Source organism: Capra hircus, chromosome 6, assembly GCF_001704415.2.
Source record: "Capra hircus breed San Clemente chromosome 6, ASM170441v1, whole genome shotgun sequence".
In the NCBI taxonomy this organism is placed as follows: Eukaryota; Metazoa; Chordata; class Mammalia; order Artiodactyla; family Bovidae; genus Capra; species Capra hircus.
In genome coordinates, this window is record NC_030813.1 from 20,990,204 (window position 1) to 21,062,292 (window position 72,089).

The 72,089-nt window shown below is 39.0% G+C and overlaps 1 protein-coding gene across 1 annotated transcript; it reads left to right on the top strand.

Moving 5' to 3' along the window:
* Positions 20,862-45,348, top strand: CXXC4 (CXXC finger protein 4). The gene is made up of 2 exons (XM_005681344.3): positions 20,862-21,994; positions 41,423-45,348. Exons 1-2 carry the CDS (start codon positions 20,918-20,920, stop codon positions 41,465-41,467), a joined length of 1,122 nt encoding a protein of 373 aa, XP_005681401.3. The 5' UTR covers positions 20,862-20,917; the 3' UTR covers positions 41,468-45,348.

Below are 72,089 nucleotides of genomic sequence, written 5' to 3' on the forward strand. Positions count from 1 at the left end.
CCGACTCTTTGCAACTCCATGGACTGTAGCCCACCAGGATCCTCTGTCCACGGAGATTCTCCAGGAAACGATACTGAAGTGGGTTTCCATGCCCTTCTCCAGGGGATCTTCCTGACAAACCCAGTTCTCTCGCATTGCAGGCAGATTCTTTACCATCTGAGCCACCAGGAAAAGCCAGGAAAAATGGTACAGATGAACTTATTTGTAGGGCAGGAATAGAGATGTAGGCATGGAGAAAGAACACGTGGCCATGGAGGGGAAGAGGAGGGTGGGATGAATGGGGAAATTGGGATTGACATAAATACACTGCTGCTGCTGCTGCGAAGTCGCATCAGTCGTGTCCGACTCTGTGCGACCCCATAGACGGCAGCCCACCAGGCTCCACCGTCCCTGGGATTCTCCAGGCAAGAACACTGGAGTGGGTTGCCAAAATAGATAGCTAGTGGGAAGCTGCTATAAAGTACATGTGAACTCAGCTCAGTGCTTTCTGATGACCTACATGAGTGGAATTGAGGGACAGAGGGAAGGAGGGAGATCCAAGAGGGAGGGAATATATGTACACATATAGCTGATTCACTTCACTGTACAGCAGAGACTACCACAACATTGTAAAACAATTATACTGCAATAAAAAGCAAAAATTAAATTAAAAATAAAAAAATTCTGAGTCTGAAAGCTGAGTCAGGTCTGGAATCTGGGTAAGAAAAAGATGGAAACTTTTTTTGTTAGATTAACTGCCTACAGGCTTCTGATCATCCATCCTTTATTTTTATTGTGCAGCTTGAGCACAACCTTTGTCGGCTGCCCACATAGAACCATCTCTCTAGCTCTCTGCAGGTCCTCTTCTGGCATCACTCTCATGTTTATGTTCATTATAGTAATTGCCCTAATGGGCACACTGTCACCTTGCCTCTATTAATGAGAGATCCTAGGAGTCCCACTGCTGTCAGTGAGCCCAGTTATTAACAGTTATCTCCTAGTGTTATCCCTACCCTCTAGAGAACATCTCAGTAATGCTTATACTCCTCTCACCAACATATTCCTTATTCCTTTGGTAAGTGGAATCTTCTCTCTTGGAACATAGTAGTCTGGTAGGTTTTCTGACCTACTCAGTGTATCCACTCAGGCATGCCTATCTCTATGAGCTCTTTGATCCCTCTGCAGCTCTAAGCTACAGCAGTTCTAGCACTTCTGCCTCACAGAGTATAGTCCACCACTTTCTCTAAGCTTTGGGGAACCAGCCTGTTTGCCCTCCTCCCAGGGTTTTGCATGGGTTTTAAGTCCTGTAACCTAGGAAAGTGCTCTCACATCAAAAAACTCTCATATCTGATATCCTTAGAATGCAATCCCATGTATACTCTCCTGGATCCAGCCAGTACAAATTGGCTAGCTCTTCCTTCAGCTTGCAGTCCCATTGACACTTTAGAGTATTCAGCACTTCCCCAGATGAGTTAGTTGGTGACATGACCATAGTTGTTGGCTTAGACCAGGAGAGAGGGAGGGAGAGAAATGAAGGCATATCTTGAGAAGAGCACATTGTCTTGTAGAAAAGACACCTCACACAAAGGTAATCTAGCCTATTAATTAACAAGGAGAAGTGTCTTACTTTGATGGTCTCAGAGGGTTCAGGAGTATCTGGAGATTTAATGTGCAGAAGCTCTGCAACCCAGACATCACATCCCAGTTTTCAGAGTTCTACTCCTTCCCAACCGGGGACCTGACTTTGCCACAGCAGACCTCCTAGAGTAGAGTATTATACTTTCTGAAGAGCTCTGTGTGTTCAGGTGCTTGGTCATGTCCACCTCTTTGTGACTCTGCAGACTGTAGCCCACCAGGCTCCTCCATCCATGGAATTCTCCAAGCAAGAATACTGGAGTGGGTTTCTATGTCCTCCTCCAGGGGATCCACCTGACCCAGGGATCAAACCTGTATCTCTTACATCTGCTGCATTGGCAAGTGGATTCTTTACCAATAGTGCCACCTGGGAAGGCATCACCAACTCAATGGACTTGAGTTTGGGTAGACTCTGGGAGTTGGTGATGGACAGGGAGGCCTGGCATGCTGCAGTCCATAGGGTCTCAAAGAGTTGGACACGACTGAGCGACTGAACTGAACTGAAGTATCACCTGGGAAGCACCCCCCACCCCACCCGGCTATTAATAAAAGCTCTACTCCTTTTTAATGAAAATATAATACTGAGTCATCAGCTGTCACTCTCTGCTGGCCACAGGGGATGAATTATAAATTGATAGTAGACTGCAAGAGAGAAGGAGGCAAGGAAAAGGCCAGTCATGAGGGTCTCTAGGTGAGACATGCTAATGGTAAGAACCAGAGTGTTAGTAGTTAAGGTGCTAAGATCTGATTCTTGATATATTTTGATAATGGGGCAAATAGGATTTGCTAATGATTAGATGTAAATTGTGAGAGATAAAGAAGAGTCAAGAATGACACCAACATTTCTGATATGAGTAACTAGAGTGATGTAGTTGCCATTAACTGAAGGTCAGTTTTGGTGGCATTATGAAAGGTTTTAAAAAAGGCAGAGGAACCAGAGATCAAATTGCCAACATCCGCTGGATCATGGAAAAAGCAAGAGAGTTCCAGAAAAACATCTATTTCTGTTTTATTGACTATGCCAAAGCCTTTGACTGTGTGGATCACAATAAGCTGTGGAAAATTCTGAGAGAGATGGGAATACCAGACCACCTGACCTGCCTCTTGAGAAATCTGTATGCAGGTCAGTAAGCAACAGTGAGAACTGGACAGGAACAACAGACTGGTTCCAAATAGGAAAAGGAGTACGTCAAGGCTGTATATTGTCATCCTGCTTATTTAACTTCTATGCAGAGTACATCACGAGAAATGCTGGACTGGAAGAAACACAAACTGGAATCAAGACTGCCAGGAGAAATATCAATAACGTCAGATATGCAGATGACACCACCCTGATGGCAGAAAGTGAAGAGGAACTAAAAAGCCTCTTGATGAAAGTGAAAGAGGAGAGTGAACAAGTTGGCTTAAAGCTCAACATTCAGAAAATGAAGATCATGGCATCTGGTCCCATCACTTCATGGGAAATAGATGGGGAAACAGTGGAAACAGTGTCAGACTTTATTTTCTCGGGCTCCAAAATCACTGGAGATGGTGACTGCAGCCATGAAATTAAAAGACGCTTACTCCTTGGAAGAAAAGTTATGACCAACCTAGATAGCATATTCGAAAGCAGAGACATTACTTTGCCAACTAAGGTCCGTCTAGTCAAGGCTCTGGTTTTTCCTGTGGTCATGTATGGATGTAAGAGTTGGACTGTGAAGAAGGCAGAGCGCCGAAGAATTGATGCTTTTGAACTGTGGTGTTGGAGAAGACTCTTGAGAGTCCCTTGGACTGCAAGGAGATCCAACCAGTCCATTCTGAAGGAGATCAGCCCTGGGATTTGTTTGGAAGGAATGATGCTAAAGCTGAAGCTCCAGTACTTTGGCCACCTCATGCAAAGAGTTGACTCATTGGAAAAGACTTTGATGCTGGGAGGGATTGGGGGCAGGAGGAGAAGGGGACGACCGAGGATGAGATGGCTGGATGGCATCACTGACTCAATGGACGTGAGTCTGAGTGAACCCCAGGAGGTGGTGATGGACAGGGAGGCCTGGTGTGCTGCAATTCATGGGGTCGCAAAGAGTCGGACACGACTGAGCGACTGAAGTGAACTGAACTGAACTGAAGAAAGGTGTTCATTTTAAAATAATTTCAATGCAATTTTCAGGTTGTTACATGTAACAGTTCAGATCTTTAGAATATAGATGTAATTTAAAGCCATTAGATTATACATACTATCAGGTATAAGACAGCTGATGGGAAGCGGTTGCAGAGAACAGGGAGCTCAGCTCAGTGCTCTGGGATACCTAGAGGAGAGGTATGGGGGGCTGGTGGGAGGGAGGTATTTGAGGGAGGGGACCTATATAATACATACAGCAGAAACTAACACAACATTGTAAAGAAATTACACTCCAATTTAAGAAAGAACTTATTTAAAAAATAAAATCATAATATTGGATGAGAACTGCAAGGGAGTGAGTATAAACAGATAAGATGTCTAAACTTTGGATTACTGCAGTGTTAAGAGGTTAATAACACAGAAGGTAAACCAGGAATATGGTTTCCTAAAAGCTGTGTGAAGAAAATGCCAAATGCTGCTGATGGGTCAAATAAAAGTAAAGCTGAACACTTCGGATTTAACAAGGCGCAAGTCATTAGAAATCTTGACAAGAGCCTAGCTGGATTGCAGTCATTTCAGGAGATAAAAAGGATATTGTGACACTGCATATACACCATTCTTTCAAGAAGTTTTTCTGTCAAAGGAAAGAATAAGCTCCAGGTTGGCAGGGAGAGTGGAATTATATCTACAGATAGATATAGATGGATATCGATGAGTTCGGATAAGGAGATGGGTGTACAGACATACACAAAGGTTAGAATCTACAGACCTCTCTTCATCTTAATGGAGGTGTGGAGACCTTCATCAAGAGATGACCTAACTGTATAGTTATCCATGTAACCATAGAGGTTTTGATTTTTTCTTAATGGCCAAAAGTCCTCACTACTAATTTATTGGCTTCTGTAAGGGGTAAACTCAAATACATAGCAGGCACCTCTAGTACCTGTTTCTCCACATAAAATAAATGAGAATTTCCCATAAATAATCAAATAACCGAAGTTTTGGCACATATATGAGCAGAAGTTGATCATGAGGTTGTACTAGGAGAAGTAATAGTAATGGAAGCTTGCCATCTCTTCCCAAACCAATTAGTGGTGAAAATAAAACTGCTCTGACTACAACCCTAGGATCGCCCCTGGCAGCTTCTTTCAAGGCTTTCTGGACCTTTCAGCATCATTATTTCTGTGGACCACTCAGCAGTTTAGGAATACCCTTCCTTTGGGGAATTCCTGTCACTATCTCCCTTCCTGATATCTCTTTCTGAGTCACCTTCCTTGTCTTCTGAAGCTCATCTGTCCCTTAAATAGACTGTAGGCATCCCTAAAATTTTCTACGAGATCTCATTCCTATCTTATTCTGTGACGGGGATCTGAATCTTAAATGCCCTCAAGGGACAGAATGTGTCTCCTTCCTCCAAATCATCTTCTCCAACATACGTCAGGGGGACTTCTTCTAAACCCAAAAAGCTGATAGTAAACATCCCATATTCAAAACACCGAATGGCCTCTTTTTACTACTGAGCAGTCTTTTTTTACTTAGCATAAGGTTGAACATTGTCCATCACTGGTTTTCTTCTTAGGCAACCCTTAGCTGGGTTCTGACATACACTTGCGTTCCTTGGCTTCCCAATATTCTTTCCCTTCTTCTTCATTTGTTAGTCAGTCCAGTTCAAAGAGGCCTTCTTTTGTGAGGGCTTTCTGAGAAGCATCTCAGTCCTTTTAATTGCCCAGTCTTCCTGTTTGCTGTCATGACACTGTGTGTGTGTGTGCTTAGTAACTCAGTCGTGTCTGACTCTCTGTGACCCTGTGGACTGTAGCCCACCAGGCTCCTCTGTCCATGGGATTTTTTTCAGGCAAGAATACTGGAGTGGGTTGCCATGCCCTCCGCCAGGGACTCTTCCTGAACCAGAGATTGAACCCACATCTCCTGTGTCCCCTGCGTTAGCAGGCAGATTCTTTACCAGCTTAGCCACTGGGATACTTTGTTTAACATACTTTCAATATAGATATTTTCATAGTCTGTTTTTGTGTTACACTTTACCTATTCATTTAAATTCTTCTTAAAAAAGAAGTGAGATAATTGTCATTAAATTTGTGTGTGTATGTATGTGTGTGTTTTCTCCCTGAGTACTCTCTATTAGATTATTAACTTCTCCAGGTCAGTTTTTTAGTCCCTCAGTACTTCATACTGTGCTATGCATATATCTGGTGTTAAAGAAATGTTTATTCAATTAAAATATGACAGGGAATAACTGAGGCTAGAAAGGAGAAGTGAATGGCCATCAGCTTAATAAGGAGATGCCACTAGAATGTCAGTACCAGAAAAATAGGAATTTTAAACTGCTTTGTCTTTTAGGTGTGCTGTTAAAATTCATTGAATAAAAAAGACTAATATAAGAGATTTCACACTTTTATTTCAACACTTAACCTTGAACAACATACAAGAGTTATATGAAAGGTAGGGTTTGCTACAGCCCAATTCAAATGCACTTTTCAGAAACGGTGGCTACTTTTCTAAGGTTTTTACAGTCAACCTTAAAAAAATCTGAATATACGTAAAGGAGAAAAATGTCTTCCCAAGCATAATATTACAATAAAATAGTCATTCCTCTTTTCATCAAACTTTTAGGTTTAAAGAATGCTCCTTAATTCTATTCAATTTTTATATCAATCACTCTTGTGCTGAATATTTTTAAATGAATATGGCACTTTTGCATGGATCCATAAATAAACAAAACGTGCACAGCTTTGTTTATGTTAGGAACCTTCTGCTAAGTGTTGCTTCTATTTATTTACTTTTAAATTATGCCAGATTTTTGCAAATTTGAGTCAGTCTGGGGATCAACTTGAAATTTTAAAGACTGGCTATTTACTTTGTTTCTCATACCTCACAAATATATTAAAGTAATAGTTTTAAGGGCCGGCAGAAGTTACAAGAGGAAATTATTCATGATGGACTTAGTTATGGAAATAGATCTGATATACCATTTCTCTTAATTTAATTTATTTTAACTTCCTCATTCTCTTCGCTTTCTCCTCTTATCCAGAGTTTTTAGCCCCATCCCTTATCTTAAGCTCAAATATTACCTAATTTGCATGCCTAAATGCTAAGTCATTTCAGTCGTGTCTGACTCTTTGTGACCCCATGGACTGTAGCCCACCAGGCTCCTCTGTCCATGGGATTCTCCGGGAAAGAATACTGGAGTGAGTTGCCATTTCCTCTTCCAGGGGATCTTCCTGACCCAGAGATTGAAACTGCATCTCCTACAGCTCCTGCTTTGCAGGCTTATTTTTTACTGCTGAGCCAGCTGAGAAGCCCATCTGATTTGTGTAGCATGGCACAATTTTGAGAAGAACTTGAAGGAGTCTATTAAGGATATGTTAATAAATCAAAGCTTTACCCAAACAGCCATGTTGCTAAAAACAAGCTCTACTTATAGACATTCATAGCTGAAATTATAACTCACTAATTCACTCATCATAAAGAACTGGTGTCCATGAACTGACTTCTTACCATGTGTAATTTGGCATGATTCATGAGATTTAGAGCTGGTTAGCTTTTCTTAGAGAGCAGAAATGAGGTGATGGAGTCGTGTAGGGTAGCAATACACACTGATACTGGTCTCACCAACATTCATCTAATCCTCCTACTTCCTTCTTCCTCTTTCTTAATTGAACCACAATTATGTTCCGGTATTTCCTATCCTTCACACTGGCATGTGCTTCAGGATGACCTCATCTCTAGCTCTATGGATTATTGTTATTATTTAGTCACTAATTTGTGCCCGACTTTTTGCAACCCTGTGGACTGTAGCCTGCCAGGGCCCTCTGCCCATGGGATTTCCCAGATAAGAGTACCAGAGTGGGTTGCCATTTCCTTCTCCAGGGGATCTTCTTGATCCAGAGATCAAACCTGCATCTCCTGCATTGGCAGGTGAATTCTTTACCACTGAGCCACTTGGGAGGTCCAGCTCTATTACCTATAAAACAAGTCAATCTCACTCTCTTTGAGAGTGGTTGATTTAAGCGTGGGCATGCGACCTAATTTTGGCTAATGAGATCTTAGTGGAAGTCAACCTAGTGCTTCTAGGAAATTATATCACTAGAGATATACACACGAAAAGACAGTCACTTTCTTTCCTTGATTGCTTTTTGTGCTTGGATATGATGACTGGAACTGCTGCAACAGTACCTGTGAGGGAAGGCTGCCTGAGGGAAGAGTCAAGATGATGGGGATGGCGGAGTGAAAGAGTGGGAAGAACCTGCCCCACCCATGACACACTGAAGCCTCAGACTGTTCCTGCCTGGAGCCTGCCCAACCTGGGACCCCCTCATTCAGGCCACTTTTGAGCCATTTCCTATTACCTGCAGTCGGCAGAAATCTAACAACTTTCCTTCTCTTTGTGGTTAAAGAAGAAAATTATGTTTTATATGTGAAAAAGACACAGATACCCAGATTCCTTTTGGAAGTACATTAGTGGCCGTAACATAACTGGAGATTAGCTTTCAATGGACATTGATCAAGTTTTGGACACTTGAACTTCGGTAAGGAAAGAAGTATAATCAATTACTGCTGCCGTTGGGTAACAGAATTATTTCATTTTCCCTAATATAAGGTAGCCAACATTACAGGAATAGAATAGCTTTTAAAATAGAAACACTCAAAAGGAAATGCCATCAAATCATCATGCATTTTAAAAGAGCTAAGTTACAAATAGATTAAAAAAAAAAAACAAAAAACTGCTCTTCCTAGCAGTTCAACCATTACGAAGTGTTAGCAGCTAGCAGAAAGAGACTAGGGTGTGAACAGTGGCCTCCTCTTATAAAGAGTAGGTTTTCCCAAAGAAAGAAATATAACATTATTATGACTCTCCAATATACATGACTGCTTGAGTCATTTTGTTAATTTTCAATTAAATACAGCTCCCGTTTTCTGTTTCAATGAGTTAACACAATTAAAATTTTCATATTATTTTCATCCTATTTGTAAAATAGTTTATATCAGAATGTGTTTTAGGATGAAAATGGGTCCACAAAAATGGGGTAAGGATAAACTTGAATATGATTTTAAGTTTAGTCTAGATATAGTGTTATAGGATATAATTTCAAAGATCGGATGCCAGATTTCAATGCTAATTAAAGTGGCTATGACATTCATTGCTCTATTTAATTGACTTATAGCTGGGATACTGACCAGGCCATTTCTGCTCCCTAGAATGCCTTTATGCAAATGAGACCAGGACATGGCTTGGCAAGCAGAGCAACGGGCTGGATTCCAGTCCCTACTTGTCCATTTGGCCAGGCATTGTTGTGTGGTGAACAGCCAGCACAAACGTACTCAGGGGCCCTGGGTTGCAAATTCCAATGTTTAGGCGGACAAGTGTTAGATAATAAGGAGTGCAAAGAATGGGCAGACTAGGGACCCCATTTCTAGTCACAGCTCCAGCTACTGTTTACAGGAGGGAAAGTAGACGCAGTGTTTCCAGACCTCCCAAGTTTTGAAAGAGGCTGGAAGTCTAATTCAGTTTATTTAACACCATGGACCCAAGCAACATGTGTGTGAGGCCCAAACTGAAATTATGGACTAGATGCTTGTGACCCTGATTTAAGTGCATCACAGCTGCTTACTCAGATTCCATGGTTATCCTGATCCTGTGGGACTTGGGAATGTGTGAGCTCTTGGAGGTGATGGTGCAAGTGAGAGATGTGGGACAGAGGCTATTTGTCATCCAAGGTAAGATTCAGGTAGGAGAGGTCATAGAAATAGATATGAAGGGCGGGGGAAAAGGTAATAAATGTGATATTAACTCTGAAGAAGAAAGGAGTATATAAAATTAAGTACTACATGGGGAGGGGGGAGCTGTGATTTTCAGGTAGTTTGCTTTTTATAGTACTGTTCTACTAAATAGCTCCAACACGTTGCTAACATTAATTAAACCTCACAAACCCTTGAGATATGTAATTACTATAATTAAACTGATATTCCAGATCAGTAAAATGAGACTTAGAATGCCCAAGGTCATAGTGAGATTGTGTGGCCCAGTTTGGCAGACAAACTACATATTCTTATAATGCATTACTTTCCTGGAAAGGACTTTTCTAGCTCTCTCAATCTCTCTCTCTCTCCCTGTTTAGGTTAAGAAGATATAATGATAGGATAAATAAACTTGATCACTGAGAAGTTAAACCTGCAAGTTGATTAGGGAAGCTTAAGGACAATATGAAAAAAAGAGCCTAGATGAATGAACAATTCATAGTTCTAAACATTTATAATATGCAAATTCCAATTAATTGCATTTGTTTAAAATATTTCCATTTAAAGTGGTGGTTTAGCTAAATGCATCAATAAATCAAGACATCAGTGCATGTAAAGCTTTCTTTAGTTTAGAAAAGACTGTCATTAGATTGGAAAGAGAATACAACAGACAGACAGAAGGAACTCTTCTTGTTGCTATAACTACAGCATAACAAAGGTCAGCACTGGGGAAAATAAAAAACAACACAAAACAACAAAGCTTCCTGGATTGAACATTAATAACTCAGGGATATTATCTTGAATTTTTCCTCCCAACAGAGAAAGATAATAATCCCTTATGTTGTAAATAGTTAATCGAAGATAAACCAAACAATGGAAACCTACATTTTAAAAAACCAAGCATAAAAAAATTGGTTTTGATTTGAAATCTTGAGAGCAATGTCAGAAACTTGTGCTTTTGCAACTAGGGCCATTCAGGTTACACTGGAAGTCGAAAATCTCAAGTTCAGAAGAAAAAAATTAAAATCACATTTTATGAAAAATCTTTCTTGTATTTAAAATGGCAAATCAAAAAAATCCATTAACATTATTTAATAGAGAATAGTTCACAATAAATTTAACTTCCAAGTTGTTTGATGGAGCTAAAAAAGTATGATTTTTATAAGCCTCATTTTATGTCTCTAGAAAGTCAACTTTAGAAAGAACTTCATTATTAAAATTCTTTGAGTTTTTTTGTTTGTTTTGAATAACTGGGCAAGTCCTATCTGTTAATTTGAAGATTCAGAAGCCTATTTATAAGATGCCAAGTTTCTGCATATGAATTCAGTTTCTACCTTTGAGCTCCGGAGCAAAGTGATTACCCGAGTTACTGGGTTTGAGATTTTTACTGAGAGTAAGAGAGGAACTGAGAGAGGAGATTCTGTCACTTGCTTTCCAGCATTCTGTAAATCCCTGTCAGATAACACCAGCGTGCAGGGAGAATAGCGGGAAGCGCGTGGAATGCCGCTGCCGCACTCTGGACGGCTCTCTGGGAAACAAGGACCCTGTGGCAGTGCTTGTTGCCGGAGCTATAGGAAGTATTTTCTGGTCAACTCCTAACTGCCCGTTTCATCTGGTTCCTAAATTATCGGAAATAATCATCTCTTATCCACTTTAAGAGATACTAATAACTTTCAAGAAAGCATACAGATGGCTCCATGCCTAAGACAAATTTTCCCAGGAGAAAGGTCAGTGAAGGGTGCCTGGATACTGCCAGGCAGAAGAAAGAGAGAACCCCCCCCCCCAAGTAGGAAGTTGGGGCTCAAATTGCAAATTTGTGTTTATATCTTTGAGTGTCTGGAAGCTACTCACTGTGACTTGTTTTTTTGTCTTTTTTAAACCACTATTTCCTTTGAAAAAAATCTGGAATGTTACTGCTTGGGTTTTCTAATACTCCAGTGGACAAAACATACCAAATATTTATGGTAAAATACAAGGAAGCTCATATATTACAAAGATCAAGCCAAATTAAGGAGCCTTATGGAAGAAATGTCCTTCCAGAGATTTTTATTTTTAGCCTATTGTTATTTCATCTATGTGGGTTTCTGCATTTGGAGACAACTCCTATTATCCTGCCATGCAGTATCAACCCATGGACTATACAGTCCATGGAATTCTCCAGGCCTGAATCCTGGAGTCCGTAGCTGTTCCCTTCTCCAGGGGATCTTCTGAACCCAGGGACTGAACCCAGGTCTCACGCATTGCAGGCAGATTCTTTACCAGTTGAGCCACCAGGGAAGCCCAATAATTTTATAGAAATGAGAATTTATATAACGAGGAGTGAAAAAATAAGAAATGGCCTAGACCAAATTAAGTTTTGCAAAGAACAATTCTAAAAATTAACACCCAAGTTAGTGTTTGGTACAGACTGTCCAAATTGTATGTAAAAATAAGTGAATGTGTGTCCTGATTAGCAGAGTTGATTAGAACATGCTGCTAATGAGGCCAAGGTAATGGGTTTAACCCTGTGAACCCACTGTTTTCATTATCCTCAACAGTCACAGATTTTATCCCTAACAGTGGTCAGCCATTCCATAAATGCATCCTGTTAGTCATTAGGAGGACAGGGCAACAGAGTGTAGATAGCTTAAGACAAATTTATTATTGCTAGAAAACAGTTCAAAGCACATGACCTGTGGTTGGCAGGTTAAGAGTGCCAGCTACGAATATGAAGGTCAATACTATGATAATGATGTATAGATATTTAATTAAAAGTGAAGGAAAATAACAAGAGTGCAGAATATTGATTTTAAAGATTAATTTCATCAAATTCCACTTTGCTGAGTCACCATGAAAATCTCCGAAAATTTTAGTTCATTTAAGAGATTTAAAAGCATTATTTCATTATAATAGTTCATTATAAGTAAAATATATCATATAAATAATAATAACTTCATCTTAGTTTATGGTTTTTTATCAAAGAGTTTATATGATCATGGTAAGGTGATGAACATTTTCTGGGAGAACTGGATCTGCTAGAGTAGACAGTTCTTGCCAGCTGTAACATGAGATGAGATTCAAAACTTGGGACAAATTAAAGAAGGGTTTTGGATGCCAGTTTATTAACTTGGCATTTTTATCCTACAGACCACGGGGGAACTGACTTGCACATATTTTGTATGCTACTTTCTTCAATGTGCTTGGCACAGAATGTAAGAACCTTCTGTGGGCCAGGTGATGTATGAGGTAGAACACAAAACTGATTGTGACATCAGACACAATCACTGATGTCAAGGATCTCCATCTCTGGCAAAGAAGACGGGTCAATAAAAACCCAAAGTAGCTAAAGTCAGAAAGGAATTAAAGACATTATTCCCTATTGTTTTATTGGCGTAGTCCTCCTGCGAACGTGGTGGTTATTGTATTATTAATTGCAGTATTAATTACTATGGAAAGAGGCAGTCCTCAGAGACTGTATGAACAGGAATTGGGAAGCTGGGTTCTAAGATGGGTGAGAGAGTTTCAGGCACTTTACCTAACCTTTTGTGACTAACAGGGAACACATTATTGGTGGAGGGATTAAAGCTTACCTCCGGGTTTTGAAAATACCAGTAGACAAGCTGCTAATGCCTACGATTTATCTCTAAGTCAGTTTATTTTAGATTTATGGTATTTCCTCTGCTTGTGTTACTTCTGTTTCTTTATTCTTTTGTAAATTTTTGCTTGACTATTTTATCCATAGCTTGGCTGTTCTACAGGTATTTAAGAAAACATAGTTTGTTCATAGTTGCCAAACTTTCCCCAAAATCATTAAGACTGCTTTTAGTGGTAATCTCTAAGGCTGGTAATCAGCAAAAAAATGCTTGCAAGGGAGTTGAACTCTCATGCTCGACTGAGGGTTGTGTGGGCCAACTTAACCTCTCTGGGGGGTTATTCTCCTTCCAGTGTTACTCTTCTGGGAAACTGCTAGCTGTCCACCAAACTGTTTTTCTACTCCCCAGTAATAGAGTTGCATCTAGGAAGTGACTGTCCAGCCCATCTCTGCAGCTAGCTGCGGCATGTGACTGGTTCTTAACAACTGTCAATGAGCTGTGGTGCTGTGGGTCACTTCAAGATGAAGTGTTTAAGAAGGGATCGGGCCCCTTTCTTGCCCTTCTGCTCACTGGATGTAGTTGATTAGTAGTCCGTCAGGGATGGCAAGGTCCTGTGACGGAAGGAAATCAGTCATAGAGGAGAGCCGTCCTCTGATCTGCAATTCCCACAACAAATAAACAACAAATAAACATCTATGGCTTTTGCATTGACACATGCAATGTGTTTTGGAGATTCTGGATAATGATGACAATATTGACTATGATGAAAGCAGCCATGCTTTAAAAATATTTCATAGCACAGCACGAAATTTCTGCAGAGTACAGGACACTTTTTCAGGTGATATGCAAGTTAATTTTTTCCCATGAAGATATCAGTGAAACACCCATACTCCTAGTGCAGATCACAAAACAGACAAAGCGGAGTAAAGGCACAAACCACTTCCAGGAAATTAGAAGCTGTAGCAGACATTTTGCGTACAGAAGTTTTAGTACTTTATAGAACTATGAGTTCCAAAGAAAAGTTAATAGAGGACTAAGTGTTCTCAACAATTTATCTAAAAACTCTGACACATTGTTCTGAAGAATACAACAAAGAATGTGGAGTAATGTAAGAAATGGTAGGCATGCAAGTGCTAAAACTAGCCTATATAAAAAATAAAAGATATAAGATATTCTAGACCAGAAGAGAGATGTTGCCCTTTATCACATTCGGCTAAAGTCGCTCAGTCATGTCTGACTCTTTGCGACCCCATGGACTATATAGTCCATGGAATTCTCCAGGCCAGAATACTGGAGTGGGTAGCCTTTCCCTTCCAGGGGATCTTTCCAACCCAAGAATCAAACCCAGATCCCACATTGCAGGTGGACATTTGGCTAAGGATGTCATCGGTTCCCTCAATGCTAAGGAATCAGCCTGCAATAGAGGAGACGCAGGTTCTATCCCTGGATCAGGAAGATCCCCTGAAGGAGAGCATGGTAAGCCACTCCAGTTCTCTTGCCTGGAGAATCCCAAAGAAAGAGGAGCCTGGTGGACTACAGTCCTTGGGGTTGCAAGGAGTCAGACTTGACTGAAACGACGGAGCAAACACATGCACGTAATCAATTCCCTGCTGCTGCTGCTAAGCCGCTTCAGTCATGTCTGACTCTGTGTGACCCTAGAGACGGCAGCCCACCAGGCTCCCCCGTCCCCGGGATTCTCCAGGCAAGAACACTGGAGTGGGTTGCCATTTCCTTTTCCAATACATGAAAGTGAAAAGTGAAAGTGAAGTCGCTCAGTCATGTCTGACTCTTAGAGACCCCATGAACTGCAGCCTACCAGGCTCCTCCATCCATGGGATTTTCCAGGCAAGAGTACTGGAGTGGGGTGCCATTGCCTTCTCCAATCAATTCCCTAGTAGGAAGGAAATGGATGTTGTATCAGAGCTAGGAGACATACTGTTTAAAATATATTCTGTATGTCATATGAGGGGCTTGTGATCATAATTAAAGCTAAGGTTCTAGGATGCAGAGAGGGCTATTGGTTAATTAATTGTTAATAGTGAGACTAGAGCGGAGGTTATAAGCACAAAGCTTTGGAGATACAGGATTGGGTACCAATTTCAGCCTTGTTGTCGTTGTTCAGTCACTAAGTCGTGTCCAACTCTTACTGACTGCATGGACATACTAACCTTTTGACCTGAGTTAACTGATATCTACAGGCTTATTATTTCCACTGAAAATAATAATAACTACCTCATAGGGTTATTTCAAGGACAAAGTCAACTGCAAATTACTCCCTACAGTGTCTGACACAGATGGGTCATTAATAGTCACTTTTACTAATGATTAAGGCTAAGCATTCTGAGTTTTCCCATTATAGTCTAGAAAGTAAAATTCTTTGGAATTTAGACCTTATTTTCTCTCATTTGTTTTCATTTTGAAAGAGAGCTTGAAGCATTCTGAAAAGGAAAGCAAGGTTGGCATAAGAAAGCATGATATCTTTATTTGATTTTTTTATTTTTAATTTTTATCATGTTGTGTTGGTTTCTGCCATACAACAACGGAACCAGCCATAATTATACATATATCCCCTGCCTTTGGAGCCTCCCTCCCCATCCCGTATCTCTCCAGGTCATCTCAGAGCACCAGACTGGGCTCCCTGTACTATACAGCGACTTCTCACCAGCTATCCATCTTAAATACATGACACTGTATGTATATTGATGCTACTTTCTCCATTCATCCCACTCTCCCGCTGTGTACAAAAGTCCATTCTTTGTATCTTGTCTCCATTCCTTCCCTGCAAATAGGTTCATCAATACCATTGTTCTAGATTCCATATACATGCAAATATAGGATATTAGTGCATATATATGGAATCTTTTATTTTAAAAATCATTTATTTACAAACTTCAAAACATTGATATTTAAAATATTTTGAAAAGATGTCTAAGAATCTATCATCTTTCCAGTATAATGAGTATAGGCACTCATTAAAAAGGGCCTACATTTTGCTGATATACTTACCATGATGTTCAATTGAAAAAAAAAAAAAAAGCAAAAGCAAAATTCTCTTCTTTCCTTTCACAAAGCATCAATAAAAGTATAAAAATGTCAATGAACTTAAATAATAATTACTAATAACCATCTAGTTATTTTGTCTATAAATACCAAGTCACTGGTTTGATTGATTTTATAGCCAAATTTATTCTATCTTTTTAAATTACAAAACATACTTGTCAATGAGTCAGAAGACAAGCTGCCCCCTATTTCAATAGTTGTCCACTCTTGGTACAGCACCTTCATTTATGTACACCACAGTTGTTAACAACTTATCAATAATCAGTCTTCCAGAGTTGGCAGAATCTTTATACAGTCAAGGTTAATCTTGAAAATTCAAACACAAAGTGCTTTAAAATATCTTTTCAGCATTTTGTTATTATAAAAGAAACAGCTCATTATCATACTTTTCATCTTTCTCTGAAACTATATTATTGTATTCTAGAGTACAGTTTTAATTTTAACAGAGAACTTTATAAGATCAATTTAAATAATCTGAACTTTTTTCTTTCCTACTTTTGTAGTTTATTAACCATTTTTTCTTTAAAACTATCCAAAAGATTCATATTTTATATGTTTCATATAAATATGAACATACTTCAATAGTGGGATAGCATGTAGCCAGGGATATCTCATGTGCTTTAAGGCAGCAGTGAAGAAGTTAATTCATAGCTGCATTTATGAGTGAGTTTTATTTATTTTTGACCTGTGGTAAAAAGATTTATCTTTCAATTACTAAAGTATTTTTCCCAAGTGTCAAGAAGTCATACTAGTATAAAATAGATTAATGTAGCTATAAAAGTAGTTTTTGTTTAAGTAAAGTTTGGAATTAAAAATAGGGTAAGTTACAAATCAGATTTAATCATTGGAACAGTCAGATGGAACAGTAAAAGAATGTGGGGGGATGAGGAGAGAGAGAGAGATTGATTTTGAGCTCGGTCAAGCTTTTTTTTTTAACATTCTGGCATACGAATATTTAGAAAAGCTGGACAACCTGAACACCAATCCGTTTTCCCTTAAACATTTAAATGATCATTTTTAAAGTCGTCTTGGGTACACCAGTAGTAGTATTTAAAAGCCACGCGGCAGAGTGTGAAATAAGAGTATTTTTCAAACAAACACGACCTTTTCTGTTTCTTGTACCGCTTTCTCTACCCAGCCAGAAAACCCAGACAAGTTTATTTACACACACACACCCGCACATGCACACACACACACACACCGCACATGCAGAGTGAGAGAGAGAGTGGCGGAAACGCCCTCTTTCCATTCCTTCCAAACAATTATCTCCGAGAGTAAAAGAAAATAATCAACAGCCCTCTGTGCTGGGCGGCTGAGCCGGAGAGCCAGGCGCGAGGAGGAAGGGCGAGCAGCAGGCGAGCCGGGAAACGTGGCTCCTCCGGCGAGGAGAGGATTTGTGAAGGGGAGCGCCGGCCCGCGTGCGCCTCTTGTTCCCCGTGTAATTTGCAGCCAATCATCAGTAGGTGTCCGCGTCCCTGCGTCCTCCTCACCTCGGCGCCGACCACCCCCCGCCCCCGCCCCCGCCCCCAGCCTCCCACCTCCTCCCTCGCCTTTCTCTCCCGCTCCCCTCCCCCAGCAGCCGCACACAGGCACACACACAAACAGAGGGAGAGAAGGGGGGGAGACGGAGAGAGGAGAGAGAAGAGACGGAGAGGAGAGAGAGAGAGGGGAGAGAGAGGGAGAGAGAGGGGGAGAGAGAGGAGAGACTCCCCGGCTCCCTCCCTCCCTCGCACACAGCGACTGGAGACGGACGGAGAGCAACGCGCTGGGAGAGGAGAGACCACCGAGAACAGCCCCGCGCTCTCACACATACACTCACACTCGGCTCTTTCCTCCCCCCCCCCCCCCACCTCCTCCTCCTTCCACCCCCACCACTAACACCATCTCCTCCTCCTTCTCTCTTCAACAAGAAAAAAAAAAGCCATTTACAGGTATATATATTTTTTTTGATCCGCATATTTATTTATCCCCCCCCTCCCCAACAGTTTGTTTACAAGTATTAAAGTTGTAATTGGGAGCTGCCAAGACACATCTGGATTTGTGTTTCTTTGTGTTAGGGGGTGATGTGCAACTAATTAAAGGCAGACTGGCAGCGTCTGCAAATTCTAAGGCTCCCCAAATAAAAAGAGACTGGTAAGTGATTGTTCTTTCTCTTTCTCTGGCTTTTTGCTCTTAAATGTTTGCTGTCCGTTGGGATTGTAAAAGTAGATTATTAATGCTGGACTCCAGCGATGAAAGGCGTCGCTGTATTAATTTATTAATTAATCTGCACCCGCCCCTCCTCCTGAATGTTAAATATGACCTTTGATCTCTGTGTCTCTGGTAGACCAGACATACAATATTAGGCATGTACAGTCACATTGTTTAAAGGCAAAACAGGATCATGAAGTATGATGTCTAATTTAGCTTTGGAATACGACTGTAGTTATTTGTGTGTGTTTTATTTTGTTTTTTAAAGAAAATCCAAACAATAGCTGTGGCTTAGATACCTTTTTCATGCTCCAGAGATGCATTGATTAAACAATAATGACCTGGATACTGGGCACAATCATTTTCTACAGTTTCTGGTGGCATTAAACCTTGAGGGAGAAGGGGGAGGTGATGGTAATAAGGAAAGCTTCTGTTTGGAGACACCACTCTAATACTCCGAAAAAGGGACATTAAATTATTTCTTTATTTGGAACAAGGTCAAAAGACTAAAATGTTGAAATTTTTCCCTCCACTCAATGCGCTGGTAGCTAATGCATGGTTGGCATAACTAGTTTTTACTGAGTAGCAGTTATTATGGTCTTGCAGTTACAATGTGATTCGCAGAAACTGAAGCTATATGCATATTCTTGCTGTGTCTTCCCCCATCGCCTTCCCAGCATCAAGAATATTTAGCCAGGAGCATTTTGGGGGCACCCTTTGTATTGCCTTCAGACCTCTGAAGGGAGCAGTTTTCCCTAATGCGAAACCACAGAGGTGGCTCCTGAGTGATTAGGGACTTGCTGTGATTGAAAGATGCCTGCTAGCTTCTAATCCAGCCTGGGGTGAGGTTCCTTATCTTGATTTACTTTGCCTAATAGGGATTTGTTTACATAAACCTCTCTTTTTTTTAGGGCGCCTTCTCATCAGGACTTGAAGTTTTTGCACTTGGAGTTTGGGCATAAATGGCTCATTAATCTAATTATAAGCATAATTGCTATAATTGATATCCATTTTGAACTGAATATTTGAGACTGAGACTGCTGGGCCCCCATTTGAAATTCCCTGAACTCCACATTCTAGACCAGTATGTGGGTTTCAGAAGATGTCACCAAAAGATATCTGTCCCCCCCCCCAAAAAAATCTGGAAACAAAGAAACTGGTTTTTTAGGTGAATATACATTTTACATTTTTGCTTTACTTCTTAAAAGGCTCTGATGCACCTCTCCCCCTGTAATAAACAACTCAAATACCTCTGCCTAAGCATAATAATGCCCTGTAAGCAAAGAGATGAATGCAAATACTCAGTTAATATTAAACTTTGCTCTTAAAGAGAGCTAAAGAAAAAAATCATCTTAATGACTGTTTCTTCATGGAACACCTTAAATGATGTCCCCCTACTTTCACTCAGTGTAAAAATCAGTGACTGGAGAAAGCCTCAAAGTCCATGCTTTCCTCTTGTCTTGGGAAGAGGCTGGAGACTCCATTAGGAATTATTGGGAATATTCTTAAAGTGGTTTGAAAGCTATGACACGGTTTGCATTATTAAAAAAATTTTTTTTAAATCTAGTCCATCTTTCTTTTCTTTCTTTCTTTTAAACAAGTAGAACACCACCCTCTTACCCCCTCCAAGCCCCACCACCAAATGGCTTGTACAATTGAGACCTGTCCTTGGTCCATTGAATTAAGACCCTAACAGAGCCAGCTGTGCTGGGATTCAAACTAATGACCGCAGACACAGAAGGACACTGTGGCAGCTGGTAGTTCTTTTTTCCCTGCCTCTTTAGTTCAGATTGTATGTGGGCAGTCTCTTAGCTCTCAGTTGTATTGTGTTTGCTTACAGTTTATACTCGGATGTATTGTAGACTTTCTCAGTACTTCATTTGCTAATTTCCTGTTCATTTTCCTCATAGGGCCATAGCTGTTTTCTACTTTAGAGTATTTGCATGCCCAGGCAGCACTTGTTCACACATTTCATAGTGTTTAAATGCCCTCTGCTTATAGGTAGTATCGCCCTCCCACCCCTGATTTGCATGTCTTTAGCACTCCAATTGCCCTTTTCCCTCGGCATTTGTCACCCCCGTCTTTCCTCTACCCTGGGTATCCTGGCTATTAATACATTTTCTCAGGAGGGTTATAAGAATAGGGGGGAGGAGCCGTGGTGTGCTCTGGGGAGGGAGGGATCCGGGTTGGGAGCGTGGGGGAAGGATGGGAATGAGGTGGGGGGGGGGTGTCACGTCTTGATGATTGTTATGCAAACGACCTGACGAAGAATGTGGGAGCTTTCTGTGTCTGCGGTGGGGTAGTGAGGGAGACTGTTTATTTTTTCATCTTTTTCCTCGTGCATCTCGTTGGAATGACTTTCTTTATTTTAGTTGTAACAGTTGGAGGATAATGCAAAGGAAGACGCTGCCTGGGAATTCACCGTCTGTGGAAATGCGCCCCAGAGAGGAATAAAGCAGTCCTCACCTTGCTGTCCCCATCCGGACCCACTTTCCCCTCCCGCCTCGGCCCCCACCCCAACATCACCATCACCCCCTTCCCTCCCCCCCACCTCCCCCCCTTCCCCACCCAGGTGTCGGACCAAACGGTCCCCACTTCCACCCTGCACCCCTTCTTTCCCCCTTGCACCATGAACACCAATGTCTGCGTGGAGCCCGGGCCGAGCCCGGAGGCCCCGGGCTTGCCCAAGGAAAGCCACCTGCCCGAGGGGTCCCTGAACAGCCTTGTGGATTACAACTCGGAGATGGAGCGCTACCGCTCCTTTGCCACCTCCTTCTACAAGACCAACGGGGGCGCCTTCCCGCAGGCCGCCAAGATCGCGCGCATCACCACCCCCATCTTCCCCAGCAGCGCCGCCGCCGCCGCGGCCGCCGCGCGCATCGGCATGTCCCCCTGGAACTGCGACAACGCGGCCACCGCCGCCGCCGCCACCGCCATGCTCTGGGGCAGCGGCGGGGGCGGGGGCGGCGGCGGGGGAGGCGGCGGCGGCGGTGGGGGCGGCGGCGGGGGCGGTGGGGGCGGCAGGAAATCCTCCTCCGCCGCCGCCTCCTCCTCCGCCTCCTCCTCGGCGATCCTCCCCGCCGGCGGTGGCGGTGGTGGCGGCGGCGGTGGCGGCGGCGGCGGCGGCGGCGGCGGCGGCGGCGGCAGGACCAGCATGCACCACCGAAATGACTCCCAGAGGCTGGGGAAAGCTGGCTGCCCGCCAGAGCCATCGTTGCAAATGGCAAATACTAATTTCCTCTCCACCTTATCCCCTGAACACTGCAGACCTTTGGCGGGGGAATGCATGAACAAGCTCAAATGCGGCGCTGCTGAAGCAGAGATAATGAATCTCCCCGAGCGCGTGGGGACTTTTTCCGCTATCCCGGCTTTAGGGGGCATCTCATTACCTCCAGGGGTCATCGTCATGACAGCCCTTCACTCCCCCGCAGCAGCCTCAGCAGCCGTCACAGACAGTGCGTTTCAAATTGCCAACCTGGCAGACTGCCCGCAGAACCATTCCTCCTCCTCCTCGTCCTCCTCAGGGGGAGCTGGCGGAGCCAACCCGGCCAAGAAGAAGAGGAAAAGGTGTGGGGTCTGCGTGCCCTGCAAGAGGCTCATCAACTGTGGCGTCTGCAGCAGTTGCAGGAACCGCAAAACGGGACACCAGATCTGCAAATTTAGGAAATGTGAAGAGCTAAAGAAAAAACCTGGCACTTCGCTAGAGGTCAGAGGAGATGATTTCTTGTTTCCCAGTCTCCCCCCTTCCCTCCTCACTCCCCTCTCCTCTCCCCTCCAGGGCTTCTTGTCTGGCTTCAAGATGCAGTCCCCTTTTCCTGAAGCTTCATTCAGGTTGTAAGATACAGTTGGTGGTGGTTTGCGGAGGGCATGGCCTCTCCTCGCCCCCTCCCCACCTGCACTTCGCCTGGAACCGCCCTCCTGATGCGAGGGCGCCCCTCCTTTTTTTTTTTTAGCTCTAGGAGGAAAACTAATGTAATTGGTTCGAAAAATCAGAAGTTTCACATTCAATATGGTCAAAAAATTCCCTAGGTGGTTTAAAATACCCCCTTCCCTCTTATTATTTTTAAAAGCATCTCTGCCCAAAGGGTCGGATACATCACATTCTATATACTTATACTGGGCAAGAGAGACCTATTACTGACCCAGGTGTAACTGTGAGGACACAGTTTGTGGCACACAAGCCTACATTCCCTTTTACACACACACACACACACACACACACACACACAGAGTGATCATGAAACTAACAGGCATGAATTCAAAAGGGGATTTTCTAAACTCTTCTAATTTTTTTCCTTATCATGACAAAATTTTTCTGTTTCCCATTTTATTTTCTGCATAGTTGGTATTTTTTCAGAAAGGGGAAATAGTAGAGAAAACTGAACACTACTTGCAGTTTTTTTAAGGAGAGATGACAATTTGTAGCAGGTGAGATGGTAATTTTATTTAAGAATTATTTTATTTATATAGTTTAGAAACTAAGGGTTCCTAAAACTCAGTTACAAAAAATATAAACTTGGGGTTCTGTGTTTAACAAAGTAACCACTATGTGGTCACAAAATCGTTCTATACATCAAGCACTGTTTTGGTTGATACACTATATGGTCAATGACAGTTTCTTTTCCTATGTGTGCTTAAAACAATGTACAGGTTATCACTAAAGTACTTGTTAAATTAGGCTTTCGGTTATGTTAAACAAAAAGATTGATGTGTTTGGTGGAAATTTCATACAGTGACCTGATCACAACAAAAGGGGGAAAATGGAAAATCAGAAGTAAATGGCTTTGGTGATATACTTAGTAATGAAATATGGACAGATAATCATATTTAGCCTCTTGATATAATGTACAGAGTAGATGGCTAAATGCTCATATATAGGTGATAGATTTAGCATGAGGGAATATTCTATGGGCTGGACTGTAGGCTGAGAGTGGTTCTCACATGTGCTCATCAGAGGGAAACCTGCATAGGAGTTTTCTCCAAGGACTCGCCTTTGAAAGAAGAGTTAAAAATCTTTGCAGGTTTGGATATAAATAAGATACAGATTTTTTTAAGTTTTATTACTATAAATCAAAGCAAATAGCACTTTGTAATTCTCCTCAAACAAGTATTATGTTGATATCATCATTGATTATGATCAATTCCATAAAAATATTGCATTTATTCCTCCTTATAAGAGAACCCATGTCTGCTGAAAGTTTGACTTTATTCTAGAGTGGTTTATTACATTCCCTTTGGCAACTCTTCTTAAGCAAAGATAATAGCAATCATAAAGGCATGGATCATGTGTTTTCTTAGGTGGAAAAAATTTGTTTTTAGCTTTGAAATATCTTCTCTGGATTAATTTATTATAACTTCTTAAGGTCTCTAAGGCCCATGGGAAATTAAAATTCAGTTCGTACTTAAATCTTCTGTTAATGCTTAGTCGATGAGCACTCCTGGCTTTAATTATTTTACCCTTGAACTATAGCATCTAGAATTAGAGAATCTAGAATTATAGATTTGCTGTGGTTAAGTGGACTTCATCTTTAGCTAGACCTATGTACTGCCTGCATTCCAATTTATTGTATGTAGTAGGTAGGACCACTGAATAATTCTGATTTATCTAATAAGCAACCTCTCTGAACAAGTTCAATGTGAATACCAGTAGGTTTTCTGCACAAGTTTCTATGCTGGTTTATTAGTCTAAACAAACTTCATAAGTTTCTTTTTTCTTCCTTTTAATAGTTTTCCCAACTTCTTGTGATCTTTACGTTCCTTAGCTTTTTTTTTTAATCACAAAATTCCATAGTATTACCTTTTCTTCTTTTTAAAAATTCACATGCAAAAAGTTCTGCTGATCTTCGGAAAGTGAGATGTAGATGAGAGGGGAAACATATTTCTCTCTTTGGAGAGCTCTCTGAAGATGTTCTCCTGACTATATACCCTTTCCTACCAGAGAGTTGTTCTTGGTTCAAGGCTAAGATTATTAGTGGAATGCAATTTGGCAGAAAGAAAGAAAAAAAAAATTAATTGGCTAAGATTCTATCTAGGTCACTTTTAAAAGGAAAGGCAGCATGATTGCCTTAAGCACATGTGTAACCGCACAGTTACGGTTGTAGGAAACCAGCTGGATGCGTGTCAGAATGACAGGGTTTACAGGACTGAACCAGAGCTGAAACAGTGGTTGCAGAATGGTGCAAAGTCCCCCTGCTGACCTGCCTCCCGCTCTCATTTGGTTTCTGTAACTTATCATCATCTGTGGAGATGTTTTAGATGTCAGATAGACTCCGGCGCTGAGGATAGTAATTTGGAGATTCATTATGGATATTACCTGTGGATTTCAGGTGTAAGTTCAGTAGCTAATATTTATTGGCTTTAAGTTAATATCTGGACTATAGTCATTGCTGATGACTAGTATTTATCACTTCAAGTCCCACGTGCTCTTCTTTCCTTTGACTTATTCTCATGCCAAGGACTGGAGGCATAATCAGATTTTCAGGGTGAGTAAACTGAAATTAAGACAGACTCACATGGGTGTGTTGGGCCTCTTGCCCACATTTTTTAAAGCCTCCCCTCTGGCATTCCTTTTAAAATTGCTTTCCTTATTTCCACATTTTCCTGATAAGTCTCATGTGAAGGGCATCTTAATTCCTTAAAAATTTATTTACAAAATCACCACTTAATAGTATTTCATATGATAAAAGTGCACATAAAATAAATTTAGCTTTTTGGTGTTATTGTGTCCTATATAGTTGCATATAACACTATTCATTCAATCAATCGCTGTACTAAAAAAATCACTGATTAGTCAAAGCAGTCATGCTGTATGCCCTTGTGTGACAAAACTTATCTTAAAAACTTGTATCCTAAATGGTTAATATTAAGTTCTCAGATATTTTAAAACACTTATCATATATCATAAGTTCTATGATAGACCTTTGTCTCATACAAAAGTAATCTCATACAAAGGTATTCCTTTAGTTTTCATATTCATAGCAGTTACATTTCTTATACTAAGATCTAAATCTCTCAGCCTAATCTTACTCAAGGGAGAGTCGTCCCATGGGCCACCCCAGCCTCTCTTAGTCCCTGAACATTGTTCAGGTGACATGATTGATCTCTGTGGGACAGCATTAGAGACCACACAGATCTGGTTTCTCTCCCATTAGCTGATTTATGGAATTACATTAGTCAGCAGTGCCTCAGGAGTGTTCCCTGCCCCCACTCCTGGCTCTCTGCTGCTGGGTACACAACGCCACCACCACCGCCACCTATGCTTCCCCTGAGCTGGACAAGGGACTTAGGAGAGGCATGTGAGAGTGAAGAGGCTGAGAAACTGGAAAGTCAGGAGAAAGACAGTCTTTTTTCCCTCTCTTTCCTTTTCTCTATTTTCAGTTATCTGCTGAATGTATAGGCCCTAAATTATTTCCCACAAGTTAGGTCAAGCTCCTAAGGGGTCTGGTGGAAAACATCCAGGTATTGTCCTGCACTTGATAACTGGATTTAGAAGAATATTTTAAAGGAGGATGTTAAGTTCTCAGAGCCCCAACCACACAAATGGCAATTGTAAGAGTCTGGACAGAGCGTTGACTGCAGTTTGTGCAGGAAGGTGACACATGCTACCCAAAGAAATGCATTTGTTTATTTCAGTTCAGTTCAGTCGCTCAGTCATGTCCGACTCTTTGCGACCCCATGAACCGCAACACACCAGGCCTGTAGACACACACATAAAATAGTTGTGTCACTCACATTCAGAATCTGTATGGTCAAATAGTGAAACTGGTCACCAATTAAACATGTCATATAAGTTCTTGAAGTTGATGACCAAAAAAAAAAAATGAGGTAAAATATGAACGTTTCATATCTTAAATTGTGATACATAGTGGTTTATCTTTTTATATCATAATTCAAAAATGGGTTTTCAGATTGAAGAGTCAGAACCGTGCCAGTATAAAAACAAAAATATTTTTGATTGGAAAATGTAAATATAACTATTAAAAGGAAAGAGAACATTTTTCAATAAATTCAAACAAAGTGATAATATCTTAACACTGGAATGTAGTATAGAAACAACATAGAGAAAGTTGCAGAATTTCATAAATGTTAAGAAAAGAGCACAGAGAAGTTCAGCTGTGGCTGAAGTCAGAAAGTAGATTTGTAGCTAACGCAGCAAAGTATTATACAAGTCCAGTGAGATTCTCTTTCCATCACTAGGTTTAGTACAAGGTAGTCAAAGTTGTTTTGAAAGAATCACACATTTTTAAATAATTCCTAAATGAAAATAATTTCCTTTCCTATCCAAACATCACGTAAATTCTAAGCAGTCTTTTGGATGGCAATTAGGAATAGTAAAATGAAAAAAATTAAAAGCATTTGTAAATTATTCTATAAGAATGTTTGAAATTCAGTCAGCACCAAGCAAAATTCTTTTAAAAAATCAGAAGCCAGTAAGAACAAAAACAAACTTTAGACTTTAATCGTATAAAAATATATGGATGTTTTAAACAAGAATGGAAGGTGTATCCAGTGATGAAGTAGATAAAAATTACTTGATTTTTAAACTTTTTAATTAATTGATTACTGAAGCATTGTTGCATATTTTTGTTAGTCAACTGTTTTTGGGTGAATAGTTAAGATTTTGGCACAGTTCAGACTTACAGATTGACAAATACAGGACAATTTATAAAAATAGCCTGTAAGACTGAAAATTGAAAGGTGTGTCAAAAGTGATGGGCTTTTCATCCGTATTTGCTCTAGAGTACACAGTTGGAGATTGAAGATCTATGTCGGGGTGACCGTGAAGAAGCTGGTAGAATATTCCTTCTGGATATAAACATAAACATTATTGGAGTTTTCCCCAGGAATAGGTTTTAGTGTGTCTTTAAAAAATCTCTTCGGAAGTAGTTGGTGCTCCTAGAACTTACTGTTCAATCTGAGTTGGTCAGATTGGTCTTGTATTCGTTTACTTTTACTAGAAAACAATTCAGTTTTGATTTTTGCTTTGGAAAAACATAACAAAATGTCCTGCTATCCAAACATTTCACAAGCATGGATATGCTCAGTTTCTTATGTTTATTTTTATTCAAGTTATACAAAATGTTTAACATAAATTCATTCATTATATATAAAAATCACTACTTAAATCAATAGGTTAAATTCAAGATTTATTGAAAGGCCCATGTAAATATGCAAGTTGGAGAAAGGACTACTTCTCTTTTAGTTTTCCTCTTATTTTTAGATTAGGTTTTGAAAAGTAATAATGAATCCAAAGTAATGGTAAAGTCATTTTATAAGTGTGAGTTTTTAGTCACTGATTAGAATATCAGATGATCTTGGCTGGGGAAGCAGAGCACTGTAGAAAAAGTTTGTTTGTTTTTAACAAAACTTGTTTTTACGAAAGTACTTGTACTTTTCTGGTGGGATTGGCATAAGTTGTGAGGATTTTTGTGCATATATAATTTAATTTCTTTATTTGTCCTGCAGTGCTTCTGTTCATTCTTAATATACTTTTTTCATTGAGCACTTATGCCGTTATCCTTAGCAGTTTCAAATAGTTGGAGGAGGGGCACACGGGTGGTTTTATCCCTCAGTCACATCTTGTTCCATCACATGCAAACACCTGTCCTGAAATTGAATTATTCTGCGGGGTAATCGAAAAGCCTGCCTCCATCCGGCATCATATGTTTTCTGTTGTTTATTGAGTTATGTTGCACCATACTTCAGATGCGACAGCCATTTAATAATGTTGAAGACTTAGCTCTGCAGGGGCTAAGAGGATCCCAGCAGGCTTGTTCACTTCTACTCTAAAACATTAGGAAAAATATTTTTTCCTCTGTGAAACTTTAGGGCTTTCTCTTAATTTATTTCAAGAACAGGAGAATCCAAAGCCAGATATGAGAGTGAGCCTGTGAAAATCTCTGTTTCTGTTTTTTGATATTTAACCTCTTTATTTCATGGTATGTTTCTTACTCAAAAGACAGTGGCAAAGCAAACAACTGCTTTTTCAGAGAACTAATGACTAAAGATAAATTTCTTTGGCTGATACAAAACCAAATATAAATTCTATTTAGAAAATATACTACTAGTTTCTTGGCTTTTCATTTATTTTATAATTAAATTTGTATTTGGGCCACGTCACATTTAGATGATAGGTGGTGGGAGGAGCTACCAGTTTCAAGTAACTTACCAGTGGAACTATGTTAGCTCCATCAGCATAACTTCTCTGAACATTTCCTCAGCTGTGAAATGGACATAACAATATCAACCTTCGTTTCAGCTCTTTGATACTGTATGTAGGTTCATATTCTCTGCATCCTAAAAGATGCTATATGATTTCTCATTCCTAATTTAAAGTCATCAATAAAAAGTAGAGAAGATGATTATATTTACAGATAATTCCGTACACCAGCAAGTTATTTGTTGTTTTCAGGAATTAAAGCCTAGATCGATTATTTTGTGATTTTGAGTTTTCTGAATATTTGTTTTAATCATACAGTTCACCAAAGCTCTGGCTTGATTTCACTTGGAAGGGGATAAACCTGATAAACAAGTTTCTCTTGTTCTTGTACCTGTATTGTCAAAAGCCTGGGAAACCTGCGCAGGTTACCTGGTGACCTTTGTCACCATGGTGAGCCAATTTAGATAATTTAGTGCTCTTCCTCCTTCCTCACCAAAAGCACACTACTGCCATTACTTTCTATATCTTTTAATAAGATTGTGTGTGTGTTGGGGGGTGTGTTTGACTTTACCAACTCAGTACCTTTGTTTAGCTATTTGTCTTTATTTGGGCAGACACAGGGAGTTGTTCTGAATGTGCATTAGTGAGTTTAGGAAAATCATTGTAAGAAATGGTTAAATGCTTATCACAAATTCTTATTGGAGAATGTATTTAACAAATACTGAAAAATTGTAGAGTTACTCTTGTTTCAGAAGCTAGGGATGTGTGTGTATGTGTGTGAGTGTAGGAAATTAAACAGGTAGATAAACATTTTGAGATTAAAAAGTGAACTATGTAGAGCTTTTTCTCTTATTAAGAAGAGAGCATTTATGAAATGAAGAAAGTGAGCAATAATAGAAAAGGCTGGTGGTTTTCTGGGAGAAAATAATGTTAAGTCTTAAAATATTTGAAATACTAACCAAGAAAGCTTTAAAAACAAGGGAGAAAGGAATATGCAAGCAGGCTGCAATGCATTATCTAAGGAGTTTTGTAAAGACAGGATATGGATGTCTGCTTTGCTTCAGCAGTTGTAGAAGTTTTGCCGAGAATGCAAACTATAAAGAGGGAAAGATAATGTTTTCATACTTGACTTAGGACATTTGGTTTGGAAGTCAGAGTGAAGTCTCTAGTTCAGTGGAGTGGCAGCTGACTCCGAGACAAGGAAAAACAGATTGTGTTTTAGATGATGTTATTATATTTACTTATGCCTTTGAAACATTTGGTAGAATAATTTCAGAGTGTAAGTGAAAGAAGACATCCAACATGGGTGGAAAATGGGATCCTATTTGGGTCTCATTTTCATCTAAGTTCATGTTTCAGAGGACATTCTGGAGCAAATGAACAAAAGTGTCAAACTATCGGGGAAACTAGGCTGAAAGTGCTGTTTCTTGCTCAAGGACTTAAAACCAAAAACCTCTGAATGATTGATTGTATCAAAAGGATAGGGATCAAGTAGGATGAGAGAAGAAAGGGATAAATTTATAGATCAGGAAGAGTCATGGGCATTTCTGTATAGTTCAGCAAATCTGGCAAATTACGGAGAAGATACATTTTCTCTAAAACTTTACAGAGTGAAAGGAGATAAAATGAATTTTTTAAAGAATAATAGACTCAAGTTTAATTGTGTGGAAATGATGATTTATAAGTGACAGTGAATCGGTGGCAGATAAATAACTGTGCTGGGGGAAGACTTCTCTATGGTAAATGTCTTATTTATAGGTTAAATGAGGTCAAGGTTGGTTTTAATGGAGTCAAGAACAAGTAAAAGAGATAAAATTCTCAGTTCTACATAGATGGATGTGAAGTGAGATGTGGAATCTTCTAACAAACCCTAAATATGTTGTATGCTCCAATTTCACTCCTGAAAAGCAAAATAGAGAACACCAGCCTTTAAAATTCCAAAGGCTATAAATGTTGGATCTTCTATATCAGGCTGCTATCTATCTATTGTTAAATGTGTTATGATGTGGAGTGGTTTTCGGTTTTCCTCATGTGATGCTCTTCACATGTATATGTTATTTGTATGGCATGCACTTGTAGATAACACATTGGTGGCATATGAGGCCAGTGTGTTGGCTTATGGCCAGCATTTTTAGAAAGTAGAATAGAGTGGAGGAGAAAATATATGAGTGCATCACATGTAATAAGAGCACATGTTAAGCTTCTGTTTTAATTATGTATGTACACATAAATGTGTGTGCATGTTCTAGGCTGCTGTGTGAAATCTATTTCTAACTTGGTTGCAGTCAAAAAAGTTTGAAAAACTCTAATGACAGCAACAATTCTACTGAACAGATATGTAGTGAGGAAAGAAATTATATTTGTAAATGGAATGATGTTAACAAGATAAAGGGTAAAATTTAAATGTGTTTCTGTAAGTAGTGTGTTTTCTCTCAGGCAGGTCTGTACATATGAGGTAGATTTATAAATTCATGGTGTATGCTTAACATATGGTAAACCCTTGATAAGTTCCATTCAAAATACCTTTAGGTAGGATGAGATGGTTGGATGGCATCACCAACTCAATGGACATGAGTTTGAGCAAGCTCTGGGAATTGGTGATGGACAGGGAAGCCTGGCGTGCTACAGTCCATGGGGTCACAAAGTCAGACATGACTGAGTGACTGAACTGAACTAAGGAACCATTATTTTTCTAAGATTTGTAAGCAAGCGCTGTGAAACACATATACACATATATACACCTTGGCATAAAGAACTCAAACTTTTCTTTGTTTCTAATTACCTTCTTAAGATACCCATGTAACTCCATAACTCTACATCTTACTCTTTCTTCCAAGACACTTAGCTTCCTAATTACATTCTTTATTCTCCGTCCACAAAATGGACACATTTCAAAGATATGATTGTAATTTTAGAAAACTCTGAATGCAGTCTCACACCTATTTAAAAGTCTTGAATTCCTTGATTCATCCTTGGCTTAGTTCTTCCCAGATCTAGATAAGAAACACACTGTGCGGTTGTGATTTCTACTTGGCTGCCTCATGTGGTTATGTGGTCTGCTACTATCTTCTATTAGTACTCCAGAATTTTTCAAGGAATAAGAAAAGAAAAGAAATACTTGCCTTGAATATTTGAACACAGTGAGAATGTACGGTATGACTTGTTATTTCAAATGTATTTTGTAGAATACTGGAAACCATTGTATGACCTGAATAAGGGAAAGGGCCATATTGAAAGGAAGAAAAGGAAGGGAGGGAGGCAGGCAGACTGTAGTGTTACAGATTAAAGGGAACTAAGAAAGGAGCATTGTGGCAGAAAGGACTCATGTTCAAGGTCATCTTCTTGAGTCTGGTTTAAATAAGAAATTAGTAGAAATGGTTAATGCCTCCAACTTTTTTGAAAGATGCCACGAGTTTGGCTTAGATTCACTGGAAACACTCAGCATCATTTCCTTTCATTTACCTTAGTGGAAAAAATAGTTTCCTGTAAACTGATTAGATTTTTTTTTTTTCCTTCTAATTTCTCTTTAAGAGTAACTTGATCAAGTCTGCAATTGGAAACACTGAAATGACAGGATGGGAAAACTAATGCTCAAACTGATGAAGGAGTTTAGGGAGATAGAGGCCATTCAGCATCTATAAACAACTAACTGTTCAAATTGGCAGGGTAATTTTTAAGTGGTAATTCAGAGAACTTCCTGGAAAATACAGAACTGTGCATATAGAAAAGACCCCAGAAAATTGATGAAAGAATATTAATTATGTCTTATGAATCCTATGCCTGAAAAATGTTGGGCTTGTTAATTCACACTGCTAGTTAGTTAACTATGCAGTTGTGACTGTGTGTGCGTGAAGGCAGAGCATACGTGATACACATAGAAAAATTAGTACATGGAGAATCCCTGAGGAGAAATTTGACTTTTAAGGACTTGCTCAGCACAAGATATGCTGGTACCCTGTTAGTAGAGGATGCTTGAGAGTGTGTGTCCTCTTAATGATGGAGATTAACTAAAATGCATTTCCAAAGAGGTAATATGTAATAAATTGATTAAATTATAATTGTTGACTATGTACCTCTTAATTTTATTATTTAAAAAGAAAATTAAGGAAAGAAACCAAGAAATCAAAGTAACTGTGAAATTTAAATTTCTGATATAACGTCAACTGCAGTTATTAAAAAACCTTTTTTTTAAAAGAAAAACTCTAAGGGCAACATGTGATTCTCAGAAGTATAATTTTAACCAAGTACATTTTTTTAAATGATAACATCTAATGACTATGAAATGTTTGGCATTTTCCCTAAATTCCTCTAAGTAATGAATGGACATAAAACCTGCTTTGATTTCTAGGCTGGGTCTATCTCAGGAGTTGGGTTTCTGTCATAGAAGATTCTGAACCAAGTGAAGTGGCTACATTCAAAACACTACAGAACTTTTAGTCTAAAATTTCTATTAAACTTCTTTTTGTATTTTATATAATATAGAAAAAATAATATTTCTCAAATTCTGAGATCTATAATAATCAAAGAGAGGAACTATAATTTGAATTCTTTATAGAGATTAGGTATAACTGTTGTATTTTACTTGAATGTAAGTTAGAGGCTGTCCAAATCATTAACTGTTGACTTTTAAAAATCACCTCTTAATTTTTTAAGTGACCTCCTATTTCTTCACATTTCACATGAATATTTCTTCTTTTCAGTATGAGGAGATAGTTCACTGTCTGCTTTAAAAAGAAAAACAAAATTTTAAAAAATTGCCCAACAGGTTGATCATGAAGAGAATATTGGTGGTTTTTCAATAATTAGCAGTGATCTCACCTAAATGTATTGTTGCAGTCAACAGTAATCAGTACAGTGATTCTGAGGGCAGATAGAATCATTTAACTTGTGGCTTTGCCATATATATGAATTTATATATTCATATGTATATTCAGAGTCATTTATTATATAACCATATCTATTTGGATATATATTTTTCATAAAGATGTGTCATTCTTGACAATATTGATTTTATTAACCTAATTTCCACTTTTTAAATATCAATTTTAATTTCATTTCATTTCATACTTCCTCCTATATATAAGTGAAAAATAATATCTAAAATAAATTTTCAAAAACATCTTTAAAATTTTTGGATTGTTGAAAATGTTGCCTATTTCTGCTTATCTTTATATCATCCTATTATATTTTATTTTTATAAATCCAAGGATATTTTAATCACTAAACTACCTATGTGTACTACAATAATTTACTTATTATTGGAAGGATGTGGTTTGAAGTGTTTTTATCAAAAGTAATTGAAATATGATCCTTTACAGCTTTAATCAAGACACTCACCTGAAGTAGTTACGTTAGATACTAGGACCAAAAGTGGGTGCATTTTTGGCCACTTGTAGGCCAGTTTGAATCTTGGTGTCAAACTGTTACTATTCTTCCTACCAACCCACTCTTTCCCCATACACACATCTCCCTTTGGACAGTTGTCTTTCTTACTGGTTTAACTACCAGGTTGATTTGATTTAGCACGTTTCCAACCTAGTATACAGTCTCATCTTTCCATTTACAAAAGGTAGCTAAGTTTAAAGTCATGCCATTGCAGTGGTGATGGGGAAGGTGGTGGTGGTCTTGTAGAAGGAGGGAAAAGGAAGCGCCCTCACATTTGCCAGGCATAGGGAGTAGCAGGAGCAATAGACCACACAGAATCAATACTAATGAAAAAGCCATCTCTGGGTTCCACCATTAATCAGAGAAATCCTAGCCACAGATGTCAGTGTGGAAACCAGAAATGTGGAATGCTCCTTATAATCATGATTAAGACCTCCAAAATTTCGGGTCATAAAAGTTATGCAGTTACTTATTTGGTGCATTTCTCCCTTTTAAAGAGGGGTCTAATATTCCAGTTAGTGGCATTTGATAGGTGTTTTTAATTTATATCTGGATCATGGCCAAAATAAGGTGTGAGTATACCAAAGATTTATACAGTTATAAGTGAATCTGAATTATAAGAAAAATTAATCTGATAGATATCACATACATTTTACAGGAGAAAAAGAGAAAGTGAGGAAGGTGTACTTTAAAATATGGAAACATTGTGTACTTATATTAATCCATATATCTTAAAACATTAGAATTATTATTGAAATATTGATATTATTATTTAAATATAAAGTTTCTTTCTTACAGTAACAGTGAATTACTGGACTGTGAGCTTATCATTTATCATAAATTACTTGTTCTGTCAAACTAACTGACCTATGCTATACTTGTGCTTGCTAGTAATTCTTATAGTTATTGGATTATGATTTTTTAAATATATTATTTATAAATAGGATATAGAATAATATTTTTGCCTAAAATATTTGAAAGTCTCTAACATTTACTAGGTATAATTTTAGACCATTTTTACTGATCATACAAATTTGTAATTACATGCATGTGCGTGTGTTTTCACATTCACAATATTGTACAGTATATATAAAATGATTTTCCATTTCTCCAATTAGGTTTTGAAATTTTGTCAGCACAAAAATGAAGAACCTATATAATTTGATATTTTAGCATTCTGTGTGAATCAAATCAGAAAAAGTAGTGGTTTTTCTTTTTTTTTTTTTACCATCAGGATTTCTTTTCCTTTTTTCCATCCACAGCACTCCAAAGTTTGTTTCATATGAAGCCAAAACAAAATATAATCAAATATCTAAAGGCAAACAATGAGCCTTAGTATTCTTTATCATATTTATTTATGTATTTCCTGTTGCAAAATTTCAGTGATTCATTAAGGTTTTCAAGTTCTATTGCAAAGAGAAAAATCGAATGCAGTAAGAGGTTCCGGTTTCAAGGACTTAGATGCTCAGAAGTTTAATAAGCTTATAGTGGGGCGTCTCACAGTGAAAACGACACTTCGAAAGAGTTTAGAAGAGGCTGTGTTGACTAACTACAGTTTGAAATTGCTTTGTTTTTGGGTGGAAAAAGCATACTTCCCATTATTATATGGGGATCAGAAAATGACTGGATGATTTATGCTTCTTCAATTAATACTAAATGGGGAAAAAGGAAATTTTTGATGAATATAAGAGTAATGGTACCCCAAAATACTGACTTCAGCTTAGAATGTATTGTATTAAAGCCACCCTGTTTCACAGTAGAGTTTTGAAGGCCGGGGTGAACCACTGAGTCTTTGGATCAGAAACTACATGAATACATATGGGAAAGATATATTTAACTTTAGTTGTAGAATTTGCTAATGTCTTAATTATATCTCAATTTATAACTTTCATGCATTCTGAAGTAAATTTCAACATCGAGTTGTCTTTTATATGGTCTTTGAAAACGTGTGCCTAGCTTTATTAAAAATGATTCATTTTGTTTGGTGTCGTGAATAGTGCAACAAATTTTACATACGTATCTGGCTAGACATGAATAGCCAATCCCATATAAACTCATATGTATGAAGATACAGATACTCAATTTCAGCTTTTAGGAGATGAGTTTTTATTGGACTGAACATATTTTAAACAAGAATATGTAGATGTGTGGGGCTTCCCAGGTGGCGCTAGTGGTAAAGAACCCACCTGCCAATGCAGGTAGATGCCAGAGACAAAGGTTCAATCCCTGGGTGGGGAAGATCCCCTTGAGGGCATGGCAACCCACTTCAGTATTCCTGCCTGGAGAATCCTGTGGACAGAGGAGCCTGGAGGGCTACAGTCCATAGGGCCGCACGGAGTCAGACACACCTGAAGCGACCTCACACGCTTGCTTGTACATAGATGTGTGTCCAACCTAAAGACACCACAGTTCATGTGACTGCCTCGCAAGCACCAAAAGAGAAAATTATGCTCAGATTCTTAAGGTAGCAGATTTGGGGATGTCTGTTGGTTTTTAGGTCATTTAATAGTTTCTTCATTGCTGATTTAATAAGAATCAAACTGATATACATTTCTGCCAGAGATATATTGATAATTTTTTGTATTCAGTTTTTTAAAAGAAGTAAATGTAAAATGTATTTAGGCATGGATTACACAGTTATGTTATTCAGTTTGCTTTTTATAGTTACTTAGGAGAACAGAAGGCATTCCTTTTTTTTTTTTATTTCCCTGATGATCAGTGAGGAGCATCTTTTTTTTTAAATTAATTCATTTATTTTAATTGGAGGCTAATTACTTTACAATATTGTAGTGGTTTGTGCCATACATTGACATGAATCAGCCACGGGCGCACATGTGTTCCCCATCCTGAACCCCCTTCCCATGTCCCTCCCCATCCCATCCCTCAGGGTCATCCCAGTGCACCAGCCCTGAGCACCCTGTCTCATGCATCAAACCTGGACCGGCGATCCGCTTTACATGTGATAATATACACGATTCAACGCTACCCTCTCAAATCATCCCACTCTTGCCTTCTCCCACAGAGTCCAAAAAAGACTGTTCTTTACATCTGTGTCTCTTTTGCTGTCTCGCATATAGGGTCATCGTTATCATCTTTCCTTTAAACCTGAAGGTCGTCTGGTCTGGCACGTGTAGGGATGAATTCCCCTGACATACTTCGCAGCAGTCCCGGAAGGAGAACTAGGGGCTGCTGTTTCTGCCCAGGCCTCCTGGGAGCAAGGCTGCTGTTTGTCAATGTTGGCACCTGTGTGAGCCATGAAGGCTGCCTTAAACAATGCTGATCAACTCAATTCTATTCGTTGACTCCCTGTTCCTTTCTCTTCCCGGGGAATCTGGCTTCTCTATTACTCCCGATAAGGGATAACGATTTCCCGCAAGCATCACTGAGATCCAGAAAGGCACTGTAATCTCATCAACAGGGTGACTCCCCAACTGGGACTCTTGAATTTATATAACCCGATGGGAGCTGGTCAGGGTGCTTAATCCCGCACATTGCTATGCTGAGTCCCCCAGTCATTTAAAGTAGAAGTCCTCTTACAAAAAGATGATCTCATTATGGCCCCCAATTAGGACAGACTTCATAAGAACCCATAGTTAAACCCAATATTTTACCTGTGAAAACAGTTTACTAACCCGTCCTGGTTGAAAAAAATTCAGCCCAGGCCATAAGGAATTTTCCAATGATCCCAGTGAAGATTGGGTAGGAGGCTAGATATACATCCATTCTTTTTGCATGGCTTGTGGGACACTGAAGAGTTTTGTTACCTTTTTTCACCCTGAAATAAAACAGAGAAGCCTCACCTCGAGTTTCTGGTGAATGTCTTGAAAATTTATTCCAATTAATGCACCTGTAGTTTTCCTAAATTTTCTCAAACATTTTAGGTGATTTCCCAACTAATCATTTTAGGGTTCAACCTCAAAGATTTTGATATAAGGGAGAAATAATTTATAAAAGAAGCATCTCTGCTTACCTTCTCCCTTCCTCTTTAGCAACGAATTGTTTGGAGATACATACCAGTCTCAAAATTGTATACATACTAATATATACACATCAGTGTGCAATTTTGTGACTGGTAATGATAGTAAAGAGAACAATCTCTCTGCTCCTCTCCCAGTTGCCTGTCAGGCAGCATGTGTGCATGCTCAGTCGTGTCCAATTCTTTGAGACCCTATGGACTGTAACCCTCCAGGCTCCTCTGACCATGGAATTTTCCAAACAAGAATACTGGAGTGAGTTGCCATTTCTTACTCCAGGGGATCTTCCTGACCCAGGGATAGAACCCACATCTCTTGAGTCTCCTGCATTGGCAGACAGATACTTTACCACTGTGCCACCTGGAAAGCCCTCCTCACATTTGCATTATCTAATTTTTAGTGCTAACAAGCATTGAGAAGTGATTATCTTTTTCTTTACAACCATGACCTTTGATTGCAGGTGGCGTCTTATAAAGCTTGCTTTTTCTAAATATTGCAAATAAAATTGAGTGGTGGAGAGGGACACAGGAAGAGCCAAGAGTTGGAAGAAGGATTTAAAAATGAAACTAAGGCATAAGGAGTTCATCTTATTTAAAAAATGTGCTCCATATATATTTCTTCTGTTTATCTTCATGAACATATATGTTTATCAGGATACAAGATATATAAGTATATACTTAGAGTCTTGTTTCCAGTTGGCATCTGAGAGCAAGTTGGCATCTCTATGTCATATACTGTACACATAAATGTGAATATATATGAATATATATGCACATGTTTATTTTTCATATGTGATTCTGCAATGCATGGATATGCTTGGATCTAACTTATCTTGTTAAAAATGACTACATTTATATAAGTATGCATACTTATATAAAATGTATTCTTAGTTGGCATCGGGCAGCAAGTTAGCATCTGGTGTAAACTAAGTTTTCATTTACTGCTTATATATGTGTGTTGTAAATTATGAATATTAGGGTGAATAAATTTTTTTTATAATTTCATAAGTACCTTTAATAATGATTAAATATGTGTCATGAGAACATATAATTACATGTATCATTTAAAAGGTAATTGTAAAAAGTAGTAAAGGGTTTTTCTCCTCAGCCAAGTCAAATGATGGGATCCAGGTATGCATAGTGAACTGGAAAGAGGAAGACATATTAAACTTGAGGAATAAGGATTACAGTATTAATAAGTACTATTTTTATGGGACCAATGGACCTTTTTTAAAAATTTATTTATTTTAATTGGAGGCTAATTACTTTACAATATTGTAGTGGTTTGTGCCATACATTGACATGAATCAGCCATGGGTGTACATGTGTTCCCCATCCTGAACCCCCCTTGCACCTCCCTCCCCATCCCATCCCTCTGGGTCATCCCAGTGCACCAGCCCTGAGCACCTTGTCTCATGCATCGAACCTGGACTGACGATCTGTTTCACATATGATAATATACATGTTTCAATGCTATTCTCTTAAATCATCCCACCCTCACCTTCTCCCGCAGAGTCCAAAAGACTGTTCTATACATCTGTGACTCTTTTGCTATCTCGCATATAGAGTCATTGTTAACCATCTTTCTAAATTCCATATATATGCATTAGTATACAGTAGTGGTGTTTTTCTTTCTGGCTTACCTCACTCTGTATAATAGGCTCCAGTTTCACCCACCTCATTAGAACTGATTCAATTGTATTCTTTTTAACGGCTGGGTAATACTCCATTGTGTATATGTACCACAGCTTTCTTATCCATTCATCTGCTGATGGACATCTAGGTTGCTTCCATGTCCTGGCTATTATAAACAGTGCTGTGATGAACATTGGGGTACACGTGTCTCTTTCAATTCTGGTTTCCTCAGTGTGTATGCCCAGCAGTGGGATTGCTGGGTCATAAGGCAGTTCTATTTCCAGTTTTTTAAGGAATCTCCACACTGTTTTCCATAGTGGCTGTACCAGTTTGCATTCCCACCAACAGTTTAAGAAGTTTCCCTTTTCTCCACACCTTGACCTTTTTGTTTGTGCTTTTAGAAAATACTTCACAAGCTAAATATTTTCTGTATACATATATGCAAATTTGAATTAGATAGTGTTAGTTCTTAACACGTTCATTGTGACATATATGGTATTGATTATGAGAACAGTTTTTTAAAATCCTTTTTAGTGCAGATAGCCAGCATGGTTATTTTATTCATTTAAATTCTCATTTGAATCTTAATCAATTAATAACAGTTTAATTTTTAGATGACATTTCTATGGCAGGATTGTGTCAACCTAATGAGTCATATATGAAAAAGTAAAAGCTAACCTCGATCATTAAAGAGTATTTGTAGTAGAATTTTTATATATTTTCTGAAAATTCAGGTGCTGTTAACACTGTCTTAAGACGCGTTTACAAGGAGTGTGTGTGTGTGTGTGTGTGTGAGTGCATTCTTTTATTCCTCCTAGATATTTTGGTAATATTCAACTTTCCAATTTATATACCTATTCATCTTGAGCAGCTATCTTATAGTCTCCATAGGTTTGTTGGACAGGTCTAAGGAAGAAAAGGAAGTTTTTCATTTGCCCCATATCAAGATTTACTCTTAGCTAGTCATTTTTGCTTTTCACTTTCATGCATTGGAGAAGGAAATGGCAACCCACTCCAGCGTTCTTGCCTGGAGAATCCCGGGGACGGGGGAGCCTGATGAGCTGCCGTCTGTGGGGTCGCACAGAATCGGACACAACTGAAGCGACTTAGCGGCAGCAGCAACAGTTGTTCCTTATGTACCTTCAATGTATACTCATGTGATTCTGTTTCATAAAGAAGGGTATGGAATGATGAACTACTGTAATGTTAATATATAAAGGAAAATTTGACAGCTTAACTACTGTTTATCTAGCAAAATGCCCTTAGTAACTGTAAACTTCTCGTTAAAAGAATTGCTCATATGTTTAGTGTTGCCTGTTACTCCATTGGAAAACTATAGTATTTTTCTGGTGCAAAAAGATACTTTTGCTCTATTGAGTATCATTGGTTAGTTGTAAGTTTGTTTTGTGTATATGACATTAATTTGTTGCAAATGCAGACATTTTAAAATAGAGGTATATTTTTCAGCATAGCTCATATCAGATTATATGTAGGAATGTTTAGCATTAGTAGTTAAATATAGAAGTAGTATTGATGTTACATTTGTTATTGTCCTGTCATAAAAGAAATTCTCCAGAATGAAGAAATTATTTCACTAAATTTGAAACATCAGCCTTACATAGGCTGCGTACATAGCTGATACAAATTTTAAGTACACTTGCTGGCTGATCTTCCAACTATCGGTTAGTAGTTTGTACATTCCCCTTTCTTCTGATTGCCATCCATGTTCTAAACTGTGTTTCTTCTATTTTTTAGATCAGTGTGTTTTAATCATTATATTTAGTAAATTAGCATTAAATTCAATATTCTAATTTTTGTAATATTCTAAGATTAAACATTTATTTTGTATTAAATGTTGAAATATGCAAGTCATTATTTGTGTATTGCTGACTAGAAATATTGTTGAAGTGTAAAGGAGAAAATCTAATTTTATATTGGCGTAGAAAGAAAGCTTAACTTGTTTTCTTGCTCTTTTTTTATAGAGAACACCTGTTCCCAGCGCTGAAGCATTCCGATGGTTCTTTTAAAGCAGTAGTATATCTTATTTTCAAGGCATTTGGAAGTGAAGGGCAAACTAATGTCTTGTTTTAAGAAACTGCTTAGTCCACCACTGAAGAAAATATCCAGATATTATTTTCATTTTATGTATAGGGGTTTCTTCAAAAAAAAAGGGGGGGATAAAAAAAAAGACATATAAAAATAATCTGGGAGCTTGGGGAATTGGCCAGTCTATTTACTTTCAATACACTGATTCTTTCTTTGATGTAATTTAGCTATCCTAGTGAAGTTGTTGTCTATTTTGAAAGTGGCTGTAAAAAACAAGTTTGGGTAAACCCCTGCTGTAAAATCATGTATCTTTGCAAAGTACATATCTATACTTCATTTTCAAATATATGTGTTTCAGTACTGTAAACTGTACAGATAGCAGCTTGTATTTTGTGTGTTTAGACACAAGAAGACAATCATGTCTGAGCATCTATGGAGATTAACAGTTTGTTCACAACACTCCGGTTCTGCGAGTTAAATCTGGAGCAATAAATTTTAGCTTTAAATATTTTTTTGCCAGTTGTTTCTAGGAGCAGCAACAACAGTGGCGTGTTTTGCCATGCATCTTTCCGTAGAGACTTGATGCCAAGTTTTACAAGACTAAAAGATGATGATGCATCCAGCAGTTACCTTCAGTTGTATTGTTCTAAGAGGGGAAGATATTAGGAAAGTTTCAATTAATCTTTTGAGCACTATATTAGAGTAGTGGTTATGCACTTGCATTGCTTACAAACGAGCTGTACAGAAGGGTATACCTCCCAAATCCTTAGTGTAGTTGACTTGTCTTGGGTGGCACTGTAACATGGAGTACTCAGAGTAGTTGAAACATGCAGAATCTGTTGTATACCTTTTTTGTTCTTTCTTTAAACAGTGTTTTCTAGGATACAGGCTAGAGTATCATATCTTAGGGGTGAAATTCACGACTGACTTTTCTTTTCCCCCCAGCCCAACATGGGCTTTTTTTGTTTGTATGTATTTTTTTGTTTGCCTGTTTTTCTGCTTCTTTTTTGGTAGAAAAAAAAAATGAACACTTAATAAAAATATCCAATTGTTTAAATTCCATGTATGATATTAAAAGTGTAGTTTTGTTTTAAAATTTGATTTCCCCCCAGCCTCCTACATCGAGACATGGCTGGGTACATTTTTAAGTTCAAAAGAGTGAAACGCATTCATGGAAGTGAGGCTGTTAAATCTCTTTTGATCTTCCTTGCTCACAGCCTCCCAGTTAAAACCGTGGCCTTCCCCGAGGCCCTCCATGAAATGCTCCATGGTCCCCATTCCCATTCTCATCACCATCACCGGATGCTTCCATTCCTGAGAAGGCAGGGCCACAGTCTATGGAATTCCATAAATGCAAACAGCCCCCAAACAAAAGGAGCTAATGCTTCATAGGACCTGAGCTCCCTTTTCTCATAATGTTTGGTTTTCCTCTGCGGTCAGTGTTCTTTAGGCTGGCCCGTTAGGACAAATGTTTATGATGGCCTGATCCCTAAGAGTTTTAGTTCTCTCTCTCTCCTTTTTTCCCCTGCAAATTATAAAGCCTGTTTTCAGCTTCAGAAATAAGACAGAGTTTAGCAAAAACACATACAGTATGCAAGTTGCCATATTACTGTATCTTTTTGTTCCCTAGTCACTAGCCAGCGGTTTTAGCCTGTGACATCCCATTGACCTGCTGACAACTTAGCAACATGGATCAGGTGAAGAAAAATAACTTGAGAAGGCAGAGGGTGATGAAAGGAACTATAAAGTTTTAGAAAGACTAGCAGATGAATAATTTTAAAAGGCTAGTTATAATCTTGAATGGGAAAAAATACAGACAGAGGAGGTTTTTTTAAAAGCAGAAGGAGCTCTTCATTGCTAAAGTGCTGGCAAGGGGGGCGGGGAGAAAGTACTTGAAAATGCCAATGTGAAAAACAATGACTTAATTTGCCTAGAGTATGGATACAAGGTCTACAGCTACTGTCAAATAGCCTTTTTGAGGAAAATTCACTATGTATTACACTTATCCATGTTTAGAGAAGAAAATTATATGATCGCAAAGTAAAACGTGCTGTATATTCATTTTGAGATAGCTTTCTTCTTGATGTATATTCCTTTGAAGGTTCTAGTTAGAATTTCTATTTCTGCTGTGGGACCAATAAGAGCTATATGAGTTCTTTCTTGTTCCATTTTTAATTTTATTTGACTTTTTTTAAAACCAATTTGCTAATGAATTACGAGTAAGTGAAAACTTGCTTCCACACTTGAATGGTAAGCTTGCCTTGCTTTTAGGAAAGTGATCGTTGTTATTACAGAATTGAAACAAACTTTTATTCGGTTGCATTAGGCATACGATAACATATGAAGATCTCATCACAATGTACTGTGAGTCTAAAATACATGCTAGTATTGCATGTCTTGATGTGTTTTTATTTGTTTCCTTAAAGAATTAATGAGTTTGTATATTGTGAAATGTGATTTTTTTACATGTGAATTCAATTTTTTAATGAAATAATCTGTTAATTATTGATATGGAGAAGCGCAGCTCTTCTTGAATTCCTTATGTGTTTTTGTTCCTGATGTTGTTCTTTTTTAAACCACCCATTTTTTAATGTTTTGGGTTAAGCTATTTATTCAATCGAGGGTGCATGTAAGGTTCCCTTTGGTGATGCTGAAAAAACGTATCACTCCTCTGGCCTCCCCCCGGTTTTCTCCCTCGTAAGTTCATGTATTGAGAACTTGTAAAGCATATCGTAGCAGCACTGAGGGAGTGACTGAAAGATTTACACTTTTCTTGATTCTTAAATACCAATGAAGTGTAACTTTAAAAAATTCCTTGGTGTATGTTTCATATTCAGAATCAAGAAAATTCAGAAGATAGCAATCAGCTGTAGATCATGTGGGCTATCTTTACAACTTAAAAATTACATCTCAGATAAGCCAAATAAAAAACTTTGTGTGAGAGGTCAAGTACAGAGGTGGAGGCGGAGGTGAGGAGCTGCCATCATGCGTCAGCGTCTGGGAAGACTATGGAAAGTCCTTGGGCTGCTGCCATGTAGTGCAGGGGACCCATCCCTTTGTCAGCTCTCACTCAGCACTCTAATATCACAAGAGCATCAGAGTGCAAATCTCTCTCTTTCCAGGCCTTCAACCCAAAGTGGCTTTCTGATGGATTCCGCCTGTCTGTGCGCAAGTGGAGGGCATATTTACAAACTAGAAATGTGTCCATTCTTGGGAGGGAGAACATTAATAGGCTTCCCCCAGGGTAAGAATATATAAACGTGTCTCCTGTTGCTTAATTCCCAACACCCAACTTTCTTCTTCTAAACACATTCATAGGAAGCAAGAGATGGAAGACTTCCTATGAATTAATATTAAGCAGTCATTAAAAGAAAGGAATATTCCCTTCCTTTCATTCAGAACCCCTGGCATGTAAGTTGCACAATTAATACTAAAGCATATAGTCGTTCAGCTGATAGTGTCTGTAATCAAATAATGAGGAAAAGAAAGCAGTTAAATGAACACACTATTCGGGGCAAATATGTTCAGCAAAAAACCGTTGTGGGTCTTTGATCATGGCTAGATTCACAGTGATATCGCACAGTTGGTTCTCATGTAACAGCTAAATGTTTCAAATTTTGTTTTTATTAAATTTGGCAGTTTCACACTGAGATCTGTATTCCTAGTGAATAAAAGACAGTTACTATGTTAGGAGGGATTTCATTTTCACAATTGCAAGGAAGTCAGCGATATTTCAGGAACATGGGCCACAAAATGTACTCCTTTCACAGTGTTCTCCTATTCTGAACTGTGCAGTTATCTATTAAATTTTCTAATAGATATTTGTGTAAGGTGTATGTATGCTTGTGCAATTATTAAAAAAGCAGTTTTGGAAAACAGTGTATTTATTAAAGAAAATTACTTATGGGGCATGTACAAAACTGTAAAAAAAAAAAAAAAAACTTAAAAAAAAAAACACATTCAATTTGCCCAGTAAAGTTGTTTTTGTGAAATTTCTGTGTTGTTGAATAAAGGACTTTAGTATTCAAAAGATCTCTTTTTCCATGAACAAATTTTTATTTGTGAGATTTTAAATAATCAGCATATGATCCTGAAAGTCTAATTTTTTTACGATCAAAACATTTTTCATTCTAAACTTGCTCCTACATCAGCAGAATGAAGACTGTTTATAAAATTTTCGTAAAATTTTCGTAAAATATTCCCGTTTTGTTCATCTTTTTTCTTCTTATATTTTTGTCTTTCTTATATATTTAAAGGAAAGAAAGAACATGATGCCTTTTATATTTCTAAAGGATATATTCTTGTTGAAAGCTTTAAAAGTTCCCCGAGATAGAGGAAGAAACTTTCTTCCTTCCTTCATTATAAGAGTGCCGCGAGAAAGCTATCCATGAACTCCTTGTGCTGTGAATGAACTCTTGGTGATGACACTTAAAAGCATTAAGGCACATGAAGAAATGCACCACACTGGAATTCTGTCTTCAGCCCCTCCCAGCAATACTCTGAGATTACCTTTTTATTGGGTTACTTTTTATTGTAGAATATTGTGGTCCACCCTGCTATTATTTGGTGGTGAAGGCACTATTACTTTGCTGCTTCCCAGAACAAAGATCTAATTTTTTTTTTTGCTGCTTCATAAACTACAAGAAATGTAGAACATAGTATTATATCTTGGAAATCATTTATATGGTTCCAAACATGGAGCCTTAGACAATTGAAAGAGTTCATGTTCACAGAAAAAAAGACCACATGAGAAGATTTTTGTCAATGTTATAAATTTCAAGATGTGTTCTGTTAGAATAATATCACTAGTATAAGATATCTTGGCCATGGCAACAGAATTGGATTATATAGTGTGAGAAAGATGAATTAGGTAACTGGAATCATGAGAATTTCTCCGTATTCAGCAATTTTGCAGGTGAGTTGTTATGTTTCTTTATTATATTTTGGTGTAAGCAACAATATGGCAAAACTGGATTTTCATGATAATACTTTCCTTACTTGACATCTTCAAGGATACAAATGCTTTGAGGTTTAGATGTAATGATAAGAGAATAATTCTTCAAAATAGCTTGAATTAACCAAAAAGGGAAAGACAGGGGAACTCTATAACTTATTTAGACATTGAACCAGATAATTTCATATGGTTTCTGGAAAATAATACACATTTTTAAGTGTCTTTATTGGTATCAGTTGTTTTAGTTGACATGTTTTAGCAGAAGTTATTCCCCATTTTATTTTTACTCTTTTTTTGATGGAGAAAAAAAAGGTTATTTGGAATAAACACAGTGAACATAAATTTGAGATTTTATTTGCATACATATCTTAAATATCATAGGTATATAGGACATTTTTGCTTATTTGTAAGTTTTGTTTCTAATCTTTTAATAACTTGGTTTAAGATCTATCTTTATGTACTTTGCAATTCAGATTTTTTTGGCCATTTTTTAAGTCAATATTTCTTATTTTCCATGTATTTATGTAAAATGGAATGTCAAATGAACTGTCTTTTCATTCTAAGTCTGTGCTTTGTCTACAATATGTTTCTTATGACAAAATCATTCTGGTTAGCAGGTGTTGTAATTTCACAAATTGGAAGCAATGTCCATGTCTCTTTCCAAGAACAGTACTTTCAAAAGCCATTCTAATCGTGTACAAAACTACATGTAAAGCATTCGTAATATGGGACTGAATTACTGACTTCTTTAATAATCAGATGTTAGGAGAATCTAGTCGCTCGGTTTGAATTATGATCTGCTTACGACTTTTCTGAAAAGTGATCTGTTTAAAATTATATGGCTTCAGGAAAATTGCACAGTTGGAAGGGAGGTTAGAAAAGAAAAACATTTAAATGGCACTGTTTAACCTTTGATACCATCATGAAACATATGTAACTGAAAATTCTTTTTCAATATGCCCATCAAAACCTTTTCTCACTTTTCATGACTTGCCATGTAATTTCATTCATACTTTTAATTATTTATAAATATTTAGTTTTATTAATATTGAATTAATGTGGGGGGATGGAGATAGATTAATCTGTGTGTGCATATGTGTGTGTTGTTTTTAGCTGACACAATTCAATTCATGCTTCCAGTAGCTAAGGGTCAGTGTAGGTTATTAAACGTCTTTCGTGTAAAAGATTCTGCCACCATTCAATTACAGTTGCAATTGAACCTAATGACTCAACATCTTATAATACTTCATATGTTCTCTGGGGAGTCAGGGAATTTGGGGAAGTCTACATGAAATCTTTTGAACATTTTAGGGGTCTTTTAATAATTTAACATTTCACTGTGTCCCACTTGCAGTCATTCAGAACTGTTTTGAAAATTATTTACACAAATTGCTCCCCAAATATGTTATTTTCTTCATATAATTTGGACATTTTAAGTATATTTATGTATTATTGAGATGTCTATTTATACATATGTATATTTGAGCTTCAGGTGCACATGCAAACACTAATAGATTATTTAATCTGTAGCTTGTATACTTTGACCATAAGTAAAGACCTCTATCCCTCTAAAATTTGTGATGTCTATGGAGCAGCAGCAAGAAGAACATTGTGAATAATTTTTGTGTTTGCAAACCAGCAATTGATTTAATTTTTCATTTATTCAATAAGAATTATTGTGATCTTCAATGTGCCAACTACTGGAGATATCAAAATAAATAGAACGGTCCTCCTGACACATTTACCATCATCATGAAAGTCAACCAAATGATTGAAATAAATACACAAATAAACAAAATCAGTGGAAAGTGTTTGTGTTGAATGGAACAGGCATCATGTGAGTGTATGGCAAGAGATGGAGTGAAGCTTTTTCATTTTAAAATTTTCCCTGTTGAAAGAAGAGGGCAAGGCTCAAGTAAATACTCTGGGGTTGTAAAACCTGAGGTTAAAGTAGTGAACCAAAGAAACTGGAATGGCAGAAGAAAGAAAGAGGAAGGTTCAAAAGACCTGGGACATGCCGCCGTCCTAGTCCGAGTTGCTGTCATTTCTCATGGGGGCCACTTGAATCACTACCATAGTATTCTCTTTCCATTCATTCCTGTCAACTTTCAAACATTTTCTATGTTGCAGCCTAAGCAGTTCTTTTAAAACATATACACACAAAGTTCTTGGGATTCCATGCTCATTGTCAGCGATCTCCCGTTGCTCTTAGGATAAGATCCTAAATGTGCTTGCAAGGATCTTGCAGTTTAGCTCTGCAGCCTCATCCCATTTCATGTCATCCCTTTCTCAGTGCTCCAGCCATTTAGACTTTCTTCCGTCCTCACAGTTGCAAGGTGGGTTTTGCCTCTCACCTCAGGATATTTTGTTCATTTTGTTATTAATATCTGGAATCTTTGTTCCTTCTCTATTTTCCTGGATAATGCCTCTTTATTCTTCAGAAATTAGCTAATACACTTTTACAAGAAACTTCTCAACTTTTACGCCGTTGTTAAATTCACCTATTATAGGCTCTAAAGTAACTCGTACTTCTTCATAGCCCTTATTAATGAATTAATTCATTCAATAAAGAGATATTACACTTTATCATGTTCTCTTCTCTTCTAGGCAGCTAGAATATGTTCATGAGCACATAGGACAGAAATTTCTGCCCTCATAGTGTTCATATTCTAGTGGAAAGAAAAAGGTCATAAACAAGTAAATATAAATGTCATATAGTAATATATAATTTGGATACAAATAAGGAGAGAAAATGAGATTAGATATGCCAAGTGGGGTGAGAGGATGTGGAAAAGAGTTGGAATTTTAAATGAATAGTTAGGGAAAGCCTAACAGAGAAGGTAATATTTGAGGTACGACCTGAAGGAGGCAAGGGGCTCTCCAGGTGGCGCTAGTGGTAAAGGACCTGCCCACCAATGTGGGAGATCTGAGACACAGGTTCGATTCCCGGGTTGGGAAGATCCCCTGGAGAAGGAAATGGCAAGCCACTCCAGGATTCTTGCCTGGAGAATCCCATGGACAGAGGAGCCTGGCAGGCTACAGTCCATAGGGTCGCAAAGAGTCAGGCATGAAAAGTGAGTGAGCATGCATGCTGAAGGAGGCAATTAAGTAGGTGAGTAAGCAATCTTGGAAACAGCCTACCTGGCAAAGGGAACAGCAAGTAACAAGACTTTGTGACAAGAAAGGGCCTGGAGTTTTCAAAGACCAGCAAAGTTTTCAAGGACCAGAAGTCATGGTGTCTGGGGTGCAATGGGTAAGAGAGAGAATAGTAGGCAATATTAGAGGAGGAAAGGAGACAAGACCGTGCTGTCACATGAAGGACTTTGACCTTTACTCAGAGTGAGAAGGGAAATACTTGGAGGGTTTAATTGGAGAGAGAAATGACCCAACTTATAAAAGGACTACTTTGGCTACTGGGTTGCATGGAGAAAATGACTACAGAAGGTCAGGAATGGAAGAAGGGAGACCATTGCTATATCCAAGTGAAAGAAAGTGGTGGAACTAGAGTGGCAGCCTTGGAGGTTGTAAAAAGGTTGAATTCAACACACAGTTGGAAATCAAGGGAACAGAATTTGTATAGAGAGGTAGAGCTTTAGGTATGTAAGAACAAGAGAAATTACTAATAACTCCAAGGCCTTTGATGTGAATAACTGGAAAAGTGAAGTTGCCCTTCCCTTAACTGAGAAGCAAAGGGTTTACATGTGCTAAATTTGAGCTGCTTCTCAAACATTCAAGATGTCAAGCATACAATTGGATCTATGGACTTGTAGTTTGAGGTAGATTTATATAGGCTGGTGATATAAATTTTAAAATAATGAGCCTGGATGAGATTATCAAAGCGAGTGTGGATAAATAGAGGAAGGGCAGAGACTGAGATCTGGGACTCACCTGCCACAGCTGTATGTTCATCTTCATTCTAACCATTATTTGATTAGCGCTCTTCTTCCATACTGACAAAAGTAAAGAAGAAATGGAAAGTGAAGTCAGTCATGTCCAACTCTTTGCGACCCTGTGGACTGTACCCCACCAGATTCCTCTGTCCATGGGATTTCCCAGGCAAGAATACTAGAGTAGGTTGCCATTTCCTCCTCCAGGGGATCTTCCCAACCCAGGGATCGAACTCAGGTCTCCCCACATTGCAAGCAGACTCCTTACTGTCTGAGCCACCAGGGAAGTCCAGAGAAGAAAGGAAAACCCAGGAAAAATTTCTACAGGTGAATTCTTCCATTTTCCGCTCTTCCCAGTGTCCATATTCTTTTGACCTTTTGTTACCTCAATCCTTACCCTTCATCCACAAGTGACTGATTATTCATCCCCCTCAATTTATCCCATCTCCACTGCATGCAAAAGCTTACATTCATTATTTCTATTTATTCACAAACATTCTAATGCAATAATTATATATGGCAATCTTTTCTCCTAACACACATGTATATACATGAAGTTCAACATTTAACGCTGACCAAAATTAGTGTGTTAAAAAAAAATTAAGCATGATTCTGCACTCAGTATAATATAATTTATCTGTCTTTTTATATTCTTTGTTAGAAATTCCATCAAAGGGTATAAAATCATTTCTCTTATTTAACATCTCTGGGAACCTAAATGTTTGAGCAGAAAGAAAGAAGAAGAAAATCACTCAGTCGTGTCCGACTCTTTGCGACCCCATGGACTGCAGCTTATCAGGCTCCTCTGTCCATGGCATTTTCCAGGCAAGAGTACTGGAGTGGGTTGCCATGAGCAGAAAGTGGATAGATATTAAAACTACAAATTGAGAATGAAGACTGTTTAGTTGACTCCCAGTCACAAGAAAGGAATGAAGTTTTCAAACTTGTCTAAACTTTCCTTCATGAAGAGCAAGCTGGCTCAGGACTAAAAATGAGAGTGAAAATTTCTTAGTATTTGTTGTTTTTCTTCTTTGCCCTTGATTCTTTACAGAGATAGTCTATTTTTATTAATAGTGTAAATGTACTTCAGAGAGTATGACTAGAAGTGTTCCTTCATTATTGTATACAAGAGAAAGCATTTTGTACCAGAATTTCCTTAGACCCGAGTTTCCATTTCAAACCTACCATTTAACAGAAATCTCTGTCTATCACAAGTTTCCCACTGAATCCTCATCACCAGAGTTCTGAGGATTAAACAATCAGTTCACTTCAGTCACTCAGTCGTGTCTGACTCTTTGAGAGTCCATGGGCTGTAGCATACCAGGCCTCCATCACCAACTCCCAGAGTTTACTCAAACTCATGTCCATTGAAAGCTCATAACCCCTGGTGGCTCAGAGGTTTAAGCATCTGCCCGCAATGTGGGAGACCTGGGTTCAATCCCTGGGTCGGGAAGATCCCCTGGAGAAGGAAATGGCAACCCACTCCAGTATTCTTGTCTGGAGAATCCCATGGACGGAGGAGCCTGGAGGGCTACAGTCCACCGGGTCGCAAAGAGTTGGACACGACTGAGCGACTTCACTTCACTTCATGTCCATTGAGTTAGTGATGCCACCCAACCATCATATCCTCTGTCGTCCCCTTCTCCTCCCACCTTCAATCTTTCCAGCATCAGGGTCTTTTCAAATGAGTCAGTTCTTCCTATCTGGTGGCTAAAGTATTGGAGCTTCAGCTTCAGGACTGATCTCCTTTAGGATAAACTGGTTGGATCTCCTTGCAGTCCAAGGGCCTCTCAATAGTGTTCTCCAACACCACAGTTCAAAAGCATCAATTCTTCGGTGCTCAGCTTTCTTCACAGTCCAACTCTCACATCCATACCGGACTACTGGAAATACCATAGCTTTGACTAGATGTACCTTTGTTGGCTAAGTAATGTCTCTGCTTTTTAATATGCTGTCTAAGTTGGTCATAACTTTCCTTCCAAGGAGCAAGAGTCTTTTAATTTCATGGCTGCAGTCACCATCTGCAGTGATTTTGGAGCCCAAAAAAATAAAGTCTGTCACTGTTTCCATTGTTTCCCCACCTATTTGCCATGAAGTGACGGGAACAGATGCCATGATCTTTGTTTTCTGAATGTTGAGCTTTAAGCCAACTTTTTCACTCTCCTCTTTCACTGTCATTAAGAGGCTTTTTAGTTCCTCTTCACTTTCTGCCATAAGGGTGGTGTCATCTGCATATCTGAGGTTATTGATATTTCTCCCGGCAATCTTGATTCCAGCTTGTGCTTCTTCCAGCTTGGCATTTGGGATGATGTAGTTCTGCATATAAGTTAAATAAGCAGGGTGACATTATGCAGCCTTGACGTACTCCGTTTCCTATTTGGAACCAGTCTATTGTTCCATGTCCAGTTCTAACTGTTGCTTCCTGACCTGCATACAGATTTCTCAGGAGGCAGGTCAGGTGGTCTGGGATTCCCATCTCCTGAAGAGTTTTCCTCTGTTGTGATTCACACAGTCAAAGCCTTTGGCATAGTCAATAAAGCAGAAGTAGATGTTTTTCTGGAACTCTCTTGCTTTTTCAATGATCCAACAGCTGTTGGCAGTTTGATCTCTCATTCCTCTGCCTTGTCTAAATCCAGCTTGAACATCTGGAAGTTCTTGTTTCACATACTGTTGAGGCCTGACTTGGAGAATTTTGAGCATTACTTTGCTAGCGTGTGAGATGAGTGCAATTGTGCAGTAGTTTGAACGTCCTTTGGCATTGCCTTTCTTTGGGATTGGAATGAAAACTGACCTTTTCCAGTCCTGTGACCACTGCTGAGTTTTCCAAATTTGCTGGCATATTGAGTGAAGCACTTTCACAGCATCATCTTTTACGATTTGAAATAGCTCAGCTGGAATTCCATCACCTCCACTAGCTTTGTTCATAGTGATGCTTCCTAAGGCCCTCTTGACTTCACATTCCAGGATGTCTGGGTCTAGGTGAGTGATCACACCACTGTGGTTATCTGAGTCATGAAGATCTTTTTTGTATAGTTCTGTGTGTTCTTGCCACCTCTTCTTAATATCTTCTGCTTCTGTTAGGTCCATGGCATTTCTGTCCTTTGTTGTGCCCATTTGTGCATCAAATGTTCCCTTGGTATCTCTAATTTTCTTGAAGAGATCTCTAGTCTTTCCATTTCTATTGTTTTCCTCTATTTCTTTGCAGTGATCACTGAGAAAGGCTTACTTATCTTTCCTTACTATTCTTTGGAACTCTGCATTCAAATCGGTATATCTTTCCTTTTCTTCTTTTCACAGCTATTTGTAAGGTCTCCTCAGACAACCATTCTGCCTTTTTTCATTTCTTTTAAACAATGAGTAGTTCCAAATCTGAAAGAAACAAACGGTGATTATTTCAGTCCTTTAAAATCTCAAGGACCCTCAATATATTCAAAACAAGAATACAAGGAATGACTACAATAAAAACTGAAATGCTTGGTTTCACAGTTTGACAGAAAATGTTGAGACACATACAAAACGTGAAGAATAAAAAAAACTGAAAGTAATTTAGTGGCAAAACTACAATTGACACGTTCTTTGGCAATTTGAGCAACTTTGTCCCCATGGATAGCTGTAGAACTTCTGAGGGTTATTGTCAGATTCATCACTAAGAAAAACATTACATAAGGTTCCACTCTATCTGTTGCATCAAGTAAGGGTTAATTTACACCCTGAATTATTAAATGCACTCCCATACTAGGACAAAGTTGTAAACCTGAGAAAACGCAGTACTTTCCAGTTTTATAAAGTCTGTCAGAGATTTTCTTAAGTGGCTAATTTAGAGGAAGCTGGCACACAATTTGAAGATGTAATTTGAGTCGTGGCTGATGATATACTTTTACTTGTTTAGCCTTTTATGCAGCTTGTTTGCATTACTTGAACAGATTTGCTGTTTCTATTCTAACTGCATTGTGTATGGCATGAGGAATGCTGATTAATTCTTGTCCGTAATCATCACAACTCTGCCAATGTTGAACATTTATATCCTTCATTACATAATCTATGTATGCATTCCTTATGTTATTAGTGGGAGTAGCATGTAATAGGTAAACAAACCTGTTCTTGATTTAAATTAAAAATCACTGTTGATCCTTTTCCATCTTTAACAGAAACTGCCTTAGATGGAGGAATCTGGCATAGGTTTTATCTGTTTCAAGTAGCTTTAATTAGAATTCTTTAATTGTCCCTACAGCTGCCATCAATAGTAAACTCTAAAATATCAATTGTAATTGGAAGATAAATTTGCATTTTATTCATGACATAAAGTTAATATGTCTTACTTTGTGAATTTTGAGACAGTGAGGCTATTCACTGCCGTTGGAGTGTCTCTGAATAGCTCTTTTCAATCATTTTGATACTTACATTGTAGGTGACTGTCTCATCTACTTACCTTTAAAAAGAGAATTAAGTAAACAATGACTCCTAGGTGAGCCTTATTTAATAAATTACTTACTGGTTTATTCAGAGACTCCTGAGGAAATAGGTTCTTAAATGATGGGTTTTAGTTTGAAAAAGGCATTTCACTAGAAGTCCTAAAGCATTTAAAAGGAAGTAAAGTATGTCACTTTTTATGTGTGCATGCTAAGTCCCTTCAGTCGTGTTTGACTCTTTGCGACCCCATGGACTGTAGCCCGCCAGGCTCCTCTGTCCATGGGATTCTCCAGGCAAGAGTACTGGAGTGGGTTGCCATGCCCTCCTCCAGGCGGTCTTCCTGGCCCCAGGATCAAATCCACGTCCCTTAAGTCTCCTGCATTGGCAGGCAGGTTCTTTACCACTAGCGCCACCTGGGAAGCCCACTCTTTATGCTCCTAGTCAAATTACAACTTCAGAGTTGTATAAGGGATGAAAAAATAAATAGCAGATAACAAAAAATCTAGTGTGTCCATATCTTCATAAGTATATTTCCAAATTTCTCAGACTTTTTTTGAGTTGCTAAGTTGGAACCACAAATCAGATGGTTAGATTCAATATAATTAGCTTCCTGTTTTCTAGACGAGTAAATGAAGTACTGGTTTGTAGGAAAATCATTCTGTTGAGAAGTTTTTATTTCAGCAAGTCACTTTAAGGTAAAAACTGTAACTACTCACAATGGTAGGAATGAAAGGAAACAATGAAAGGAATTTATTATGTCAGGTAATTGAAAAGTCCTAAGGAAAGACTTAGACCTCTCTGCCTGTAGTACTGTAAGTTGGTTTTGAGGCCTTACTGATTTATGTTTTGGCCACTACTGCCTGTAAATGTTTACCTTCCATTGCTAGGAATTTGTGTAAAGGGAAAACTTTTCTTTCCTGACAAATTTAGCAAAAATCCTGGAGCTAATTCTTGGTGGATCCAACTGACCTATACTGGATTTTGTGCCCAACACTTAGCTAGTTCCTGTAAAGAGTGAAGCGCTGGTTTATCTTATACCAATGTAATATGAAAAATTTTGATTAATCTTAGCCTGTCCTTAAGATCTGGGTGGAGACCAGCCTCTCCCTACCACATTTACTGAGAAGGAATTAATAGTAGTCTCTGGGGAAAATCAGGGTAATGACAGAAACAAAAAGGGGAAAAAAAGAATGAAAGGGAGGAAGAAAGGAAAGATTGGAGAAGGAAAAAGAGAAGAAGGAGAGAAAGTAAGAGGGAGAAAAGAGAGAGGAGAAGGAAAGAAGGAAGAAAGGGAGGAAGGGAAGGGGGAAGGAGGGAAGAAAGAAGGAAGGGGAGATGATGATAAATACCTACGGTATCATGTTTTATTGAAGGGTTAATGGACAAGGAAGCAGCAGGAGGGAGGAGGCAGAGAAACATCTTCACCGGAATTCTAATAGGATAATTAATTTCTGTATAATTGTATGATAACTCTATTTAGTTAACTTGAAAGATCCATTTTTATTAATTAGTCATGTATATGCATAAACACACACACAACACACAGGTGCACACAATACCATTATGTCTCTGATTGGATCTACATGAGCACAACACTATTTCTGGGATGAAGAAGACAATTTACAACGAGTTTGATAGACTTACCAGCAAAATTCCATTCCTTACAGTTAACCCGTTACTTTATAGAAATGTGTACAAATGTTGACTATGAGGAAGATTAGCTGAAGGATTATACACGAGAGGATTTGTTTCAGGGAACTAAGGTCATAAAATCTCAAACTACAGACTAGGTTTTCGCCACCAACTTCAATGCATTTCACACAGATTGTTCAGTTGTATTTGCTACCTCACAGTTGAACCTTCATTTCACTGGATTCGGCCCAATGAGTATGATGGAAGCCAAGGGTTTATCCAGTTTCAGCACACTTAATTTTTTTCATCTTGATCTTAATTACTTTATGCTCATGAGAAAATTCTTATTCGCTATTCTTAGGGATAGCAAAGTCACAGTTCCCATTTATTATCAAATGATAAAACTGTGTATATAATAAAAGACTTAAATGATTACCCTGAAGACAAATATGGCACAGTTGAAGAAGCTGAACTGTGGGTAGAGGTGATAGCTTAATATATTTGTTCTTTGGTGGAAAGGAAAGTCTAAATCCTGTACACCAGGCTTTCACTTAGGAATATAGGGAGCTCAAAAGTGTACCACCCTCAGCTCTACTGAAAGGAGGGAGAATCAGTGTCAGAGGAAAAGCAGAGTCAAACCGTGATAAGGGGGAGTGGATGCAGTGCAGGTAAGTGCAGTCACTCTCCACTGCGTGGGGAAATGGGCACTGTCCACTGCGTGGGGAAATCACTGCGTGGGGAAATGGGCACTCTCCACTGCGTGGGGAAATGGACACTCTCCACTGTGTGGGGAAATGGGCACTCTCCACTGCGTGGGGAAATGGGCACTCTCCACTGCGTGGGGAAATGGGCACTCTCCATTGAGTGGGGAAATCACTGCATGGGGAAATGGACACTCTCCACTGCATGGGGAAATCACTGCATGGGGAAATGGACACTCTCCACTGCATGGGGAAATGGACACTCTGCACTGCGTGGGGAAATCACTGCATGGGGAAATGGACACTCTCCACTGCATGGGGAAATCACTGCATGGGGAAATGGACACTCTCCACTGCATGGGGAAATGGACACTCTCCACTGCATGGGGAAATGGACATTCTCCACTGCATGGGGAAATCACTACATGGGGAAATGGACACTCTCATCGTTGCCAGCACTTAAAGCTCTTATTAAACAAGGAAGAAGTGGAGCCTGTTATACTGTTGGAGAAACATGGCAGTAAGTAATTGAATCCATACTCTTTCTGTGGCCAACATGAGAGAGACCACCCTTTTCTCTCTGTCCCTGTAGTTCAGGTGGATTGATTTCACATCCTTCACATTGAAGAGGAGGAGGGAGCCCATTTTGATCAAAAAATGTATAGACCAGTGATTCAGGGATGAGTACAAGATCTTGAGAAGCCAAATCAGATTAAAATACATTTGTATAAAAATAAAACACCTAAAATAGGTAATGCTAAGAAAGAATAATTTGTAAACTCCTGAATTAAGATCCTCATTATATTTGAATAGTTAAAGGCAACTTTTTTTTATTAAAATAGACCTTTACTACAGATAACAACATGAAAAGTTTGATCCAGGGACACTGCTGTGCAATCTAAGTATGATATTTAAATATGCTTATCAGAAATGTAATTATGCTTTCGTTTGTCAATGAATGCTTTCAGTCTATATGGAATACCTAATTTATAATAAATGGTTAGACTTAATAATGACTCTCTATCCATATTTATGAATTTTCAACTTATTTGTCATTCCTGAGTCATTAATAGAATTTATACACATACATATTAACACTAGATTTTTTTTTAAAAAGAGATGATTGTCATCCTAAGAACAAAGCATTTATGTTTACAACATTGATAATATTGATAAATTCACTGTAAATTCAATGTAAAAGCCTAAATGACAGTTGACATAAAGAATTCTTATGCAATTTGATATTAGATAATTCAAATATAATTACTGCTACTTTTTCTGTAACATTTCACAAAAGTAAATGTTATTTATTTGTGTGTCTTTTCTTCAGGATAAGGAGGTCACCTAAGTGGATCCAATACTCTGTTCATTCCTAAAAAGACAACTCTTCCGCATTAATATCACAAATAGCTCACAACCTTAAATAATACATGAATATTATATATTTCTCAGAAGCTTCCACTAAAACATGCATGTGTGATAAGACTTCAGTCATGTGTGACTGTGCAAAGCCATGGACAGTAGCCTCCAGGCTCCCATGCCCACGGGCTTCTCTAGGCAAGAATACCAGAGTGGGTTGCCATGCCTCCTCCAGGGGCTCCTCCTGACCCAGGGATCAGACCCACCTCCCTTCAGTCTCCTGCATTGCCAGGGAGGTTCTTTACCACTTGCACCACCTGGAAAGCCCTTCTCCTGAAACAAGTATACAAATAATGTTATGCTAAGTTACTTCAGTCGTGCCTGACTCTTTGTGATCCCATGGACTGTAGCCCACCAGGCTCCTCTGTCCATGGGGATTCTGTAGGCCAGAATACTGGAGTGCATAGCCTTTCCCTTCTCCAGGGGATCTTCCCAACTCAGGGATCAAAGCCAGGTCTCCCACATTGCAGATGAATTCTTTACCGGCTGAGCTATCAGGGAAGCCCTTTAAAGTAGACTCCAAACAAACACATTTTAATAAGCGTCATGTATATTCAATGTCTGTGGCAACATGACATTAATTTTCATTTATATTGCTTTTTTAAAGGAATGATTGATATTCTTCCATATTTGTATTATTTTGGAAGCAAAAACATATGTAAAGCAATGGACATAACTGAAAAGCAATCACCAAACAAAGGCAACTTTGGAAGAAGCCTGCACTGTTGAGGTCTCTTCTCTGACCATGCCTTCAGCCGTGGAAGCGCTCTTTCATCCAATGACAAATAGTTCCATCTTAATTATTAGTTAATGACTTTTTATTGGACAGCAGCACTGTGGTGTTTCATTTTTTAATGAACTAATTAATTTGTAAATGTATTAACCTTTCATATCTGATCAGGTAACACTTTCTTAACTTCCATGAATGCCTGGTCCCTCTCTTACTTCACCAAAGCTCTGCTCATGGTAAATGAAGACTTCCTAACTGGGCCTTGGAGTTCTGGAGACTTCTATAAGGCAAGTTGAAAAAGAGAATTGCTGACCTCCTCTTATTTGCCCTTGTTTCAGTTCAGTTCAGTGCTCAGTCGTGTCCAACTCTTTGCGACCCCTTGAATCGCAGCATGCCAGGCCTCCCTGTCCATCACCAACTCCCGGAGTTCACTCAGACTCACGTCCATCGAGTCAGTGATGCCATCCAGCCATCTCATCCTCTGTTGTCGCCTTCTCATCCTGCTCCCAATCCCTCCCAGCATCAGAGTCTTTTCCAATGAGTCAACTCTTCACATGAGGTGGCCATAGTACTAGAGTTTCAGCTTTAGCATCATTCCTTCCAAAGAAATCCCAGGGCTGATCTCCTTCAGAATGGACTAGTTGGATCTCCTTGCAGTCCAAGGGACTCTCAAGAGTCTTCTCCAATACCACAGTTCAAAAGCATCAATTCTTGGCGCTCAGCCTTCTTCACAGTCCAACTCTCACATCCATACATGACCACAGGAAAAACCATAGCCTTGACTAGATGGACCTTAGTAGGCAAAGTAATATCTCTGCTTTTGAATATGCTATCTAGGTTGGTCATAACTTTTCTTCCAAGGAGTAAGCGTCTTTTAATTTCATGGCTGCAGTCACCATCTGCAGTGATTTTGGAGCCCCCAAAATAAAGTCTGACACTGTTTCCACTGTTTCCCCATCTATTTGCCATGAAGTGATGGGACTGGATGCCATGATATTCATTTTCTGAATGTTCAGCTTTAAGCCAACTTGTTCACTCTCCTCTTTCACTTTCATCAAGAGGCTTTTTAGTTCCTCTTCACTTTCTGCCATAAGGGTGGTGTTATCTGCATATCTGAGGTTATTGATATTTCTTCTGGCAATCTTGATTCCAGCTTGTGCTTCTTCCAGTCCAGCGTTTCTCATTATGTACTCTGCATAGAAGTTAAATAAGCAGGGTGACAATATACAGCCTTGACGTACTCCTTTCCCTATTTGGAACCAGTCTGTTGTTCCATGTCCAGTTCTAACTGTTGCTTCCTGACCTGCATACAGATTTCTCAAGAGGCAGGTCAGGTGGTCTGGTATTCCCATCTCTTTCAGAATTTTCCACAGTTTATTGTGATCCACACAGTCAAAGGCTTTGGCATAGTCAATAAAGCAGAAATAGATGTTTTTCTGGAACTCTGTTGCTTTTTTGATGATTCAGTGGAGGTTGGCAATTTGATCTCTGGTTCCTCTGCCTTTTCTAAAACCACCTTGAACATCTGGAAGTTCACGGTTCACATCTTGCTGAAGCCTGGCTTGGAGAATTTTGAGCATTACTTTACTAGCATGTGAGATGAGTTCAATTGTGCGGTAGTTTGAGCATTCTTTGGCATTGCTTTTCTTTGGGATTGGAGTGAAAACTGACCTTTTCCAGTCCTGTGGCCACTGCTGAGTTTTCCAAATTTGTTGGCATATTGAGTGCAGCACTTTCACAGCATAATCTTTCAGGATTTTAAATAGCTCAACTGGAATTCCATCACCTCCACTAGCTTTGTTCATAGTGATGCTTTCTAAGGCCAACTTGACTTCCCATTCCAGGATGTCTGACTCTAGATGAGTGATCACACCATTGCGATTATCCGGGTCGTGAAGATCTTTTTTGTACAGTTCTTCTGTGTAATCTTGCCACCTCTTCTTAATATCTTCTGCTTGCTTCTGTTAGGTCCATACCATTTCTGACCTTTATTGAGCCCATCTTTGCATGAAATGTACTCTTGGTATCTCTAATTTTCTTGAAGAGATCTCTAGTCTTTCTCATTCTGTTGTTTTCCGCTATTTCTTTGCATTGATTGCTGAAGAAGGCTTTCTTATCTCTTCTTGCTATTCTTTGGAACTCTACATTCAGATGCTTATCTCTTTCCTTTTCTCCTTTGCTTTTCGCTTCTCTTCTTTTCACAGCTATTTGTAAGGCCTCCCCAGACAGCCATTTTGCTTTTTTGCATTTCTTTTCCATGGGATGGTCTTGATCCCTGTCTCCTGTACAATGTCATGAACCTCATTCCATAGTTCATCAAGCACTGTATCTATCAGATCTAGGCCTTTAAATCTATTTCTCACTTCCACTGTATAATCATAAGGGATTTGATTGAGGTCATACCTGAATGGTCTAGTGGTTTTCCCTATTTTCTTCAATTTGAGTCTGAATTTGGCAATAAGGATTTCATGATCTAAGCCACAGTCAGCTCCTGGTCTTGTTTTTGCTGACTGTATAGCGCTTCTCAATCTTTGGCTGCAAAGAATATGATCAATCTGATTTCAGTGTTGACAGTCTGGTGATGTCCATGTGTAGAGTCTTTTCTAGTGTTGTTGGAAGAGGGTGTTTGCTATGACCAGTGCATTTTCTGGGCAAAACTCTGTTACTTTGCCCTGCTTCATTCCACATTCCAAGGCCAAATTTGCCTGTTACTCCAGGTGTTTCTTGACTTCCTACTTTTGCATTCCAGTCCCCTATAATGAAAAGGACATCTTTTTTGTGTGTTAGTTATAAAAAGTCTTGTAGGTCTTCATAGAACCGTTTAACTTCAGCTTCTTCAGCGTTACTGGTTGGGGCATAGACTTGAATTGCCGTGGTATTGAATGGTTTGCCTTGGAGATGAACAGAGATCATTCTGTTGTTTTTGAGATTGCATCCAAGTACTGCAGTTTGGACTCGTTTGTTGACCGTGATGGCTACTCCATTTCTTCTGAGGAATTCCTGCCCACAGTAGTAGATATAATGGTCATCTGAGTTAAATTCACCCATTCCAGTCCATTTTAGTTTTCTGATTCCTAGAATGTCGACATTCACTCTTGCCATCTCTTGTTTGACCACTTCCAATTTGCCTCGATTCATGGACCTGAAATTCCAGGTTCCTATGCACTATTGCTCTTTACAGCATTGGACCTTGCTTCTATCACTGGTCACATCCACAGCTGGGTATTGTTTTTGCTTTGATCTATCCCTTCATTCTTTCTAGAGTTATTGCTCCACTGATCTCCAGTAGCATATTGGGCACCTACTTACCTGGGGAGTTCCTCTTTCAGTATCCTATCATTTTGCCTTTTCATACTGTTCATGGTGTTCTCAAGGCAAGAATACTGAAGTGGTTTTCCATTCCCTTCTCCAGTGGACCACATTCTGTCAGATGCCCTTGTTTAGTCATTTTAATATAACTGTATCACCTACCCACATAAAGGATATATCCATTATTATCTCAAGTTTTTAAAAAGTTAAAATGATTTTCAGTTGTTTGATTCCTAATCCCCTTTTTCTCACCCTGAATCCCCAATTATGATACTCCCAGAAACCTTTGTTTATGTTAATTACTTGCTATAAATAACCAGTTATCTCACTATAACACCTCACTGAGCAGGTGGGGATATGATTTTAAGGTGTGTTATCAGATCTAGACCTTAGTTTCCAATCTCGTGTCCTCTTTTTGCTTCTATGAAACCTTTGACTGGGAGTGTTTACTGCTTGTGCCAGTATAGAACAATCCACATCAATATTTCTGTCTGGGAAACCCTGTGGACAGATGAGCCTGGTGGCGACACGACTGAGCGACTAAACAACAACAACATAGGTCCACCTAGAAGCAGAAAATATAACAGGATTAGAAGTGAAAGAAATATATTCTGGGGAGGATTAGGAGAAGGAAGGGAGGACTTGTAGAACAGAAAAGTTGTGTGGAAGGAGCAAGCAGGATTGAAGTTTGGGTCGCATGCATGTTGTCATGTAGAATCCTTTCAAAAAAGATCTTAGGCTGATAAATCAAGTTGTGAATTTGCCCACTCCCTGAGGGCTTTTGTCAGGAAGCTAAATTTGGAGAAATTGCCCCTTTCATCCAAGTCAATGAATTTTCCCTTACCTAATCTTATATTCCAACCCTCTTGATTAAGCACTTTCCAAATGCAAACCCTGGGCTCCTTTCCAGGCTCTTGCTGGTACAGGTGAGCTAATTCTCACAAGTACATTTACATGCAGTCTCTGTCCTCCCTTATCAAGCCCAACAACAACCAACTGGGTTTTCCTGGGATTTAGCTTTAGTTAGGTCCTGGAAGCCTGGAGAAGGCAATGGCACCCCACTCCAGCACTCTTGCCTGGGAAGTCCCATGGACGGAGGAGCCTGGTGGGCTGCCATCCATGGGGTTGCCAAGAGTCAGACACGACTGAGTGACTTCACTTTCACTTTTCACTTTCATGCATTGGAGAAGGAAATGGCAACCCACTCCAGTGTTCTTGCCTGGAGAATCCCAGGGACGGGGGAGCCTCATGGGCTGCCGTCTATGGGGTCACACAGAGTCGGACACGACTGAAGCGACTTAGCAGCAGCAGCAGCAGCAGGTCCTGGAAGCCAGGAGAGGAGATGGAGGTTGGTCCTAAAGGAGGAGGAGTCCCCAGCAGGAGTCCCCAGCCTCTGGGATCTAATGACTAATGATCTGAAGGGGAGCTGATACAATAATAATAGAAATAAAGTACACAATAAATGTGATGTGCTTGAACTATCCCCAAAGGTCCAGGGAAAAATTTCTTCCATGAAATTGGACCCTGATGCCAAAAAGTTTGGGGACCACTGATTTAATGGATATCAGTTGCCATGCAGAATAGTAACTTTTGCAGCATCTTCTAACCCATAGGGTTGAAGCTATAGGCCACCTCTGAGTGGTCAGTGCAAGTTCTGAGGGATCAGTGCAGAGCAAACAGCTTCAGGGGCAACTGTCTGCATGTCCCCACCTTTATATTTTAAGATCTCAGGTTTTCCCAAACAAACCCCTGCGTTTTGTGTAATAGATCTTCCTCTTCTGAGCATTCTCAGGTCTCTGGAACTCTTGTGACTTATTGGATCTTTGGTCTGCTACTTAGCTGATCTGTTCTTCATTCAAGGAGATAAGGGCTTTTTGTAGCTTACTAAGAATCTCCCTGGGCTTCCCAGTTGGCACAGTGGTAAAGAGTTCACCTTCTAATACAGGAGATGCAAGAGTTGTGGGTTCCATCTCTGGGTTGGGACAATCCACTGGAATAGGCAGCCCACTTTGGTATTCTTGATTGGAAAATTCCATGGACAGAGGAGCCTGGTGGGCTACAATTAACAGGGTCACAAAAAGTTGGACAAGACTGAGCGACTGAGCATGCACACGAGTCCCTTTAGCTCTTATGCTAACTATTTATAATGCTCCTTAGTGTCCCATTCTCTGTAGGATGTCAATATCAGTACAATATAGCAGTAACCAGCCAACACAACCCTATTTTAAATGTCTGAACCATTATGCCTGAAAGGCAAATCATCACCCAGAGTGAAATCTTTAGCAATTGGGCTTTGTGCCAGGGCATTTCTGTGACCCATCTTTCTCTCAAAGTGGATGGTTGGTGAGATACAATTAAATATCCACTTTGCCACTGTTTTCTCTGTTCACTCTTAGTACCACGTGCAATAGTTGAGGTTCACAGAGAAGCAGATGCCAAAAGAGGGTTAGACAACATACAAGAGATAAATCGAAGGAAGAAATAGCAGAAGGTGAGGGCAAGCTTCAGATCATGGTATAGGTTTGACAGTGTGTTAGGAGAGAAGCAAGCAAGGGGAATAAAGTGGAATCACTGACTGCAACACAGTTCCCATAAGATTTGGTGAGGACAACGGGAGTCCTTGAGCCAAAATCCCCATTGGAGGAGTCCCATATGTATCCTCCTTAGGGTCTGTCAGTGAGTGGGAGCAACTAGCAGGAGGTGTAGTATTAGAATAAATGTAGAGGTGGGCCTAAAGGGACAGTGGTCATGTTGGGGCATCAATCAAGTTGCCCGTTGGAGGAGATGTAAGCAGTGCATTTGTGTGGACACCACAATTGCTTTCCTGAAAAACGATGGCATAGAGACTGGGAACATAGACTTGGGAGTCAGATTGCCTGAGTTCAAATACTGCTGGACCACCTACTATCTATGATGACTTGGCCAAGTTAATATATGTGATCTTTCATTTTTTTCACATTTAAATTGATAATAATATGCTCAGAGAGCCATTGGAGGATTTAAAATGGATCATTCATGTAAAAGCTATCATTATTATGATGATTATGCCTACAGTTCAGTCATGCAAAAAAAAAAAAAGAGTAATTTTCTTTTTCTATAACTGAACTTGTTTTTCATGTTGATCCCTAAACCTAGCCGGTGTAAGAAGCTAAATCTTAGGGCACACAATGTGTCTTCCTTAGATTGCACAAAAAGATTGTGAGCCCTCTTTACAATCAGATGACGGGGATCCAAAGACCAAGGCTGCCATTTCTAATGGAATGACTTTGGATATATTATTTAACCTCTCTGTGACATAGTTGTACATGCGCCTGCTCAGTTGTGTCAAACTCTTTGCCACCCCATGGACTGTAGCCCACCAGGCTCCTCTGTCCATGGCATTTCCCAGGCACAAAACTGGAGCGGGTTGCCATTTCTTCCTCCAGGGGATCTTCCTAACTCAGGGATTGAACCTACAATTCCTATGTCTCCTGCATTGGCAGGTTGATTCTTTACCACTGAGTCACCAGGGAGGCCCTTAGTTGTATGGCCTATAAAATGGGGTTACTATAATGGTTAGAACCTCATAATCTGGTTATGACTCAAGATTTGGTCAGAATAATGCCTGATCCTGTTCAGTGTCTGATCACGACTGGTCCTTATTGTTCTCATTCTGGGGTTTGACGTGGCCCTATCCCAGTTTTGGTATCTCAATCCTAACGGTTTAATTATGCTTACCGAAGTTAAGGGAGGGCACAGGACAGGGTCCTTTTCAGGACTCTAACAACATCTAAGCCCTAGCTTCCTCCTGGGTTATCTCCCATTTTTCTTAGTCTATGCAGTCTTCATGTAGGGAGGTATAGTTCTTTATTCCCTGTTTGTGGCATAAACATTATACCTTGAATGGTTCAGGGCTTAGCTTCTTTCAGTGTAAAAGCCTTGCCTTTTAAGGTTTAAAAGCTTTAGTTTTTGAAAATCAAAAGATTTTTCTTTGTGTAGTCTATCTTTCCCACAATGTGAGAGGAGGAATACAGTACAAAGAGTTAAAGGAAAAACAAGAGGCAAATCTCAGTTAATATCTCAAAATATTATTCCTCTACAATGTTTATGTTTAGGCTCTTCTCTGTTCCTGAAATTCCTTTTTGCTACCAATTAGAATTTTATATATTCAAGCCACAATTTGAGTGCCTCCTCTTCTTGGAAGCACTCTTTCATCACTCCAGTCCAAAGTGATTTCTTTTTCTAACTTTATTAATGCAGTCGTTAAACCACATGCATTTGAAATGGCCTGGTACATAATCTATTTTCCCCCACTACACTACATGTGACTTGGGAATAAACTCTATACATTTTTTTATACCTATATTCTCTCTAGTACCTAACATAGGACTTGACAAATAGAGGTAGTTAAAAATGGTGACCATAGTGGGTTGGCCAAAAAGTTCATTCGGGGTTTTCCTGAACGTCATGCAGAAAAGCTCAAAGGAACTGTTTGGCCAACCGAATAATTAAACAAATTGCTTCCTTAGTAGCTCAGTCACATCCGACTCTTTGAGATCCTTTGGGATTTTTCAGGCAAGAATACGGGAGTGGGTTGCCATTTCATCCTCCAGGGGATCTTCCTGGATCCAGAGATCCAACCCCAGTTTCCAGTGTCTCCTGCATTGCAGGATTCTTTGTCTGCTTAGCCATCAGGGAAACCAAATAAAACAAATTACAAGAAGATTTTATGCAAGGGCCTATATTTCTTTCTGAATCTCTACCTATCTTTTCTTGGTTTTTTGAACAGGCCTGTGTGTTGCTATGGATCCTTGTTTGATACATGTATATAACTGTTGCAGGAAGGGGGACCCCTTCCAGGGCCTGAGAGTGGACTCTTGTCTAACATGTGGATATGAATCATTGGAGGAGAAATGCATACTAACAAAGCAGAAGACTTTCTTGGGAAAGGGCAACTGGGCGGAGAGCAGAGGAGTGAGGGAAGCCAGGAGAACTGCTCTACCACAAGGCTCGCTGTGCTGTGCCATGCGAAGTTGCTTCAGTCGTATCCTACTCTTTGCGACCCTATAGACTATAGCCTGCCAGGTTCCTCTCCTGGCAAGAATACTGGAGTGGGTTGCCATGCCCTCCTCCAGGGATCAAACCCATGTCTCCTACGACTCCTGTGTTGTAGGCCTATTCTTTACCTCTGAGCCACCAGGTTAGCCCAAATGGCTCGCAGTCTCAGGTTCTATGGTAACGGGGTTAGTTTCCGGGTTCTCTCTGGCCAGTCATCTTGCTTGCCCCACGTTTGGTCTGACTCAGGGTCCTTTCTGGCAGTGCACGCATCTCTCAGTCAAAACAGATTTCAGCATGAGGGTTTCTGGGAGATTGACAGGAGGGATTGGCTGGTGTCTCCTCCTTCTCCTTCTCCTTCTGGTCCCTCCAGAATTCTTCCAGGTTAGTTTTATGAGACACTTCATGGGTTGGCCATCCAAGTTAGAGGTTCTTGAAACAAGCAATTTAAATGATACATATCCAAAGTGGCTCAGTGGTAAAGAATCGCCTGCTGATGCAGGAGACGCAGGTTGGATCCCTGGGTTGGAAAGATCCCCTGGAAGAGGAAATGGCAACCCACTCCAGTATTCTTGCCTGGAAAAATCCCATGAACAGAGAGAAACCTACCGGGCTACAGTCCATGGGGTCACAAGAGTGAGACACGACTTAGCAACTGAGCAAGCATGCATACCTAGTACAATATCTGACTCATGGTAGCCCTGAGAACGTTATTAGAGAGGGAATAAATTAACAAACTGATGGAATTAGTCATGGGTTTACTTTAGAGCACAGAGCAGATAACTTTTGTTTACCCAAGGAAGTCTTGAAGGGGACTGTGACCAAGCTGAGTCTTAAAGGACGAACAACAGCAAAGAAAGCAAAAGTTGAGAGACAAACTTGACAGCCTAAGCAAGAACATGGTGGTGTAAAGCAACAAATTTATGTCCTTTATGTTAAAAAAAAAAGCAGTTTTGTTTATATTTTAGCAAAAATACATTTTCTGTGCAACATAAGATTATGGTTTAGAGTGTGGACTGTGGAGCCAGACCGCCTAGGTGTAAGTCTTCGTTCTATCACTTATCACTTGCTCTTTACTCTTAGTGAAATATTTTACCCTCTCTTGCCTGGGTACCCCACTTGTTTAGAAATCATACTTTTTAATATTATCATGAACTTCAAATTGAAGCAATACATTTAAAACCTTCAAAAGTGTCTAAAAAGTGTTTGATATGTTTTAGTTTATGAAGATTAAATATCGTTTTTTTTTGTTTGTTTGTTTGTTTGAAATATTTCATTAGAAGTAGTTCCTATTTACCATTACTGTGATCCTTGTTTTCTGCCCAGAGATTCTCAATAGAGAGACAGTAGGAAGAATGGTCCACACTCTTAGGAAACTCAGTGGAATAATTTGAGGTTGGGGTCATTTAAAATCACATATCTATTTGGCTTCACTCCTTCCACCCAATTTCAGAAGTACTGTCACCTCTTTAGTTAATCACTGTTATGGGAAGGGGAAGAGTGCACCGTGACTTCTATTCAGGGATGTTGGGACAGAAGAATGACTTTGAATTTAATTTTATAGGCATTCTAGATACAGAATCAAGATAGTTCTAGATTAAAATAGTTGAAATATCTGACCTCAAGTCTCTTCATGTTTTACCGGTTTGTGTTGGTCCCAGGACTAGGAAAATACCAAGAAGGTACACTTGTTCTGGATATACCAAAGCCTCAGTGACTTCTGGTAAGTACACCACAACCAACCCATTTCATTGTTTTCTTCTGATGAAAATATATTTTTGAACATTTTTCTATGATCAGTCAAGATAAAATAGAATGAACAGAAAACTTTTCAATGTTTTGACTCAAAAATCATAGTTTTTAAGTTATGGCAAAGAAGTTCCATATGATAAATATTACTTTGTGCAAGGGTGGATTTTGGCTTACCTGTAGTTTTCATTTGCTGGAGGAAGTAGTTGGAAAGTGTGATGTGGGAAAGTGGAGTGTGTTGAAATGTCTTCTTGGCTCCAAGGTATTTAAAACCTGTTCATTTTTTCAGTTAGATTCATCAGCCACATTTACAAAGACTTTTATTTAGCTAAAAGTGATTAATCATTAAGATTTTTTTCCATGTGTTTTATTCCTGACTTATAACACAATTTTAATCAAAACGAATCTTATCTATTTGGTCAGAAAAATCCACTATGTGTTAAACACAGGTTGTTGCTTTACTTGTAAAGTGAAATAACTCTTGAAACTAAGATTTAGATGACAAAAATACAGGATGCTGTGCTCTATTTTGTTTTTTAAAACCATGTAACTCAGTAGAAATTGTAATTTAAAACCTGGGACAGCTTATGACATTGTAGTTTAGTGACTAGGGAAGGGAAAGGGAGGTCACTCAGTCATGTCCGACTCTTAGTGACCCCCATGGACTGCAGCCCACCAGGCTCCTCTGTCTATGGGATTTTCCAGGCAAGAGTACTGGAGTGGGGTGCCATCGCTTTCTCCAAGTTTAGTGACTAACATACAGTTAATTCATAAAATAATATTCTTCATTCATCCATCACTATAATTACGGTTGACCCTTGAACAACATGAGTTTTAATTTTGTGGGTCCGTTTATACTAGAGGTTTTTTTGTTTTTTTTCCAATAAATATACAGTAGTACACAGTCTGTGGTTGGTTAAATCTGTTCCTGCTGAACTGTGGATCTTGAGGCCCAACTATGGGACTTGAACATCCTTGGGGTTTGGTAACTGCAACAAGTCCTGGAACCAAGTCCCTGAGGATACCAAGGGATATTATAATGCAGTATGTGGTATTGGAGAAGACTCTTGACAGTTCCTTGGAGATCCAGCCAGTCCATTCTGAAGGAGATGGATTTCTTTGGAAGGAATGATGCTAAAGCTGAAACTCCAGTACTTTGGCCACCTCATGTGAAGAGTTGACTCATTGGAAAAGACCCTGATGCTGGGAGGGATTGGGGGCAGGAGGAGAAGGGGACGACCGAGGATGAGATGGCTGGATGGCATCACGGACTCGATGGACGTGAGTCTGAGTGAACTCCGGGAGTTGGTGATGGACAGGGAGGCCTGGCGTGCTGCGATTCATGGGGTCACAAAGAGTCGGACACGACTGAGCGACTGATGATGATGCAACAATTCAATATAGATGTGGCATTTTGATGTGCCACAAATTGCTACTTTCAAACTACTTTTTAGATCTAGTCCCCTATACCAGATAAACAATTATAATAAATAATATATGTAATAATAATGATATAATAATAAATAATATATGTAATAAATTATTATTTATAGATAAGTATATGTAATTATAATTACATAAATAATTTTATGTAATGATATAAATTTGTGCAATATTTTGCATTCTTCAAAATATAACAATTTTTAAAATTTTCTTTCAATTTCATGCAAATCAAGTGAAAAAGTAGCCTCCATTAGAAGGAATAGTAGTTTAGGATTAGAGCACATAATATATGTGAGACATTGTGTTAACGTGCATTGACTATGTGAAATTTAAAATGTCTTAACTCTTCTAATCCCATGAACAGAGGAACCTTGTGGGCCAAAGTCCAGAGGGTCTCTAAAAGTTGGACATGACTGAAGTGACTTAGTATGCACTCTTCTAATCCTCATAGGAAACCTCTGATGAGGGACTAACATTATCCTCATTTTACATAAAAAGGAACTAAGATGGAAACCAAGTTAACGTAACTACTTCCTAGTAGAAAAACAACTAACACAAACATATGTCTGATGTGGAGTCCGCATTCTTAAGGATAATGTCACACGGCCTCCTATAATTTTTCCTTGCTATCCTTGATGAAGTCACTCATTTAAAAAAAAAAAATCTGGTTAGGCTATTTTGACACCACCTGATTCCAACATTAATTAACTATATGATTCATTTGAAAGTAGTTCCTTATACACAGAGTGTAAAAGTTATCAGCTTAGCAAAGAATTAATTTTTACATGTACAGTTAGTGAAAGCTGTCTCTCATTGTTGGGAAAGCATTTATTTCTATACAGACAGGCCTGGGTCCCGGTCATCTCATCTTTTGGTCTTATTTCCTTGTCTTCCTTAAGAACCTACATTGTCCTTGCAGATCCTGCTGAGCAGCCTGTCATTTCTTGGACAATCTTTCCAAGCTGGCAGACATGCTATTCCAAGGCCCTCACAGTTGTTATGAGTTTCATGGGAGATTTACAGATTCCTTCCGCAGATATCTCATTTTCCTGCTGATACTACTGCTTGCTTTCCTTGCTGTAAATCCTTATTATCTCACTTTACTTCTCCATTTTCTCCTTTCTTTCTAGCCATACTGCTGCTGCTTCTCTCCACTCACTTCTCTTGATCCCTGTGCTTTGGCATTCTCATTTAGACATCCGTCTTGTTATGTCTACTTGCTTATTTGTATATGCAGGCCTTCCTATTTTTTCTTTTTCCATCGATCCTCCATAAGCATCACCGTTTTGTCAGAAAGGACCACCTTCTGGGTAATACCATCAGGAATACATTTCT

Excerpts from the sequence above, each read along its gene's own strand:
- CXXC4 (XM_005681344.3), top strand. The coding sequence starts at position 20,918 with ATGAACACCAATGTCTGCGTGGAGCCCGGGCCGAGCCCGGAGGCCCCG. Across the intron at positions 21,995-41,422 it reads AACCTGGCACTTCGCTAGAG|AGAACACCTGTTCCCAGCGC; the intron begins GTCAGAGGAGAT and ends CTTTTTTTATAG.